The sequence below is a fragment of the Acartia tonsa genome, chromosome 9, assembly GCF_053477335.1.
Source record: "Acartia tonsa isolate MP-2025a chromosome 9, ASM5347733v1, whole genome shotgun sequence".
NCBI lineage: Eukaryota > Metazoa > Arthropoda > Copepoda > Calanoida > Acartiidae > Acartia > Acartia tonsa.
Window position 1 is genome coordinate 2,501 of NC_137268.1, and position 63,649 is coordinate 66,149.

The 63,649-nt window shown below is 34.1% G+C and overlaps 1 protein-coding gene and 1 long non-coding RNA gene across 2 annotated transcripts; both read right to left on the reverse strand.

The window, feature by feature from the left end:
* Positions 1-30,403: 30,403 nt before the first annotated feature.
* Positions 30,404-34,022, reverse strand: LOC145327641 (uncharacterized). The gene is made up of 3 exons (XR_013882200.1): positions 33,930-34,022; positions 33,479-33,521; positions 30,404-32,833 (listed from the first exon to the last, which is right to left on the reverse strand). It is a non-coding gene; the product is annotated as an uncharacterized LOC145327641 (long non-coding RNA).
* A 1,828-nt stretch (positions 34,023-35,850) lies between these two features.
* On the reverse strand, positions 35,851-56,496 carry LOC145328361 (uncharacterized). Its single transcript, XM_080171988.1, has 27 exons — positions 56,434-56,496; positions 56,188-56,238; positions 55,818-55,887; positions 55,176-55,268; positions 55,008-55,059; positions 54,034-54,172; positions 53,686-53,722; positions 53,172-53,243; positions 52,720-52,787; positions 52,490-52,588; positions 50,754-50,807; positions 50,574-50,631; positions 50,140-50,225; positions 48,956-48,992; positions 48,736-48,807; positions 42,272-42,339; positions 41,843-41,941; positions 41,618-41,680; positions 41,314-41,371; positions 40,082-40,178; positions 39,858-39,989; positions 39,624-39,661; positions 38,945-38,978; positions 38,785-38,818; positions 38,372-38,494; positions 36,132-36,230; positions 35,851-35,954 (listed from the first exon to the last, which is right to left on the reverse strand). The coding sequence occupies exons 1-27, from the start codon at positions 56,486-56,488 to the stop codon at positions 35,851-35,853; spliced, it is 1,992 nt and encodes a 663-aa protein (XP_080028114.1). The 5' UTR covers positions 56,489-56,496.
* Positions 56,497-63,649: the final 7,153 nt, after the last annotated feature.

Here is a 63,649-nt window from a genome sequence, read left to right on the forward strand (position 1 = left end):
CGCCTAACTTGGGGCCCAAACTTAAAATTATTCAAGGGTTTCAATATGGGACCCAAACTTAAATTAACTTGGCTTTGCATATAGGTTAGGTTTGTGATGACATCAACTTGGCGTATATAGGGGGTAATTCTTCTACGACTCCTTCTTTCCCCCAAAACCTAAATTCCCATAACTTCTTTGTTTATGGACCGATTTTAAAAATTCTTTCAACATCCCTTAGAGTTCGGGGTGGGGGAGTCTCACCGGGGGGGGACCCCCCCACCCCCCCAAAATTTTTTTTTAAATTTTTTTTTTTTTTTCAAGTTAGGTTTGTGATGTCATCAACTTGGCGTATATAGGGGGTAATTCTGCTACGACTCCTTCTTTCCCCCAAAACCTAAATTCCCATAACTTCTTTGTTTATGGACCGATTTTAAAAATTCTTTCAACATCCCTTAGAGTTCGGGGTGGGGGAGTCTCGGCGGGGGGGGGGACCCCCCCACCCCCCTCCAAAAAAATTTTTAAAAATTTTTTTTTTTTTTTTCAAGTTAGGTTAGCAAGTTAGGTTAACTTGCAAGTTAGGTTAGTAAGTTAGGTTAACTTGAAAATTTTTTTTTTGTCAGGGCCATGGGGGTGACCACACCCCCCCAAAAACCTAACTTCTTTGTTTATGGACCGATTTTAAAAATTCTTTCAACATCCCTTAGAGTTCGGGGTGAGGGAGTCTCGGCGGGGGGGGGGACCCCCCCCACCCCCCCCCCAAAAAAATTTTTTAAATTTTTTTTTTTTTTTTTTTTTTTCAAGTTAGGTTAGCAATTTAGGTTAACTTGCAAATTTTTTTTTGTCAGGGCCATGGGGGTGACCACACCCCCCAAAAAACCTAACTTCTTTGTTTATGGACCGATTTTAAAAATTCTTTCAACATCCCTTAGAGTTCGGGGTGGGGGAGTCTCGGCGGGGGGGGGGACCCCCCCCCACCCCCCCAAAAATTTTTTAAAAATTTTTTTTTTTTTTTTTTTTTCAATTTAGGGGTGGGGGAGTCTCGGCGGGGGGGGGGGGTACCCTCTCACCCCCCCCCCCCAAAATTTTTTTTTTTTTTTTTTTTTTTTCAAGTTAGGGGTGGGGGAGTCTCGGCGGGGGGGGGGGGGGGGGTACCCCCTCACCCCCCCCAAAAAAAATTTTTAAAAATTTTTTTTTTTTTTTTTTTTTCAAGTTAGGTTAGAAAGTTAGGTTAACTTGCAAGTTTTTTTTTGTCAGGGACATTGGGGTGACCACACCCCCCCAAAAACCTAACTTCTTTGTTTATGGACCGATTTTAAAAATTCTTTCAACATCCCTTAGAGTTCGGGGTGGGGGAGTCTCGGCGGGGGGGGGGGGACCCCCCCACCCCCCCAAAAAAATTTTTTTTAAATTTTTTTTTTTTTTTTTTTTTTCAAGTCTCGGGGGGGGGGAACCCCCCACCCCCCCCAAAAAATTTTTTTTAAATTTTTTTTTTTTTTTTTTTTTTCAAGTCTTGGGGGGGGGGGGACCCCCCCACCCCCCCCCCAAAAAAATTTTTTTTAATTTTTTTTTTTTTTTTTTTTTTTCCAGTCTCGGGGGGGGGGGACCCCCCCACCCCCCCCAAAAAAATTTTTTGGAATTTTTTTTTTTTTTTTTTTTTTCAAGTCTCGGGGGGGGGGGGACCCCCCCACCCCCCCAAAAAAAAATTTTTTTTAATTTTTTTTTTTTTTTTTTTTTTCAATTCTCGGGGGGGGGGACCCCCCACCCCCCCAAAAAAATTTTTTTTTAAATTTTTTTTTTTTTTTTTTTTTTTTCAAGTTTGCAAATTTTTTTTTGTCAGGGCCATGGGGGTGACCACACCCCCCCAAAAACCTAACTTAGGGTAACTTGTGTGTTTTTTGGTTATTTTGAGTTCCTGAAAATTTTTTATTGTAAAAAAAATCACTAAAATCAATACAGACATGTCTACTGACATATTACACAACCAATTTGAAAGATTCAAACTATAGGCTTATAGAAAAGGAGTAATAGCTTCTATAATTTACAGACGTTTTTCTTTTTATCTCGGGTTCTAATAATGTTACAGAAAATCTGAAATATGCCCTAAAGAGATCTCGTTTGGCCCTACAAAAGTGTCCCTTATAACTACCTTCAGCAGAAGCCTCCTTCTTGGAGCAAAATTTAGTCAAAGTTTTTTAGGTCAAAAATCACCCAAATAACGGCCGAATTCCGGCTTTTTCGGCCGAATTCCGGCCAAACGATGGCAGAAACGGCTTTGTCTCATTGAGTACATATCATTTGCCACCTTAAACATTCCCATAACTTACTTGTTTATGAACCGATTTTAAAAATTCTTTCAATATCCCTTAGAGTTAGGGGTGGGGGAGTCTCGGTGGGGGGGAATCCCCTCACCCCCCCCCCAAAAAAAATTTTTTTTTTAAATTTTTAAAATTTTTTTTTGTTCATTTTTTTTTTAAATTGATGTTTAAGGCTAAAAAATGTAAAAAAATTTTGTCAGGGACATGGGGGTAACCACACCCCCCTAAAAACCTAAATTCTTTGTTTATGGACCGATTTTAGGGAATGGGTTCGATCCTCACATCTTTTACCACAAGAAACAAAGTAATATTCCATGCATGTTCATAGGATGGTTTATGGAATGGGTTCGATCCGGGAATGGGTTCGATCCCCACTTGTTTTAACACAATAAACAAAGTAATATTCCATGTAGATTCATAGGATGGTTTAGGGAATGGGTTTGATCCCTACTTGTTTTAACAAAATAAACAAAGTAATCTTCCATGCAGATTCAAAGGATGGTTTAGGGAATGGGTTCGATCCGGGAATGGGTTCGATCCCTACTTGTTTTAACACAATAAACAAAGTAATATTCCATGCAGATTCAAAGGATGGGAATGGGTTCGATCCCTACTTGTTTTAACACAATAAACAAAGGAATATTCCATGCAGATGCATAGGATGGTTTAGGGAATGGGTTCGATCCCTACTTGTTTTAACACAATAAACAAAGGAATATTCCATGCAGATTCATAGGATGGTTTAGGGAATGGGTTTGATCCCCACTTGTTTTAACATAATAAACAAAGTAATATTCCATGCAGATTCATAGGATGGTTTAGGGAATGGGTTCGATCCAGGAATGGGTTCGATCCCTACTTGTTTTAACACAATAAACAAATTAATATTCCATGCAGATTCAAAGGATGGTTTAGGGAATGGGTTCGATCCGGGAATGGGTTCGATCCCTACTTGTTTTAACACAATAAACAAAGTAATATTCCATGTATATTCATAGGATGGTTTAGGGAATGAGTTCGATCCGGGAATGGGTTCGATCCCCACTTGTTTTAACACAATAAACAAAGTAATATTCCATGCATGTTCATAGGATGGTTTATGGAATGGGTTCGATCTGGGAATGGGTTCGATCCCCACTTGTTTTAACACAATAAACAAAGTAATATTCCATGCAGATTCATAGAATGGTTTAGGGAATGGGTTCGATCCGGGAATGGGTTCGATCCCTACTTGTTTTAACACAATAAACAAAGTAATATTCCATGCAGATTCAAAGGATGGTTTAGGGAATGGGTTCGATCCAGGAATGGGTTCGATCCCTACTTGTTTTAACACAATAAACAAAGTAATATTCCATGTATATTCATAGGATGGTTTAGGGAATGGGTTCGATCCGGGAATGGGTTCGATCCCCACTTGTTTTAACACAATAAACAAAGTAATATTCCATGCATGTTCATAGGATGGTTTATGGAATGGGTTCGATCTGGGAATGGGTTCGATCCCCACTTGTTTTAACACAATAAACAAAGTAATATTCCATGCAGATTCATAGGATGGTTTAGGGAATGGGTTCGATCCGGAAATGGGTTCGATCCCTACTTGTTTTAACACAATAAACAAAGTAATATTCCATGCAGATTCAAAGGATGGTTTAGGGAATGGGTTCGATTCCTACTTGTTTTAACACAATAAACAAAGTAATATTCCATGTAGATTCATAGGATGGTTTAGGGAATGGGTTCGATCCCCACTTGTTTTAACACAATAAACAAAGTAATATTCCATGCATGTTCATAGGATGGTTTAGGGAATGGGTTCGATCCGGGAATGGGTTCGATCCCTACTTGTTTTAACACAATAAACAAAGTAATATTCCATGCAGATTCAAAGGATGGTTTAGGGAATGGGTTCGATCCGGGAATGGGTTCGATCCCTACTTGTTTTAACACAATAAACAAAGTAATATTCCATGTAGATTCATAGGATGGTTTAGGGAATGGGTTCGATCCCCACTTGTTTTAACACAATAAACAAAGTAATATTCCATGCAGGTTCATAGGATGGTTTAGGGAATGGGTTCGATCCGGGAATGGGTTCGATCCCTACTTGTTTTAACACAATAAACAAAGTAATATTCCATGTAGATTCATAGGATGGTTTAGGGAATGGGTTCGATCCCCACTTGTTTTAACACAATAAACAAAGTAATATTCCATGCATGTTCATAGGATGGTTTAGGGAATGGGTTCGATCCGGGAATGGGTTCGATCCCTACTTGTTTTAACACAATAAACAAAGTAATATTCCATGCAGATTCAAAGGATGGTTTAGGGAATGGGTTCGATCCCTACTTGTTTTAACACAATAAACAAAGTAATATTCCATGTAGATTCATAGGATGGTTTAGGGAATGGGTTCGATCCCCACTTGTTTTAACACAATAAACAAAGTAATATTCCATGCATGTTCATAGGATGGTTTAGGGAATGGGTTCGATCCGGGAATGGGTTCGATCCCTACTTGTTTTAACACAATAAACAAAGTAATATTCCATGTAGATTCATAGGATGGTTTAGGGAATGGGTTCGATCCCCACTTGTTTTAACACAATAAACAAAGTAATATTCCATGCATGTTCATAGGATGGTTTAGGGAATGGGTTCGATCCGGGAATGGGTTCGATCCCTACTTGTTTTAACACAATAAACAAAGTAATATTCCATGCAGATTCAAAGGATGGTTTAGGGAATGGGTTCGATCCGGGAATGGGTTCGATCCCTACTTGTTTTAACACAATAAACAAAGTATTATTCCATGTAGATTCATAGGATGGTTTAGGGAATGGGTTCGATCCCCACTTGTTTTAACACAATAAACAAAGTAATATTCCATGCAGATTCATAGAATGGTTTAGGGAATGGGTTCGATCCGGGAATGGGTTCGATCCCTACTTGTTTTAACACAATAAACAAATTAATATTCCATGCAGATTCAAAGGATGGTTTAGGGAATGGGTTCGATCCGGGAATGGGTTCGATCCCTACTTGTTTTAACACAATAAACAAAGTAATATTCCATGTAGATTCATAGGATGGTTTAGGGAATGGGTTCGATCCCCACTTGTTTTAACACAATAAACAAAGTAATATTCCATGCATGTTCATAGGATGGTTTAGGGAATGGGTTCGATCCGGGAATGGGTTCGCTCCCTACTTGTTTTAACACAATAAACAAAGTAATATTCCATGTAGATTCATAGGATGGTTTAGGGAATGGGTTCGATCCCCACTTGTTTTAACACAATAAACAAAGTAATATTCCATGCATGTTCATAGGATGGTTTAGGGAATGGGTTCGATCCGGGAATGGGTTCGATCCCTACTTGTTTTAACACAATAAACAAAGTAATATTCCATGCAGATTCATAGGACGGTTTAGGGAATGGGTTCGATCCCTACTTGTTTTAACACAATAAACAAAGTAATATTCCATGCAGATTCATAGGATGGTTTAGGGAATGGGTTCGATCCCCACTTGTTTTAACACAATAAACAAAGTAATATTCCATGCATGTTCATAGGATGGTTTAGGGAATGGGTTCGATCCGGGAATGGGTTCGATCCCTACTTGTTTTAACACAATAAACAAAGTAATATTCCATGTAGATTCATAGGATGGTTTAGGGAATGGGTTCGATCCCCACTTGTTTTAACACAATAAACAAAGTAATATTCCATGCATGTTCATAGGATGGTTTAGGGAATGGGTTCGATCCGGGAATGGGTTCGATCCCTACTTGTTTTAACACAATAAACAAAGTAATATTCCATGCAGATTCAAAGGATGGTTTAGGGAATGGGTTCGATCCGGGAATGGGTTCGATCCCTACTTGTTTTAACACAATAAACAAAGTAATATTCCATGTAGATTCATAGGATGGTTTAGGGAATGGGTTCGATCCCCACTTGTTTTAACACAATAAACAAAGTAATATTCCATGCATGTTCATAGGATGGTTTAGGGAATGGGTTCGATCTGGGAATGGGTTCGATCCCTACTTGTTTTAACACAATAAACAAAGTAATATTCCATGCAGATTCATAGGACGGTTTAGGGAATGGGTTCGATCCCTACTTGTTTTAACACAATAAACAAAGTAATATTCCATGTAGATTCATAGGATGGTTTAGGGAATGGGTTCGATCCCCACTTGTTTTAACACAATAAACAAAGTAATATTCCATGCATGTTCATAGGATGGTTTAGGGAATGGGTTCGATCCGGGAATGGGTTCGATCCCTACTTGTTTTAACACAATAAACAAAGTAATATTCCATGCAGATTCATAGAATGGTTTAGGGAATGGGTTCGATCCGGGAATGGGTTCGATCCCTACTTGTTTTAACACAATAAACAAATTAATATTCCATGCAGATTCAAAGGATGGTTTAGGGAATGGGTTCGATCCGGGAATGGGTTCGATCCCTACTTGTTTTAACACAATAAACAAAGTAATATTCCATGCAGATTCAAAGGATGGTTTAGGGAATGGGTTCGATCCGGGAATGGGTTCGATCCCTACTTGTTTTAACACAATAAACAAAGGAATATTCCATGCAGATTCATAGGATGGTTTAGGGAATGGGTTCGATCTCTACCTGTTTAAACACAATAAACAAAGGAATATTCCATGCAGATTCATAGATGGATATGTAAATGGATAAATAGATGGATAGATATATGGTTAGATAGATGGATAGATAGATGGAAAGACAGATGGATAGATAGATGGATACATAGATGGATGGTTTTGGGAATGGGTTCGATCCTGACTTGTTTTAACTTGATAAACAAAGTAATGTTCAATGCAGATTCAAATGGGCAACAGATTTGGAAATATTGGAGTGTGTAGATATGATTAGTCACAAAAAACATGCATTTATGTTAATAAATCACTGAATAACAAGGAAGGATTCGAACCCGCGGCTATAATAGGTGATTTATGTCCACAGTTTATGGGCACTTAGAGTGCTCCTAGAGGCCAGTTATATCAAGATGATTTGTTCTAAATTGCCTTAAGACACTCTCCACAAAGTTTTGTTTAGCTAACTTAACTGTAGATTCCCTGGTAGAGGGACAAAGTAGATGGATTCGAACCCGCGGCAATAATAGGTGAGACATTTATTATTAAGTTACCAAATAATATTCAATGCAGATTCAAATGGGCAACAGATTTGGAAATATTGGAGTGCGTAGATATTATTAGCCACAAAAAAATGCATTTATGTTAATAAATCACTGAATAACAAGGAAGGATTCGAACCCGCGGCTATAATAGGTGATTTATGGCCGTGGTTTATGGGCACTTAGAGTGCTCCTAGAGGCCAGTTTACATCAAGATGATTTGTTCTAAATTGCCTTAAGACACTCTCCACAAAGTTTTGTTTAGCTAACTTAACTGTAGATTCCCTGGTAGAGGGACAAAGTAGACGGATTCGAACCCGCGGCCATAATAGGTGAGACATTTATTATTAAGTTACCAAGTAATATTCAATGCAGATTCAAATGGGCAACAGATTTGGAAATATTGGAGTGTGTAGATATGATTAGCCACAAAAAACATGCATTTATGTCAATAAATCACGAAATATGACTTTTAAAATTTAAAAAAAAACGTAATTTTCAATCGATTATTACTCGGTAACCACTGGACGGATTGGTTCAAAATCAACGTGGTTGAACTCATCTCAAAAAGTAGGTGCAAAAATTGACCTTAAACTAAAAAATCGTCCAAGGAATCATCATTTTACACCTTCTCAAAGTTAGACAAATTTGTAAAATTTAAAAACACTTTTTTCATTATAAATAAAAAACCACTGAACCGTTTGGGTTCAAATCTTCTGCATAGTCAAGGGGCAGTCCATATTTATCAGTGCATGTAAAAAAAACCGCAAAATTCAAAACTTTTTATAGTAAGCAAAATCCATTTAAAGCTGAAATAAATAATTTTTAAAAAAATGGTTCAAAATTGGGTCCAGTGGTTAGATCTTTTTATGAATCAAAATATAATAACAAAACAATGATTTTAGGAAAAAAAAATATTAAAATTGCTTAATTTTTGATCAATTAATAATAAAAATAAATTTTAAAAATTTTCAAAAACATTAACCGCTGACTTTTTTTTCAAATTACACGGAAACCACTGGACCGAATTGAGATTGGTCAACGGATTCGACTTTCCCACGTTCCGCTGATATTTTTAGGCACCTTGGAAGTCCAAATCGGACAAGGAATCACCATTTTATGATGAAGTTTTACCTAACCTAAAATAAAGATTTTGACCGACAACCTAAAAACGGCCGAATTCCGGCTTTTTTGGCCGAAATTCGGCCGGCCGATAACAGGAATGGCTTTGTCTCGACGAGTACATATGATTTGCCACCTTAAACTTGAAAATCCATCAATAAATAATGATTTTAGACAATAAACTAACATGGTTCAATTTAGGACATACATTTGTAATATGTAAGTAACCTCAACTTTTTCCAACATAAGTTACCAAAACGAAAAAATAGGTAAAAGTAGCCTAAAACCTGCTCTAATCAAAATCCTGAAGAGTAAGAGGTCCTATTATTTTGGCCGGTTTTGGGGGGGTCGTTACTCTTCAAGATTGCTCCTAGAGGCCTCTAAACATGTTTGGGCCCCACATTTTCGTTTTGGGCCCGGGACCCAAAGTTAGGTTGGGTTTCCCTAGGTGCAAAAATGGAGGACCTAACCTCGAGGTCAAGGAGGCCGAATTGACCTAACATGAGGCCATATAACCTAACCTAACCTTTTTTCTGATTCAACGCAACTATCGGTGGGTCTCTAGGGGCATCCTAACCCCCCGCCGTTAGGTACCTCCATTTTTGAAACCCTTGAATCTGGGACCCAAACTTGAAGATTCGGGGCTTATAGTAACCTAACCTAACCTAACCTAACCTAACCTAACCTAACCTAACCTAACCTAACCTAACCTAACCTAACCTAACCTAACCTAACCTAACCTAACCTAACCTAACCTAACCTAACCTAACCTAACCTAACCTAACCTAACCTAACCTAACCTAACCTAACCTAACCTAACCTAACCTAACCTAACCTAACCTAACCTAACCTAACCTAACCTAACCTAACCTAACCTAACCTAACCTAACCTAACCTAACCTAACCTAACCTAACCTAACCTAACCTAACCTAACCTAACCTAACCTAACCTAACCTAACCTAACCTAACCTAACCTAACCTAACCTAACCTAACCTAACCTAACCTAACCTAACCTAACCTAACCTAACCTAACCTAACCTAACCTAACCTAACCTAACCTAACCTAACCTAACCTAACCTAACCTAACCTAACCTAACCTAACCTAACCTAACCTAACCTAACCTAACCTAACCTAACCTAACCTAACCTAACCTAACCTAACCTAACCTAACCTAACCTAACCTAACCTAACCTAACCTAACCTAACCTAACATAGGCTAGCCCACCCAAATCCTGCACAGATGCACACTTGCACACTAAGGTAGGTAAGAATAACGTGCGGGCTAAGTGTGCAGAACAGGGTAGGTTTCAACTTAGTCTTTTTTTATTGGAGTATCAAGGGGGTTCAATGTTTTGGGGCATAACTTCCTTATTTATTGACCGATTTTAACCATCCAGACCTCTATGGAAACGGGGGAAGCTAACCAATACAGCCAGGGTGTTTTAAAAGGGGAGGGGGGTGGGGGGAGGGGAGAAAAAGGGAAGGAAGCTAACCAAAGTTAACTTTTTATCATATATTGTCTGTTTTTAGTGATGAAGTATCCATGGATAGGTGAACTTTGGGGGATTTTTCAAGGGCGAGGGGGGGGGGGGGAGGGAGAGGGGAAGGAATCTAACCTAACCATCATAACTTCCTTATTTATTGTCCGATTTTAACCATCCAGGCCTCTATGGAAATGGGGGAAACTGCCCGATACAGCCAGGGTGTTTTTAAAGGGGTGGGGGGTGGGGGGAGGAGAGAAAAAGGGAAGGAAGCTAACCAAATTTAACTTTTTATCATATATTGTATGTTTTTAGTGATGAAGTTATCCATGGATAGGTGAACTTTGGGGGATTTTTCAAGGGCGAGGGGGGGGGGGAAGGGATCTAACCTAACCATCATAACTTCCTTATTTATTGTCCGATTTTAACCATCCAGACCTCTATGGAAATGGGGGAAGCTAACCAATACAGCCAGGGCAGTGGGGGGGGGGGGTGACCTAACATTGTTGATTTTTCTAAAAATGTTCAGGGGAGTGGGGGACCTAAACAAACATTTTTCAGGGGGGGGGGAGACCTAACCTAACATTGTTGATTTTTCTAAAATTGTTCAGGGGAGTGGGGGGACTTAAACAAACATTTTTCAGGGGGGGGGGATGACCTAACCTAACATTGTAAATTTTTCTAAAAATGTTCAGGGGGGTAGGGGGACCTAAAGATACATTTTTTAGGGGGGGGGATGACCTAACCTAACATTGTAAATTTTTCTAAAAATGTTCAGGGGGGTAGGGGGACCTAAAGAAACATTTTTTAGGGGGGGGGGGTGACCTAACCTAACATTGAAAATTTTTTTTAAAATGTTCAGAGAGGTGGGAGGACCTAAAAAAACATTTTTCAGAGGGTGGGGTGACCTAACCTAACATTGTTAATTTTTCTAAAAATGTTCAGGGGCGTTGGGGAAAGACCCCCCCACCCCCAAAAAAAAAATTTTTTTTTTTAATTTTTTTATTTTTTTTGTCAGGGACATTGGGGTGACCCCCTCGAAATTTTTTTTTTTTAATTTTTTTTGTCAGGGACATAGGGGTGACCAAACCCCCCCAAAAACCTAACTTCTTTGTTAATGGACCGATTTTAAAAATTCTTTCAACATCCCTTAGGGTTGAAGGTGGGGGAGTCTCGGCGGAGGGATAGGACCCCCCCACCCCCCCCACAAAATTTTTTTTTTTTTTTTATTTTTTTTTAATTTTTTTTGTCAGGGACATTTGGGTGACCCCCTCAAAAAATTTAAAAAAAAAATTTTTTTGTCAGGGACATGGGGGTGACCACACCCCCCCAAAAACGATAACACGATAATCAGAGTAATATTCAAAGCAGATTCATAGGATGGTTAAGGGAATGGGTTCGATCCCTACTTGTTTTAACACAATAAACAAAGTAATATTCCATGCAGATTCATAGGGTGGTTTAAGGAATGGGTTCAATCCGGGAATGGGTTCGATCCGGGAATGGGTTCGATCCCCACTTGTTTTAACACAATAATGGTTAAGGGAATGGGTTCGATCCCCACTTGTTTTAACACAACAATGGTCTAAAAATGTTCAGGGGGGGGATGTTTGATTAGGTCATCCCCCCCCAAAACATTTTTAAGAAAAATCAACAATATTTGGTTAGGTCACCCCCAACCCCCTGAACATTTTTTTAAAAATCAAATTTTTTGAAACTTTAAACGAGTGTAGCGCGCAAACCCCTTTAGCTAGAGTCAAGCAATTTATTTCAATCAAAAGCTCTCAAAACGTACATGCAATTTGCCGTCTTTAAAAGCCAAATCGTTCCAGGAATCGCCCTGTACGATTAAAAATCTGATTTTGCTTAAAATTGCCCTAGTCTAACCTAAAGTTTCAAATTTTGCACTTTTTTTTACATGCGCTGATAAATATTAACTGCCCCGTGCCTATGATGAAAACTAGAACCCTCTAGGTTGAGTGAATCACGCAACCTTTCCAAAAATAGAAAAAACCTAACCTAATTTTCAAATCGTTATTTCTCGGTAACCACTGAACCGATTTGGACAAGACCAACGTGGTTGAACGCGTCTTGACAAGACAATTATTTTGAGTACTTACACGTCATTGTAGCTCAAAAATTGACTGTTTGACAGATGTATTTTTAACATTTTTTAAAAAAAGTTCGATCCCCACTTGTTTTAACACAACAATGGTCTAAAAATGTTCAGGGGGGGGGATGTTTGGTTAGGTCATCCCCCCCCAAAACATTTTTAAGAAAAATCAACAATATTTGGTTAGGTCACCCCCAACCCCTTGAACATTTTTTTAAAAATCAAATTTTTTGAAACTTTAAACGAGTGTAGCGCGCGAACCCCTTTAGCTAGAGTCCAGCAATTAATTTCATTCAAAAGCTCTCAAAACGTACATGCAATTTGCCGTCTTTGAAAGCCAAATCGTTCCAGGAATCGCCCTGTACGATTAAAAATCTGATTTTCCTTAAAATTGCACTAGTCTAACCTAAAGTTTCAAATTTTGCACTTTTTTTTACATGTGCTGATAAATATTAATTGCCCCGTGCCTATGATGAAAACTAGAACCCTCTAGGTTGAGTGAATCACGCAACCTTCACAAAAATAGAAAAAACCTAACCTAATTTTCAAATCGTTATTACTCGGTAACCACTGAATCGAATTGGACAAGACCAACGTGGTTGAACGCGTCTTGACAAGACAATTATTTTGAGTACTTACACGTCATTGTAGCTCAAAAATTGACTGTTTGACAGATGTATTTTTAACATTTTTTAAAAAAAAATGTCAAATGATTTTTTGAAACTTTAAATGAATGTAGCGGACGAACCACTGGACCAATCGGTCTAAAATTAAAACCATTCAAAATTTCTCAAAATGTACATGCGATTTGCCGTCTTTAAAAGCCAAATCGTTCCAGGAATCGCCCTGTACGATTAAAAATCTGATTTTGCTTAAAATCGCCCTAGTCTAACCTAAATTTTCGAATTTTGCACTTTTTTTTACATGCGCTGATAAATATTAACTGCCCCGTGCCTATGATGAAAACTAGAACCCTCTAGGTTGAGTGAATCACGCAACCTTCACAAAAATAGGAAAAACCTAACCTAATTTTTAAACCGTTATTACTCGGTAACCACTGAACCGAATTGGACAAGACCAACGTGGTTAAACGTGTCTAGATCAGACAATTATTTTGAGTACTTACACGTTTCTGTACCTCAAACCTAACTGATTTGAGATTCAAAAAACTAAAAAGACGTTTTTTGATCTCATTTCGGTTAGGTTAGACCTAGGAAGCTCGTTAAGTACTCTAAAGACGCGTCTCAATGAGACAAACAACTTCTCTTTCCATGGTCTGGAGCTGAGACTAATTTTAAGACACGTTTTACAAGGTAAAGCGATGAGGCCAAAAATTACGTTTCATAGGTTAAGTTAGGTTACGGTGAACCACTGGACCGATTTGGACATGACCAACGTGGTTGAATTCGTCTTGAAAAGACGAATTTTTAGAGTACTTACACGTCAATATAGCTCAAAAATTGACTGATTGACGTCAATTTTAGAAAATTTTAGGATTTTGAAGAAAAAAATTACAAGTGTCTTTTTTAGTTTTTCGAGGCTGGAGGCCGCCAGAGGCCTCTGGCGAGGTCGATTACATCGGACACTTTTGAAGAGCTCGTCGCGCTGATATCCGTAGACACTTAAAATGTTAGATTCGGTCAACTAGAACCGAAGTTACGACTTTTCTTAATCTAGACAAAATTAAGGATTAATATGTAAGTTTCAAAATATGGTCTATTTTCTGGGGTATAGGTTAAAAATCGAACCTAACCAAAGAGGAGTCGATTTTTTATAAATTTTTTTTTACAGACTTCAAGGACATGCCCATGAAAGCTTAAGTTAGAAAAAGCTAGGATTTTTGTTGAAAAATAAGCGCGCTACAGGCCTCGCACACTTTTTTGGCTTTTGGCACAGTTTGCAAGTGTGCGGCACAGAGCTAGGTTTGAGGCCTAACCTAAGCTACTTTTAAGCTACTTTTTAGGTTAGCATTTTTTAGGGAAGCCCTTACTAGTCCCAAACTACCTATTAACAAATTTGCTAACCTAAAAATGTTAATATTTAATAGCTAGGTTTACTGCCTTAACCTAGTTTCTGCACAAAAGGGTGGCCTAGCCTAACCTAACCTAACCTAACCTAACCTAACCTAACCTAACCTAACCTAACCCCCATCCTGTGGGGAAATGTCAAGATAAGCAAAATGGCCTGAACCATCAAATTTACAAAGAATACTGGTTAGTTACGCCCCATCTTGAAGACGATGACAAGATAATGAAAAAGTAATAATAATTGAATTTTTGTGTGTTATGCCCCCATCCTGTAGGGTTATGACAAGATAATTAAAATTTAAAATAGTATTGTTTTTTTTTGAGAGAAAAAAACATATCCCCCCCCCCCCCCACCCCTTAAAAATATTTATGTAATAAAGTCTAAACCAAGATATATCTATCCATCCTTTTATTTATCTATCTAACAATTGTTGATTATCATTGGGAATCTACATAAATTTATCGGCCATTGTCTTATTCCTATATATCAGTCTATCTATCTATCTATCGATTCTTTTATTTATCTATCTATCAATTATATTTATCATTGGGAAATAAAGAAATTTTTACATTTGAAGAGAATAATAAATGATAAACAATATCTAATATATCTAATGGTTGAAAAGTTAAAACCGGGTATTTTTACTCACGCCAAACCGGAGTTATATAGAACATAATTAAACGATAAAAAAATCATATAAAAAATAATAATTTGAATAAAACGATTTCACAAATGAATGTAGTTGCCAATAAACTTTAAATTTCACGAAAAAAATCACTAACTTTACTTCATAAACAAAAAAGTTAGAAGGGGTATTTTAAATCACCTTGTTTTTTTTGGTTCACCCATTTTCGATGAAAGATTGTGGCCAACCTAATAGATAGAAAAGCTTCTCTCTGGGGGGAATTGAAAAACAGCGCAGTAAAGGGTAGGCTCATGCGTGCATGATGCAATCCAGAAACTGAAAACTGTTTTTTTTTGGCATTTTCTGGAACTGGGCGTTAAAAGCCGGTTCGTCACTAATGGGTTAAGCAAGTATGGTGAAATAGGGTTAAATAATTAATTCACTTGTTGGTTATAGCTAGCTGTCAATTACCTCTTGGGGCAAAGCCACTAGAGGCTAGGGGCAAAGCCACTAGTTCTAATGTAAAGTAATATGTATTATACAAAAATGCATAATAATTATGATTTAAACAAGGATGACAACATCCATAAAAGCGAAACTCTGAACCCATAGGAGAAACAAACATCTACACTTGTAGAGTTTTAGAACTAAATAACAGAATATAAATGTACAGGGCGTTTCAAAAAAAACTGCGTTTTCCGGTTTTGGGAAACAACCAGTAGGAGTATGAAAAAAATGATTATAGGTCCATATTCTATGTATAAATGTACACCAGATTTGCTTAAGGTGTTTTTTAATATCTCTAAAAATACTGCTTTTCTGATGGGTACATGTAGGAGAAAAATGCTTGATGTTAAATTTGATATATCAATTTGATTGAAATAACTTGTAAATTTTTGGGAAAAAAAGTTTTAAAATTAATAATATGGTAAATGGTTAAATGAAAGTGCATGTTTAATTTTTTGTCATTATTTCCCTTTTTTCTCTGAAAAACGCTTTTTAGATCCTTACAAATTGCAATATTTCTCGTTTCTCTTGGTTGAACAAACTTTAGGTGACTAACTCTTTATAGTATTTTAGATTATAACATAAAAATTAAAATTAAAATTAAAAAAGTTACAGCAGTTTGTTTTATTTACTTAAAAGTGCAACCTACAAATTAATAGCTTAAATGTTGATGTATGCACTTGAGATTTATGGTTTGACCGTAAATATAAAACATTTGATCTGTATTTGAAGTGGGGAGGGGTGGATTATAAATGTCCGTTAATTAGATGCTAAAAGTGGGCGGAGATTTTAAAGTTTGACTGGAATTGTCTATGATAAAAAAATGTGTTTTATGTTTCAGTAAACCTGTAAATAAGTTGAATAAAAATTGAAATGAAAATAAAATATGTTTGTTTATCATTTTAGACAGATAGGAATAGTATTTTTTTATAAAACATTATAAAAAGCCTTAAAAACTGACCGAAAAAATTATCATTCATGCTTTTTAGAATTAATCAACTCTAAAATGCGCCGTTGTTTTTAGAGTAATCAATAAACACCTTTTAAAAAATTAATCCATATTTTTATAGAGAATAAGAATATATAATTATTTTTTTCATACTCCTACTGGTTGTTTCCCAAAACCGGAAAACGCAGTTTTTTTTGAAATGCTCTGTATAAAAAAAGACAAAATAAAAATTTTAATAAAATTGTTGAAAAACTGCTGAAATATAGGATAATCTTTAATGACGTACTTACATTTTTGGGCTTGATTATAGAGATGCTTCTCTTTTAACATTGTACTTTGTTATCCAGTATTCCAAAAACCAGATCAATTGGATAATAATAACACATAAAAATTTTATTTTAAAGAAGTTGAAAATAAACATATTTAAAATGGATGTACGGACATTCTGGTAATGAATATAATATCTGTAAATAATTTGTAATATATTTATCATAACTAAACCGATTTGAAAATAAATCTTATCTAATATAGTTGCTATGCTTTCTAAGTTGTACCTACTTCAGGAATCACCTTGCAAAGTTAAAAATCAATGGGACAATTCTAACCTGCCTAAATTGACAAAAAATCTATCTGTTCCGTATGTACGGACAGACCCTAATTAAAGAATAGTTTCGCTTTAAAAAATCTGTAAATTTTGAATAACAATATGACAATTCTAACTACTTAATTCTATAATACAAAGTAGAACGATGTTTGTCTGTCTGTCTGAAGCTTAAGATCTCAGTAACCACTGAACCGATTGGGCTCTACTCTTCAGAGAATATACCTGAGATGGTTTTAAGCTATTTTCTTGGGGGTTGGGACAACTCCCCTACCCCAAAATGAAAAATCAGGTTGATCAAACATCTCGGTGCAAGGAATTTTTTAAAAGGTGTAAAAAACAGGGATTTAAAGGGATAAGACAATGGCAAATAAATTCATGTACATCCTCAATGACGACACACAAAATTACCCCTTTGATATATGTATGGTTGTTTAAAAATGAAATAAGTATATCATATTTATAATGGTTTCCTATTTCATTTTTTCCAGTATTTTGAAATTTTTTGTAAAAAAAAATTACAAAACCTAAACAATAGGCATTACTTTTCTAATTGTATTCAATATTAGTATAGGATGGAAAGGATAATAGTCTAGCCACCTAAGAATAAAGATATGAGATTTTCATCGCTGAACTTCTAAATCAGAAGTCAAAGTTAAGCATATCTCGATTAAATAAATGTGAATCCGCTAATTTTTTCAAGGTAGATTAGGAGAATATTAGCAAATTTGCAATACTCTTGAGATATGTTTACTTGAAATATAATGTAAAATTTTGCCAAAAATCTGCAAATAATGATTGCTAATTTGCCATGATTAGTAAGCTAGAGCTTGAGAAAACGCAAATATTATTAGAAATATGTGAATAAATAATAGCCGCGAAAATTAATAGACAAAAGTCGCGAATTAGCAAGAATTTGGAGGGGAAAAAATAGAGAAAAGCCGCGAATTAGCAATGATTTTGAGGAAAAAAGAGAATAGCCGCAAAAATAAATAGATAAAATTGCCAATTAGCAAGAATTTGGAGGGAAAATAATAGAGAAAAGCTGCGAATTAGCAAGAATTTTTAGGAAAAAAATAGAGAAAAGCCGTGAATTTGCAGGAATTTTGAGGAAAAAAAAAAGAGAATATCTGCGAATTTGCAAGGATTTCTTGAAAAAAAAAGCCGCGAATTTGCTAGTTTTATCTGCCAATTTTTACGATTTATAAAAGGCAAATTTATTAAAGGTGATGACAAAGAATTGCAAATATTTTGCAAAAAATGCTAATTCGCAAATTTTTTTTTTTTTTTTTAACTAAAAATTAGCAAATTTGCATATTTTCGTTCTTTTAAAAATCTAATTAACAAAGTTGCAATTATTAGCAACTTTTAGCTTGCTAATTTGCAATTATTAGCAACTTTTAGCTTGCGAATTCGAAATTTTTTGCAAAAAAATACAAAAATTTTGCTAAAAACTGCTAATTTGCATTTAATCCCTTGCTAAAGTTCACGATTTCACCTTGCGAAACTGGCAAAACTGTCGGCTGGGTATGTTGATAGATAGAAAGGTAGATTATACAGCATGACCCTCAAAAAAGTTTTTTTAGCATCTGCAGTTCAAATTTCTTAATGAATTATCAAAAAATGTATATGTCCTTGTTCTCTGTAGATTTCCACATAAGTAAATATAAAAATATTTTTTTTACATCAATTAACAGCTGAGATTTTTAGAGCCAAAGTTTTGAAAAAGTGGCTGAGGAAAAAGTAACTTTTCAAGAAAAATGTTTTTTTTAAGTGAAATGACTTTTTTTCCTCATAATTTCAATACTTTTTATAAAACTTATATAAAGATGTTTCCAAGAAATTTATTTCATGCTGAAAGCTAAAAGGCATTTTTAGATTAGTGAAAATTGCAAAAACACCCTTACAGAAAGAAATCCTATAAAAAATAGTAGCAAATTGAAAGTTTACATAAACAGAAATCAAACACTTTTTATTTTATCAAAACAATTTAAATGATTTTTATGTGTGTTTAAGTAGTTTGTATGAGTGGGCGGGAATTTAAGCACTAATCTTTCCGGTCGTAAGCATTGATTGGGGAGGGGTTTATTTAAGGTCATATTAATAAAGAGGAGATATTATAAGATTTGAGGGTAAATGGTTATGAGAAAAATGCATTTGATGAAATTTTGAAAAGTAATTTTTTATATGTAAAACTAACTTTTTTTATGCAATAAAATATGTATCAATTGTAAACTTGCTCTTCTTTCTCATTTGTTTTTTAACTGGTTGATAAAAAGTAATATACTAATAAAAAACTAAGAAATATTTATTAATATCCAGTAGGGTTGGGCTGGATACTTTTTTGGCCGGATACCGGATACCGGATATCCGGCTGATTTCAAACGCCGGATATCCGGTAACCAGCCGGATATCCGGCTAATGCCCGATATCCGGCAAATATCCGGTTATCCGGCAAAATTACCGGATATCCGGCCGGATAACCGGCCAAATTACCAGATACTAAAGTAGCAAAAAAAAATTTCTTCAGAAATCTTATATAAATTTACATAAAGTTAAACATGTTCAGAAAAAATGTTCTTCTAGCTTCAATAATAAGAAAATTATAGCCATTTAAAATTTTTAAAAGCAGAGATTTTTGGTGTAAAGTATAAAAAATTATAGAGCCGGATATCCGGCCGGATAGTTTCAATATCCGGTATCCAGCCGGATATTGAATATGGCCGGATATCCGGCCACACCGGATATCTGGCCCAACCCTAATATCCAGTTTCTCAAGCACTTTTTCCAAACTTTGGCTTTAAAAATCTAGGCTGTTAATTGATGTAAAAAAAATATTTTGATATCCTTTGATGTAGAAAATTATAGAGAACAAGTACATATGAATCTTTTAATATTTTATTGAGAAATATAGGCTGCAGATGCTTAAAAAAACATTTTCAAGGGTCATGCTGTATATGATGGAAATATAGTATTGCAATAATATTAATGTAACTAACCATTGTTATCCTTGGCGTTGATATCAGCTCCATGTTCTAATAAGAGCTGCACAACTTCATAGTGTCCTTTCTTTGCTGCCCACATAAGACTGGTCCATCCTAGATATAAAATAATTAGATTTATTATATTGTGTAGTTTATAATAGAGTTAGAGATACACAGGTAAATATAAATAGAAAAGTATAATTTTGTAATATACAGGGTGCGGCACATAAATCAAGACATTTAGTAATTTTTAAAGAAATGAACATAAAATCGTCAATTTTAAAGATTTTATTGAATTTTAAAAACTGGGAAACACAATAGGTATATGACTCGTAGATTATTCAACAAAATCGCCGCCTGCCTCAATCACCGCCTCTACCGGCCTCCTCAACTGCCGGCAGGTCCAGGTCAAAATGTACCTGTCAAAGCTGGCGTAGTTCTTCTTTATAGTGGCAATGAGGGAGGTCTTTGTGGTATGGTCACTTCTATTGGTGCATGCTTCAAAGTAGCCCTAGGCCCAAAAGTCCATTGAATTAAGATCGGGCTGCTGGAAGGCCACATTTCCTTAGGAACATGAGTAACCGCCAAATTGACAAAATCCATGTTTTTGCTCTCATTTAGGTTAGGATTTAGCTACAGTGGACTTTAAGTACTCAAAATGCGTGTCTTAATGAGCTTAAGACACACACAAAATTTTGGGTCAAATTTCCAACTCCTTCCCTGTCTGGCCCTACTGTTTGTGATTTCTTAGGGCTCAAAATCTTGAAAAATCAACCTCATTAGAATAGAATAATCCAGGAATTGTCCCTTTCGTGGCAATGCCTCTTAAGGGGCGTTTCGTCGTATTTTCATAGTAGCTTTCTCCTATTTCTAGCCCTAACTTTCCCCTTCCCAACATTAGTGCCCCTAGAGGCCTCTAGAGGGCGTAGCCGCTAGTCCTTATATAAAGTAAAATGTTCAGGGGGTTAATTTTTTTCTAGTGGCGATTCCTGCCTTTACAGTATCGAAGTAATAAAGGAGAACCTTATTGGTTCAGTGGTTAGCGAGTTACATTTGCACACAAGACCATTGCTTTTATCTAAGGATTATCGAATATAGTCCCTTCCGTGGCAACGCCCCTTAAGGGTCTTTTGTCGTATTTTTACACTAGCTTTTGTAGGTTAGGTTAAGTTAGGATATGTGATCACCTCGCAGAGTTAGGGCTAGAAATAGGAGAAAGCTACTATGAAAATACGACGAAACGCCCCTTAAGAGGCATTGCCATGAAAGGGACAATTCCCGGATTATTCTATTCTATTGATTTAATAATAGGATAGTTTTATTTTAATGAAGACGCACTCTCCATAAACTATTCAGGGATCTAAAGGGATAAGATAATGGCCGATGAAATGATCCATTACATTCCCTTTGATGATACATTAAATTATCCCTTCTTTAGATTATAATTGATTTTTGAAACACCCAACTTCATGAACCAACCAATCAAAAATCAACAAAAGTCTCCAAAATTATTCTAGAACTTTGGGGACTAGTGTGAAAAACATCCCAATGTCCCCTCCCTCCCTGCTATAAACTATTCAGAGATAAGGGAATTGCCAATGAGAGATACTTTTATCTCCCTCCAAATATGTTCAAGCTATAATTATAATTATTGCATTACTAGCGGCTTTGCCCCTAGAGGCCTCTAGGGACACTTAAAAAAATGGGAGGGGGAATATATCTTCCATTTTTAAATTTATTTTTAAGAGCAAAATTGAAAAAATTGGGTGGTGTCTCTCACTGGACATATGAAAATCTTTACTGAAAAGGAAAACCACATCTGTACATCCATTAGAGAGATCTTTTTCTACACATACACATACAGACAGATAAACGTCGTGTTTTTTTATAAGGATGTATTTTTAATGAAGCAGTTTATTGAGCCTAATAAAAAATGATGTCATACAATACAATTCAAATGACCAATGATAGGCCAGTATAACATTTAGTCAATTTTATGGCTTCGTTTTCTATTAGACATTAAAAGCTGCTTCTTATTTAAAGCCCCTAGGAGTTTATCGGTCCCTGGATATTTGAATTATATTGTGTTTAACATATTGTATTCATTGTTTACAACAATTAGTTTATTATTAATAAATTTCTAATGCAATTTAATCAGATATAAATGTTGATATTTAATGTTGTTTTGTATCAAAATATTTGAATTTTTGATTTCCCTATATCTATATATGTCCCTGGAATTATAATGTTTACTTTTAGAGATAAGCAGAAAAATATTCAACAAAAAACTTAAATATCAAATCAAAATTAAATATTTTAAATTCAAAAGATGACGATTGTGTCCAAAAGTAGGGAAGTAAGCTACATCTGGCAGTGGCTTAGGATTGTTGCAGCTGTAGGCAGCTGTTGATGTCAGTTTATTGCGGCTGTGATTGCATCTTTATATAGATAAAACGGGCGCGGGTTTAGCCCCTAAAATTTCACATTACTGCAGGTTGTTTATGTGACTGAGGTCATATTGACTTGATTTCAGGGATATAAAAGCATAGGACAATGGCCGATAAATTTACATACATCCCCAATAATAATACACAAAGTTACTCCTTTTGCCGATTACAATAGTGGTTGTAGCGTTTGGACACTTAGCTTATGAACCAATAAATAAAAAATCAGTAGAAATCCCCAAATGTTTTAAGCCAACAAATAAGTAAATTTCAAACTTTTGGGACTAGTGTAATAAACAGCCCAATGTGCCCCCCCTCTCTCTCTCTCAGCTGAGTGGATTTAGTGAGCCGTGCGGCTGTTCATAGGAATAGGTATTTAACGCATCGTGTTATAGAAACCTTTTTGCGATTGTCAAAATCTTGATAAAAAATCTTGGGGTTGACAAAACTGGTATCAATTCTATTATTAATATTTGATATTTGTGGAAAAGTGTCTGTATGGCTAAGGAACGCAATGTAATCCAGCGGATATTAATTGGTTTAAATGGGGCTACCAAACTGGTTTAGATCTAATATTAAATTTTTTATTTTAAAATCTGCAGAAAGCTGTCTATGATGGCATAAATTACTACTAAAAGTTGAATGTAAATTATAGAAAAAAATACGAATGTTCGGACATCTTTAGGACTTGGTTATATAGAAAATTTTCATAACATTGTAACTAATTATCCTAGGAATTAACATAACAAATTTTAAGATTATCAGACAATAATATCATGTAATCATTCAAACATTTGTTAAGAAACATAAACTATTTAAATTTCATTCCAGTATGGCTTTGAAAATCGATTAATATCTGCTGGATTAGAACCGGTTCTAAGCCATGCTGAAAATTCATGTATCGCATTGTAATATATCCATATTTCTATGAATATAAAAACGTATACAATCATAATATTAAAACTTATATTTTTGTTAGCCTGAGACTTCCATCAAAGTTAATCTCTCATATTAAACAGAAAGACAAACGAACATTTACACTTGTAGAATCCTGCAGAGCCCTGGATTATAGAGCTGCAATGCTTTTTAAATTGTACCTAATTCTTACAGAAATTGTCATACTAATTTAAAAATGTGTAGGATGCCTAACTTAACCCATTAGTGCCGAACCGGGTTTTAAAACCCGGTGCCAGAAAATGTAAAAAAAACCGGTTTTCGGCTTCATAATTGCATCATTCTCAGTATGAATCCCCCCTCTACTACCCTGGCTTTCATTTCCCCCTGGAGCAGGTAGTTTTGCTTACTTCCATTTGCCGGTATAGATCAACAAAGTTTGAAAATCATGAAAATTCAAAATACCCCATCTAACTTTTTTGTTTTTATAGTAAAGTTGCTGATTTTTTTCATTAAATCTAAAGTTTATTGACAAGTACATCTATTTGTGAATTCGTTTTATTTAAATTATTATTTTTTCTATGATTTTTTTATCGTTTTTTTACGCCCTATATAGGCCCGGTTCGGCATTTCCATTTTGAGTCTGAAATTTTTATTACCCGGTTTCACTAATAGATCTTTTTTGACAACAACAACAAAACAGGGTTTTTTTACCCAAAATCGCCAGCTAAACACGAAATTTGAAATAAATCGCTTCGTATTATACTTGTAGCTCTTTAGATTACATGAGGTTGTGTAGTTTTCAATTACGGATCGTATCAAAGTTCTAAAAAGTGTTCATCTCACTTTTGGCATTCAAAAATTACATTTTTCAATTTTTGGTCGAAATAACCGGGTTTATACAGGTCAACCGGGTTTTAAAACTGGGGGAAAGCACCAAATTCGTTTTATTTAAATTATTATTTTTTATATGATTTTTTTATCGTTTTTTTACGCCCTATATAGGCCCGGTTCGGCATTTCCATTTTGAGTCTGAAATTTTTATTACCCGGTTTCACTAATAGATCTTTTTTGACAACAACAACAAAACAGGGTTTTTTTACCCGAAATCGCCGGCTAAACACGAAATTTGAAATAAATCGCTTCGTATTATACTTGTAGCTCTTTAGATTACATGAGGTTGTGTAGTTTTCAATTACGGATCGTATCAAAGTTCTAAAAAGTGTTCATCTCACTTTTGGCGTTCAAAAATTACATTTTTCGATTTTTGGTCAAAATAACCGGGTTTATACAGGTCAACCGGGTTTTAAAACTGGGGGAAAGCACCAAAAACGGGTGTTAATGCCTGGTTGGTATTTATGGCCAAGCCGAACCGGGTTTTTTTTGCAACTTTCCTGTGCACGCCACTAGAGCAAAACAAAAAAATACGAATTCCGTTTTGACCATTATAAAGCTTCCCTGAAACTTACAGCTCGATCGGCCCATAAAAGTGGCGCTCGGCACTAATGGGTTAATAATAAGAGCTAAAAAATACAGACATGTATAGTGTTTACATTCTTTTTGTTATGTTAATCCTTATATAAAAGTAACAGGATGTCATTGAGTTGATCTTTTTGTACTTGATGATCTCTCTAACCGCTGAATATATAAAAATAATTGTCTTTTACATCGTAGCTTCTCATAGGTCCTGGGAAGGTATTTACTGTTTTAGTTTCCCTATCATTCTCCAATTTTGATTAGGTATCTAAAGGGACAAGACAACAAATTGATGTACATCCTCTATGTTAATATATAGAATTACCTCTTCTGTAGATTACAATTAGTGGTTGAAACGTATGGACACTAAACCAATCAAGTCCTCAAAGTTGCTAAAAAACGTTATTTTAAATCGGTGGTTACTTATCTAATAAACAGTCCATTGTTCCCTTTCTTTCTGATTTTTCTAGAGGAGAATTCTATTAGGAGAGTGGTGGTTCTCTCCCCCAAAATAGTATAAACCTTCTCTGAATCTATGAGAAGCTACATTGTTAAAGTGAACCATATCGGCTCAGCAATTAGGGAGATACTTCAGACAAATACACAGACAGAATAATAGACACCCTGTTACTTTTATATAAGGAAATTAATTCAAATTAGAAATATTTTTTTTTTGAAAAAATTCTCCAAAATTTGTTTGAAAAATCTTTGAATTTTATTTTGAAATGATTTTGATATCTTTAAATATAAAAGATTATTTAATTTATAATAAAATGTGATGCTTTGTAGAAAACTTCTTTTTGTATTTCTTGGTTCTTCTTTTTTTTATAATGGGTAAAATATTATTAAACAAGGATTACAACATCTATAAAAATCAACATGTTTTAGCCTAAACTAACGAAATAAAGCTATCCGTTATAGTAGGACAGACATATGGACAAACCTACCCTAATTATAGGTAATACTTGTTTTTAAAAACTTGTGTTGAGCACAGAAACCCCCTCCACAAATTTAAAATAGGGGAGTAGGGGTGCTTTTTCGTTTGTTTGTTAATTACTTTAGGTAAAGTTATATTAGCTATTTAGTAGGCCAGCAGGGTTAGGGCCCTGCAATATTTAGTAGGCCAGCAGGGTTAGGGCCCCGCAATATTTAGTATGCCAGCAGGGTTAGGGCCCTGCAATATTTAGTAGGCCAGCAGGGTTAGGGCCCCGCAATATTTAGTAGGCCAGCAGGGTTAGGGCCCCGCAATATTTAGTAGGCCAGCAGGGTTAGGGCCCCGCAATATTTAGTAGGCCAGCAGGGTTAGGGCCCCGTAATATTTAGTAGGCCAGCAGGGTTAGGGCCCCGCAATAACATAATAGGAAAATCATATTGCACTATTTCCAAAAGTTTTTAAAATAACGTGTTTTTTTTGCTTAACAACTTTAGGGACTTTAAATGTATCTTAATTTGTTGGTTTATTAAGTTGAGTGTCCAAACATTTTAACCAACAAATGTAATCATCACCATATTTGATAATTTTGTGTGTAAGCATTGGGGATGTACATTAATTTACCAGCAATTGTCTTTTCCCTTTAGTTCCCTGTGTTTATACTGCCTATAAAAATATGACGTTATACAATACAAATGACCAATAATCGGCTGATAAACAGACAAAATGACCAATGGCAGACCAGTACAAATTTTAATTGACCAGTGGTAGGCCAATATTTTCTAGGGAGGGTTATGACATTGGGCTGTTTATTTCACTAATCTTTAAAATTTTGAATTAACATATTTTTATTCGTTTGCACAAAACTTTGGGGACTTTTTAAAATTAAGGTTGGTTCGTTCCAGGGATCTAAAGGGATAAGACAATGATTGATAAATTGACTTACATATCCAATAATGATATATAAAATTACCCCTTCTGTAGATGAATACTAGTGGTTAAAACATAGGGACACTCAACTAAATCAACTAACCAATGAAAATTCAATAAAAGTTCCTAAAGTTGTTAAGCCAACAAATCAGAAAAACCTTATTATAAAACTTTGTGGACCAGTATATTAAACAGCCCAATGTCTCCTCCCTCCATGGGATCGAGTATTAAGTTGGGTGTCCAAACATTTCAACCATCATCATTAGTGATGTACATCAATGTATTGTCCATTCTTTTATCTCTTTAGATTCCAGAGTTTTTTTTTGCTAAGAAGGGCTACATTGTAACATAATATAAACTGACTTATAGTAAAATCCAATACCTCGTCTTTTTTTTTCATTTCAAGTAAAAAGAGGGGGAGGGTTAAAATGAACGTATGGACATTCTGCTAAAGAACATAAAGTTGCTATACTTTATAAATAGTACCTAACTACTACAGGAATCACCATGCAAAGATTTAAATCAATAGGAAAATTTCAACATGCCTAAACTAACAAAGAGAGCTAACCTACCGATTCTAATTATAGAAAAGCTTTGCTTTAAAACATATCATAGCAAGGAAAATAAAAACAACTCTTTAATGCAAACAACTTTATTCAAAACAATATAAAAAATAAAAGAACAATTAATAATTCCTAAATTACTAATTGTGGCCAAACCATTATTCTTAAATCTTATATCAATCAATTCTGGGTCGGTAAAGCATGCCTGTGAAAAGATCCAGGTTTTTTTTCCAAAATCAAATTAAAATCTTTACATAATAGTTATTGGATGTTTGTCTGTCTGTCTTTTGAATGAGGGAGGGTTAATGGTTCTCCCCCTTTCTTCAACCCTTTTATCTTGTATATTTATAAAGATCTTAAGGGATAAGACAATGGACGATAATAATAATAAGAACCACATACATAAGTTTTCAAAATTGTATTTGATAAATAATTTAACAAAAATCACGCAACCTTCATCAAACTAAAATCTTCATATAAGAATAATAGGATGTTTGTCTGTCTGTATTTTGAATGAGGGGAGGTTGATATCCTTCACCCTTCACCCTTTATCTTGTATATTTATAAAGATCTTAATGGATAAGACAATGGACAATAATAATAATATTAATTTGTTAGTGGCGGAATCATCTAATGAAAACTGTTTGAAATATCAATCTATATTTACTTAAAGTACCCAAAGTTCTGACAGACAGACACATGCACAGACATCCTGTTACTTTTATATAAAGTTGCTTCACTCCTCCCAGTCTTTAGGGGAGGGTGAGGGAGGTTAGAAGAATATCCTTAAACCAACCTCAAGACATTGTTAAAGCCTACCTGAAAAGTTAAATTATTCTGACCAACGTTTTTAAAGATTTTAAGCTTAAGATTCAAACAAATAGTGCCAACGCCCCTTAAGGTATAATGAAAACTTTGGAAACTGGCAGTTACTAGAAATATCAATCTAGATTTAATTAAAGTACCCAAAGTTCTGACAGACAGACACGTGCACAGACATCCTGTTACTTTTATATAAAGTTGCTTCACTCCTCCTAGTCTTTAGGGGAGTGTGAGGCACAGTTATAGAATCTTGACCACAAAGATTTTTTTATCCAATCTTAACAAGTGAGGTATTTTTGGAAAGAGGAATATATATAGAAAACGCCTTTGTAAATTAGAAAATCCACAGAAATCATATTTGCAAGTTATTTGCAAAAATCTGCAATGTTAATTTGCTAAATTAATTTCATGCCTTAAATGACAGATTTAGAAAAAATCTGTTTATGAAATGTGTTTATTTATAAATTTAGAACATAATTAAGGCAAAACAATTTTCTTTAGTGTTACTTTTTTCACCCTATATGTGAAAAAAACAGTTTTCACATTTTATGATAAAAAAGATGTAGGAACAAAAAATATGTTTTTTCTTGATGTAAACACAACAATTGGTATAAAATCTATCATCCTAAATATAAAAATCATATATAGAATCCTTTTTAGAGGAAATATAGTGCAAAAAGTAACTAAGACATTTTTGCAATGTATGAAAATCTAAAGAAAATAGTTCTTTTTGCTTTTGATATACATATCAGATAAATGTATATATAATTAGTGATCAAAAACTATAAAACATGTTATATGTTTTTTCAACACTTTCATTGATTAAATTGCACTTTTAGGTTTAAGAATTACCAAAGTAGTGCATAAAAACTCTTTTTATGAAGTAATTAAACAAAATAAATGCCAAAAAAACAACTACATAATGGTCTACTGCATTATGAAAAACGCCTAATTGTTGATTTGAATTTATTTTGTTTAATAACTTAATAAAAAGAGTTTTTATGTGCAGCTTTGGTAATGAGTAAACCTAAAAGTGCATTTTAATCAATGATAGGGTTGAAAAAAGTTTTAACTTGTTTTATAGTTTTTGATCACTAATTTTATATCCATTTATCTGGTATGTATATCAAAATCAAAAAGAACTATTTTCTTTAGATTTTTATACTTTGCAAAAATGTCTTGATAAACCTTCCCTTGACCATAATGGTTCAGCACTTAGCAAGCTCTTTTAATACACACAGACAGACATACACAATACACAGACATATACAAAGACTCAGAGACATCCTGTTACTTTTATATTAGTATACCTAGTATTGTTTTTTTAACACATTTTTAAAAGCGAAGCTTTTCTATAATTAAGGTTGGTCCGTCTGTAATGCATAGCTTTTTCATTAATTTAGGCATGTTAGAATTGTCCCATTGATTTCAAACTTTGCTTGGTGATTTCTGTAGTTAGGTATGATTTAGAAAGTGAAGCAACTCTATAATTGTGTCAAGAATGTCTGTACGTCCATTTTGAACATGATTTTTAACTTTTTTAATGTTAGTGCGATATAATGATCCGATTAATCTGAGATTTGGAATTCCTTAGACAACAAAATACAATGTTATTAGCAAAGCATCTCTATAATGAAGTTCTCAAAAAGTAATTATGTCCTTAAATACAGTGTGTTTTTTTTTAAAGCAATTTTACCCCACTTATAGTTATCAGAATTTAATGATTAATGGCTCAAATAATCAACCTTTTGCAAGAATGGCTGCTAAACACTTCAAAGTTGAGATATAGAGCTAAAAATGTATACAGATACTATTAGGGACATGTACTAGAACATATCAAAGTTTGAAGGTCATATCTCAACCAGGGAGGGAGTACTGCCCCCCCAAAGTTGACTACAGAAAATCCATTTTTTTAAGAAAAATGCGCTAAAACCATTTTTATATGTTGACACCTAAATTTTGAAATTTAGATTTTACTGTACTTTTTAAATAAAAACTGAAATATTTTTTTGTTGTTCTATTAATTGCCTTAAAAACAAAGAAAATAAGCCATTAATCATTAAATTCTGATAACTATAAGTGGGGTAAAATTGCTTTCAAAAAAATTCTCATAAAAAAAAACACACTGTATTATACTGCATTTAAGTATTTTTTCAACAAATTTACTCACAATTTTGTTTCAAATTTTATATATATATTCAGTTCTGACACTCTACAAGTGTTAATGTTTGTTTGTCATACCGTTTCAGAGCTTTGCTTTTGTGGATGTTGTCATCCTTGTTAATTATAGAAAAACAACTCTATAATGCAAAGAAATGTATTTTAAAAACATATTTAAACAGAGAACAATTAATAATTCCTAAATTACTAATTGTGGCCAAATCATTATTCTACAATCTTTTTATCAATTAATTCCGGGTCGGTAAAGCATGCCTATGGTAATATCCAGGTTTATTTCTAACTCAAACCCAAATTTTATAATTTGGGGGCTAAATTAACAAAAATCTTAGAGGGAATTAAACTTTTTTATAACAAAAAAAACTAATTTTATAATAACACTTTAAAGAAATTTTATCCAAATTTAGCTACAGGCTTGCTTTGTACACAAATCAAATCAAAATATTTACAATAAGTATTCAAATCTATCTTTCAATCTATGATTATCATGAAATTTGAAAAAAAAAATATTTCATTTTTTTAAGGAATTAAAAGTAGATTTGAATACTTATCAAAAATATATATAAACTTATATGCTAAATACAAGAGGGGGGGAAGTTTTGACACATTTGCAGAAACAGTGGGCCCATTTCCCCCTTTTTTTTAGATTTTACTGTTATCATAAGTTGTGGCAGTAATATATGTGTATGTTAAGCCCCATTCAAGTTTCAAAAGTGACTTGGCTCTTATGGCTGCCTGCAAGCGGGTGTATAAAAAGTGCCCACCCCCTTATAAAACAAAAAATTTAAATTCCTTCAAATACAGGCATGTTGCATATCAAAATGACCGCATTGAAATGCTGATTACGAATCTGAAAACTGTTTTGAAAAATATTCCTCCTAGTTCGAATAAGATCTTATCAATTACCTAAAAACAGCTGATTTGTTAAAAATTGTTCATTTTAGTAGGTTATTTGAAAATCATTTTAGACTGAATCAATATTTTTCAAAACGGTTTTCAGATTTGTAATCAGCATTTCAATGCAGTCATTTTGATATGCAACATGCCAGTATTTGAAGAAATTTCAATTTTAGGTTTTATAGGGGGGCGGGCACATTTTATACCCCCCGCGCGCCTGTTGTTTTTGGATTAAAAAACATCTTTTAAGTTTCACAGGTTTTTATACTGGCATATTAACCCTTGCCTATGTCTACTTATGTGAAATTCCAAAATCGACCCACCCTAGTGTGTATAGGCTTTGTCTTTGGACAAAGAGGATAGGTTATTAGGGATAAAATCATTCTTATTTGATAGATTTCCCCCAACTTTAGGATTTTTTTGATGGGCCTCCAGGTTCAGAAGCTGCAGGCCTCCAGGTGGTGTCTGGACAGGTAAATATAAAAATTAAATTTTTTTTTGAAGAGTTAAAGGTCAACTTATAAAACAAGATATGCATCTTTTTTCTTAAAGTATGTAAATAACATTGAAAAATATGCAGATTTTAAGTTTTATAAGTTGACCTCTAACTCTTACATTTTTATTTTTGCCTGTCCAGAGACCACCTGGAGGCCTGCAGCCCCTGAATCTGGAGGACTGCAGCTCCTGAACCTGGAGGCCTATAAAAAAAAATCTCAAAATTGGGGGAAATTTATCTTATAAGAATGATTTTATCTTTAATAACCTATCCTCTCTGTCCTAAGATAAAGCCTATACACACTGTTTACGCAAATGTGTCAAAACTTACCCCCCTCCTATATTTAAAAGTTATAAATAGCGCAGCATTAAATAGACTATCTTTTCATAAATAATCTTTTAAAATTTCAATATCTTCAATACTTAAGTAGATTAAATAATGTTTCCTTTTTTGAAATCCTTCAATAAGAAAGTAAGATACAATCAACCTTATTGTTGGCTGTATGTTAGTTGGACAAACCTGACAACATTATTGACACCCTAGCTATAGAGTTGCAGCACTTCATATCATATTAAATATCTATAGTATTGTTTTATAGATCAAATAGTTGAAATTAATAAAAGTTTAATTACTTTAGCCAAAAAAGTAATAAATTCTTTAAATTTGGTTTTATAGATAAGATAGTAAGAATTTATAAAAAAAAATGTGTTGAATTCCAATGGCCAACAAATAATAATAATTTTTTTTTTAAATTTGGACAATTTGTATAAAACAATACTAGATATGTATTTCCATCATGGTTTAGAACTTGTTTGAATACAGCTCAGATGAATTAGATTCTAAGCCATGATGGTAAAAGTTTACAAACATACATATAGGACAGTATAGAACATAACTAAAGAAAATAAAAGTAATTAAATATCATGAATACCCACACCTTACCAAAATCCAATCAAGAAATTTAAACAAGAAAAAATCGAATTAGTTAGTAAACTATTTCTTCCTCTAAAGTAAGTACATTAGATATTCAAAAAGCTACTTATTATATAATCATAAAAGAAATTTTATTCTGAAGTTTTTCAATTTACAGTGTGCTAGAAATATTTGATTATTGAATAAATAGGAAAATATTCAATGTTTAATCTTACTTAATCACTCTCATTGATTAGATTAAGGGAGAGTATGTAGAATATTCATGATAAGTTATTCAAATTTGTGTGTATTAATCTTGGAAACTTTTATAGACACAGAGCAAAGGACTGTGATCAGCAAAGATTCTGCAAAAGAAAGATTCTACTCAGTCCTGAAATATTATTTATTTTATAACCTCTCTTGCATTTTCTAGAAGCTAGGGTTGAAGCAACTAATCAAATAAATAAGTAAATTAATCAATTAAATTATCTTTTTTAAATTTTATGAACTAATAACAAATAGATAAGTAGAATGATTAGGATGCAAATAATTAGAAAGCTAAGAGAGAAATATTTGATTAATGAATAAAAAAGTATTTTTCACTATTAACCTTATCCTATTATATTACATACTAGCAGCTACGCCCCTAGAGGCCTCTAGTGGCACTTTAAATGTTTTTTTTATATTTGAATATATCTATGCTGTGTTTGACATTTATGTTTTGTTGAACTCTCTTTGTTAAATCGAGAAATGAAAATTTGTTTTTGATTTTTTGTCATTTCTCTTTGGAGGGTGGTGGTACCCTCTTCCAAAATAGTTATAAACCTTCCTGGGACCTGTGAGAATCTACCCTGTTATGGAGAACCCAATCAGTTCAACAGTTAGCAAGATCCTTCGGTATAAACAAACACACAGACACACAAACAGACATCCTGTTATTTTAGTATAAGTTAAAATAGATATATCTGATATATCTGACATATAGATAGATATAAACTTTTTGATACATATATGCATAGATAAATATCCTACCTACCTTTTTGTTGTAGATAATTATAACTCACTTCCTCTCTTGGCTCCTAAAAATATTATGTTTTTGAAAATTCATTTGAACTAGAACATATATTGTTTATATGATACTAGAGTTTAAGAATAATGATCCTAATTTTTAACCTTCATCTCTCTTACTAGACGGACGGACAGACGGCCGTTTGGACAGACAGACATCAAACTACTTTGTATTATTGATATAAATGTTTATGCTTTTAATAGACTGTTAATTCATATAATACATATTTTGACTGTATATACTGCTACATAATAAAATAATATTATTGTATTTTGTTTCTTTTCTTTGTTTGTTTTGACCATTTAATTACAGATCAAAATGTTTTTTTTTATTTAATGAAATTTTACGGTTTAGATAGACAGACATATAATACTATATAAGAATAATCAAATTATATTTATAGCTTAATTAAGCTTACCATGTCCCCCAAGTATTTCTGCTGCTTTAGCTTTTCTGGTTTTCTCTTCTTCAGACTCCCATGGAAATTCTTCAAGGGCATAATCTAGAGCTGTGTCACCTAGAAATTTGATAATTTATTAGATATGTAAATGATATGACTGTAGATCAAATCTTGCAATACAAATGGGGCATTAAAGAACAAAAGTCAAGAAGATGAAAATTGAATATAAATACACTAAAGTCTCCTTTACAAGGAGCTTCTTTTCATAAAGTATAAAGGAAATACATCTCTCAGAGGTGTGTACTAGGGTTTGAAGGGGGATAATCATTTAGAATATATTTTAGAAAATAAAAATTTTTAAGTTGAAGGGCGAAGGAAACAAAATAAGACAGAACAACTTATATCAAACAGGGAACATGCACATTTTTTTGGGAGCTGAGGTGTTAGGAGGACCCTTTCCCCCAAACAAATTAAAAATGCAGAAAGGGGTCTGACTTTTAAGAGTTAAGTTTTAAAGGAAAAGCGCATCACAATTGGCAAGGAAATACATAATGTAAGTTAAAGAGATTTAGTAAATAATTTTTTACCCTGTAAAAGAGGGTTTGTGATTGTTTTATATTCATTATCATGGATATTATTTCCACCCTCCCAAAGATATAGATAGATAGATAGATAGATAGATAGATAGATAGATAGATAGATAGATAGATAGATAGATAGATAGATAGATAGATAGATAGATAGATAGATAGATAGATAGATAGATAGATAGATAGATAGATAGATAGATAGATAGATAGATAGATAGATAGATAGATAGATAGATAGATAGATAGATAGATAGATAGATAGATAGATAAATAGATAGATAGATAGATAGATAGATAGATAGATAGATAGATAGATAGATAGATAGATAGACAGATAGATATATAGATAGATAGATAGATAGATAAATAGATAGATAAATAGATAGATAGGTAGATTGATAAATTGTGTAATTTAGAGTAGAATTATAGATACACAGGGAAATAAATATAGAAAAGTATAATTTTGTAATATATGTATAGTAAGTTAGATAGATAGATGTATGTGATGGAAATATAGTGTTATAATAATATTATGTAACTAACCAAATATATTCTTGGCATTGATATCAGCTCCATGTTGTATTAAGAGCTTCACAACATCAGTACGTCCATCCATTGCTGCATACATAAGACTGGTCTTACCTAGATAGATATTAATATATTAGATTTATTATATATTGTTTAATTTAGAGAAGAATTATAGATACATAGGGAGTTATATATAGGAAAGTATAATTTTGTAATATATGTATAGTAAGATAGATGGATAGATATATATAATGGAAATATAGTATTACAATAATATTATGTAACTAACCCCATTTATTCTTGGCGTTGATGTCAGCTTGATGATCTAATAAGAGCTCCACAACATCAGTATTTCCATACCATGCTGCCCACATAAGACTTGTATATCCTAGATATAAATATATTAGATTTATTATATATTGTGTAGTTTAGAGTAGAGTTAAAGATACACAGAGAAATATATTAGAATAGTATAATATTGTAATATATGTATAGTAAGATAATTATGTGAAATGGAAATATATATTGAGTAATAATATTATGTAACTAACCATCATTATTCTTGGCGTTGATGTCAGCTCCATGTTCTAATAAGAGCTTCACAACATCAGAGTGTCCATACTCTGCTGCCAACATAAGACTTGTATATCCTAGATATAAATATATTAGATTTAGTATATATTGTAGTTTAGAGTACAATTATAGATACACAGGGAAATAAATATAGAAAAGTATAATTTTGTAATATATGTATATTAAAATAGATAGATAGATAGATATTTATAGAAATAAAGTATTAATATAATAATATTATTATGTAACTAACCATATTTATTCTTGGCATTGATATCAGCTCCATGTTCTAATAAGAGATTCACAACTTCATAGTGTCCTTTCTGTGCTGCACCCATAAGACTGGTATATCCTAGATAGATATAAATATATTAGATTTATTATATATTGTTTAATTTAGAGAAGAATTATAGATACACAGGGAGCTATATATATAGAAGAGTATAATTTTGTAATACATGTATAGTAAGATAGATAGATAAATATATATGATGGAAATATATTATTATTATAATATTATGTAACTAACCATTATTATCCTTGGCGTTGATGTCAGCTCCATGTTGTAGTAAGAGCTTCACAACATCAGTACGTCCATACCCTGCTGCCCACATAAGACTGGATTGTCCTAGATATAAATATATTAGATTTATTATATTGTGTAGTTTAGAATAGATTTATAGATACACAGAGAAATAGAAAAGTAATAAGTATATGTTCGTGGATAAGTTGGGTAAATTAACTAACCATGATTATTTGTAGCTTTTATTTCAAAGTTTTCAGTTAATTTTGTTGTTACCTCAATGTACTTAAAATATTTACCCAACACCCCCCCCCCCCTCTACCTACTAATATTTCAAAATTAAATTGAAAAAAAGAAGGTTAGCCATAACTCTTGTATTAAATGTCTGCAGAGGATTCCTAAAACTGAAGGTCCTACAACTGTGGTGCCCTAACCATCAGGGAGTAAGGGAGGGGACAATAGGCAATTAATTCAATTTAAGAGCGATCACTGAAAAGCAATGAAAACCAGATTTATCAAGAAAATATTACCAAAATTGTAAAGGGATCATGGTAACCTAATTTAGAACAAAATTAGTTCTAAGAAAAAAATCATTTACTTGAAAATTAAATTATCAATACATCACAATGTAGTAAACATTCTGAATAAATCACTAGAAAAATCTTGTTTAGAACTACCTCAACCCTTCTCATATATTTTTAACTGACACCTAAATTCAATCGGTTCTTAGATTGTATAATACATAAATATCACAGTAGAGTTTCTATACATGAAATGACATTTTCTTTTGGAAAAAATATTTATAAAAACCGGCCATTAATAACAAATTTTTCAGTCTGCATATTCAAAACTAGCTCAACTAGTTAGCGGGGCATTGATGCGCAAGTACCCAAAGTCAGCCAAAATCTGCTGTATTTGTGCACATTCCCATTAAGCAAGTACCCAAAGTCTGAGACTCATAAAAATTGAATATTTGATCCATTGTCCCCTCCCTTACTCCCTGCCTAACCATACAGGGCTAACCTATACAAACTAACCAAACAGGAGACCAAAAATTAAAAAAAACTAACTCAAAACCAACCCCCTCTCTTATATTCAATTACATAAAAATGGTTGGATTAAGTGGTCCCAGAGGCAATTTTGGGAAACTACTGAAATTCAATTCTTTGATATTTTATTTCAACTAGTTCTAGAGTAATAAGTTTTGGTATTTTACTTAACCCTTTACAGTCTGGCCCCTTGCCGCACCTTAATCGGTCGGGGGGGGGGGGGGGGGGGCGTTCAACGCCCCCCCTAATTATCTCAGTTCCTATTAGAGCTAGAGGGCTAATTTTTTTTGTGCAAGTCCCCTGTTTTATAATGAATTTCCGACCTTTTATAAGTCTAAGTCAATTTTCGCTTCCTTCACCCTTTTATTTAACAACCTTTGTTTTTAGGTCTTTTTTTATTTAAAAATTTCAAACAGCTGTAATTTTCTTATTTTTGAAGCTAGAAGAAAATTTTTTTCCCAGAAAATGTTTATTTTATGTAGATTTTACATTAGAAATATCAAAATATAAATTTCAGCGGCCGCAGCTGTACTTGGCAGCTGCCAGCCGCCGCAGTCGGCGGCCGGCGGGAAAACGGCGGCGGATCTTCATGAAATTTCAATACGTTATGTAGACATGTAAGAAAAGCTTAAGTTTAAAATTTGAAGTCTCTAAGTCAAAAATTGCGGCCACAGGAGCCTTTTAAAGATTTCTGGAGACCTGGAGGATCAGGACCTGCAGGATCATACCTGGAACCTGAAAGTGACTTGAACACCTGTATTTTATATAAGGATGTACTACTAGAGGATTTTTTAATATTTTGGTATGATAAAATGCTTTGTTTTAGTCAAAAAAATATTTTTGCTCTTTACCTGGATGACCCTGCCAGGTTTGCTAACATCCTGTACCCGCCAGGATGGAGATATTCAAAAAATTCCAACTTTCAGTTATGTGTCATACCCATACTTAAAAAGTCAAGCAGTTTGGGCTCTTTATCTTTCACACACAGAAAATGAGATAGAAAAAACCGGATGGGGGGGCGTTCAACGCCCCCCCCCCATACCGTTAAGGGTTAAATGTAAAGACTGAGTTAAAGGAAGATATTGATGTAGGATGGTCAGTTAATTTACTTACACTAATATGTGTCTCAATAACTTATGGACAAAAGAATGGACATGCAGATACAGATATTAGAGGTTAAAAATGTTAGTAACTTACCTTTTTTATCCTTTAAATTGACATCAGCACCATTGGATATATAATATTTTACTTTCTCCAATAGTCCTGCCTCGGATACATCAAGAAGAAGATTGCCAAGATTTATTTTTTCATTCAACAATTCTAAATATTTATAAATAAGAACATAAATTAAAAAATATTTTTCATTACTTTAGGATAAGTTAAGTTATAGAAAGATCTCATTATTATCCCCTATGGATTTTTTTTTCAATTACGAATATTGTGGTAACAACCCCCTTAACCCCTAAACCCCCTCCCTCCACCTCCCCCCCAAAAAATATTAATCAGGCTCTCAGCACAAAAAAAATTTAAAATCTTGTAAAATTGTATAAAAAATAATGTAAATGATATTTTTGGTACCAAAAAAGACAGATATAATTTGCACTGTTAACCTGTTATAATGTTTTTGTATTCCTCATACTTCTCCTGAAATAATAAAGATGGTTTATAATATTTCTTTTCTTCGGTATTTAGTAGGAATATGATAAATCAAAACTTATCTACACCTTAATTTAGTAAAAATCATTTCATTAAAAATAAAGTTAACCTTACATTCATTTCATCAGTCACATTACAGTTATAGGCTCTGAAAGAAAAATAAAAGATAAAATTACAAATAATCTGATTTTTAAAAGAGTTATGAAGGAGAAAATATTTCATGGAATATTTATGATATTGTTTTACTTTTCAAAAGTAATATGTAATAAGTTAATTTAACCCCTTTTGTAAATAAAATGTGTAAAGCTGTAGAATTGACAATTTGTCAAGGTTTGTTAAAAAATTTGTGAAAATATCTAACTTCTCATATGTCTAAAAAATTTTTGTCCTATTTAGCATAAATGGATTTTTTACATTCCGAGGCATTAAATGATGGAGTGATAGCCCCAGGGAACTTAGAATGACTTTGTCTTTGTTTGTTGAACCATTCCTTTAAATTTTAAGTTGTAAACAATTACTTGTTTCTTTTCAATTTTTCAATTTTGGTTCCTGTGACATGTGTACAGAGAATGTGTCAAACATTTGGGAATAATCATTAAAAGTTATTTAGTCAAATTAATTGTTAAAAGTTGGACCTCTTTGCTCACCTTAATTGGTTGGGGGTAGCAGATATTTCAGATTGTTATACAATTTTATGTATGTCCCCTGTTTGATAAAGAATTTCCAACTTCAAGTCAGTCAAAGTCATATTTTGCTTTCTTCACTCTCTAATATATTTCTAAAAAAAACCTACCTTGAAATCTCAACCACATCCACTGGAGATAATTGGCTCTAAAAATAGGCTTATTTAATATTTAGAGATATTATATAAGGTCAGTAAGAATTAATGGCTGGTCTCAAGAAGGATTAGACTATAATGCAATCATTGATCTTAACTTACATACTGGAAAGGTCTCTTTTGGAGCAAAATGATTATTTTGATACTTAATATTAGATATTCATAATTTGACTAAAAATAAAAACTCACAGGATATTGTTTGAGCAAATCAGTGTCATTGAAGTAGGTTCTAAAAGGCTCCTTGACAATAATACAAGCAGTCCCCATTTTGCATCCTCGGCTTTCTGTATAATGGGTGATGGAGAAGTAGTCGTAAGGAGTCTAAAAAAATTTTAATGAAAAATACAATATTTTGAATAATAGATTTTAGAAGACTAATGAAAAGAAGACATTAAATTGATGAAAATATTTACCCCATTTGTTTCATTATATTCTTTTCTTTGAGTCATTGTTTTTCCAATATTTTCTACAAATTCCTTCTTTATTTCAACAAATTGGTCACGATCAGGTCTAAGTATAAATCATTAAAATTTAACTGTAATTCAGGAAGACATATTATTTCAAAATTTGGATTACTTTATTACTATATGAAAAGGTATACAATTTTAGGTGCTTGCTTACATGTGAAGACCGGAGCACCAAACCCCCCCCCCCACTTAGTTTTGACAAAAATTAAAAATAAGAGGGGGATAGTTTTCCCCCCCCTTAATTTTAAACAAATGTGTTCCCCTAAAGATTACCTTTCCAAAAATACATCAATCACTAAATTTAGACAATAAATAACAAGTCTATGGTGAAAAATAAAGAAATAGTCCCCTTCCCTCCATTTTTCTACTTTCTTCTATCCCCCCTTTCCTATATAAAGGCTTCTAATGTGTTCCCCTAAAGATTACCTTTCCAAAACTACATCAATCACTAAATTTGGACAATAAATAACAAGTCTATGGTGAAAAGTAAAGAAATAGTCCTCTTCCCTCCCTTTTTCCCCTTTCCTCTATCCCCCCTTCCCTATAAAAAGACTTCTAATGTATTCCCCTAAAGATTACCTTTCCAAAAACACATTAATCACTAATAATTGGACAATAAATAACAAATCTCTGGTGAAAAGTAAAGAAATTGTCCCCTTCCTTCCCTTTTCCCCCCTTTCCCCCTCATTCCCCATGAAAACACTTCTGATATATTCCCCTTAAGACTACCTGTTCAGGGATACATCAATTACTAAAATCAGTCAATAAATAAGGAAATTATGCCCAAAAACATGAATATCCCTGTAATAAGGTTTCCCCTCTGGTATACTGGATTTACTTGATTTACCTCACTCAACTTTCTGGCGTGTTGTACAGTGAAAAAACTACCCCCCACTTATTTTTGATTTTCTTCAAAATTAAGGGGGGGGGGTTAAAAACTACCCCCCTTATTTTCGCTTTTTGTTTAAAATTAAGGGGGGGGGGGTAAAAAACTACCCCCCTCTTATTTTTAATTTTTGTCAAAACTAAGCAGGGGGGGGGGGGTTTCAGTGCTCCAGTCTACCACATGTAAGTAAGTTCCCAATTTTATTACTAATCATATTAATATTATTTGCTTACAAAAGTAGACAACAAAACTCTAGTGTTAATAAAATTTACAATATAAACAAACTTTTTACCTATTTTGCTCATGTACAAACCCAAGAACATGCACCAATTCATGCAATATGATTCTACCTAAGAATATATGTTTATCTTTTGAGTTAAGAAAAAAAACATTTTTTAAAGCTAAAGATAAAGTAGAAATCTCTTCTAAAGTAATCGTACTTTATGTCTAGATAGATATTATTGAATAACATTAAAAAAGAATACCAACAGTGGTTCTTTTGACCTATAAAAAGAAAATCTAAGAATTTCATAGCCTTTATAGAAAGATCCAGATTTTATCCTAACAAGTTACTTTAGCTAACAGTTTATAATAACCTTCTTCACCAAAGCATCCAGGGTTTCCAAGATTTAGTCCCCTATATTGTTTATCATTGTAGCCTAAAATTTTTAAATATAAAGTTTATTTTTCAATATAAAAATGACATTTAAATCTTAGACCTTTTAATTAATTTCAAAAAAAATTTAATCTTTTCAAGAATATAAGAAAGTATGTTCAGTTTTTCATAGTAAATATTCTAGTTTATTCTAATTAAAAATAACCTATTGAAGCAGAACAATCATATGTATTCTTTTTGTGAATTTTCAACTCTTGTGTAAATGTTTGGTTTGCCAATTCTTTATCAAGGAATTGTATGCAACCTAAATTAAGCAACCTTTCATGACATTCATTATAATTATGATTTGGTTTCTATAAAAATATCATATATGAACATTTTGTATATATATTGAACAACAACAAAAGGAGAACTTTTAAATAAATAAAACAATTTATTGCTTTCGTGTTTTCCAAACCGTTTATATTTTAAAAATGTAAAATGCACTATGGCCCTCTTTATATCTTAATGTCAGTCAATCAAAGTTTTATACAATAGCAAACAGTTGATATTGCAACATAGTACAATGGAACCAAAATAAATATTTATGTATTAATGACTATATTGTCTTTTTAGTAGCAATTTAAAATTTTACCTTTAGGTAATTGATCCTCTATTATTTTCATTTGTGACTTTATTAGATTCTTCTCATTATCTGTATACCTAAATAATTAATTATGCAAACAAATGTTTCTACGGTGTGTCCAAGGTAAACTGATTTATTAAATGCTTATATAAATGATTGGCAGCTAACTAATGAATTTAGCTTGGTGAGATTTTACAGCAGCTTATTTTAATATTATCTTATAAAACAGCCAGTAGTTCTCAGCCAAATTCTTTTTAATTTTTAAAGGCTAAAGTAGTAAAAGAATAAGCATTTTAAAAAGCAACAATTTGCATTGGACACCATGCCAACAAATACCAAGGGACTTTAGATTAGATTTATTATTCTTGGGTGTACATACATAGAATAAAAAAAAAACTACAATAATAAATGAATTAAATGAATATTATATACATTTATATATACAGTCAAATTTTATTGATATGGTTAATTTATAAAAAAAAATTTCTTCCCAAAAATGGCAGTTTCCTTAAAACTAGGAAGTATGCAGATATGTGTATTCACACATTGTTTTCATACAGGCCATATAAATAAGACAAAAAAATAGAAAAAAAGATAATAAGCAATAAATAAATCATATTGGAGAGGAAAGAATGATAATAGGCAGGATTGATTAGGGCATACAAGTCTCACACCAATAATAAAAAATAGAAATTAAAAAAAAAAAATTCAACAAATAGATTTTGATTAATTTATCAGATTTCAAACAATATTGAAAAGAAATATAAATTTATCTACATTCTTGACATAATGGGTTGTTATGTGGTAGTCGGCATACGGACTGTCATTTCCTAGAGTATGCTTTGCTCCATGTCTACCGCTAACACCAAGACGTTAATCCCCACCTTATCACAATTCTAGCCAACCCATTCTGCCATTGTTTGATCATCAAAGAAAGCGGTCAACTTATCCACCAATGATATAGGGAGGGAGTTGCCCCTCCCCTCTACATGTTCCAGTAACCTACCCTTTTCCGGGGGACATCTACCTTACCCCCTACCGGAGCCTACCCACCTACTATTCACCTGGCTGGGGCTCCCCCATCTTCTCTACACCCCTTCTCTACCTAACCCATTTGTAATCTGTTTTGTATATAAAGCTATTAACTTGTTGTATATGTATTCAGTTTCAAACAGTAACTACTTGTAGTACTTTATTGATAGAATCCTTAAGGCTAGGGGCTCTGTTAAATCGAACTTGCTCAGTAGGGTTGAACTGCTTCACCCCTACCACAATTTGGTGTCAGCGTGTTTCAATCTAACCCCGCTAAAATAGCCGATTCTATCTCTGGCCAAGAGATTGGACCCTTTTGCAAGTAAGGGGACAGTCAACTGACAACCTTAGAAGCATTCCTGGCCGAAAGATTGGACCCTTTGGCAAGTAAGGGGACAGTCAACTGACATCCAACAAGACTTCAAGAAGCCAACTGACAAGAGAGAGGGCCTTGTTAGGCAACTTTTCCATCATTTTTGAACGCACCACGCAGGTATTTTTACCTGCTGCGGGTAAATTTTGCCTGCTGAACGCACCACACGGCACCCTTAGTGACCGTCCAAGCCGCTTTGCGGATTCGTCCTACACTTGCTGAACGCCTTAGCGTCTAGGCCAGCAAAGGTGGGATCCCACAGTGGGGCATTTCCACAAATTTTGCGGGTTTTGATAAGTGTCTGACAACCTGATTCTAGGGCTCAAAGGACCAAAGGTCTAGACACAACTGTAGCTGAAAGCCTCGTCCCCGAGCAGTTACACTAGCTGACACTCCTAAAAGCTTGGAGAATGCTAGCATAGTTGTAGTCGCCTCCTGCGAGTATCAACGGACTAAAGGTCCAGACGCAGCTGTAGCTAAAAGCCTCGTTCCCGAGCAGTTACACTAGCCGACACTCCTAAAAGCAGGGAGAATGCTAGCATAGTTGCAGTTGCCTCCTGCGAGAAACAACCTAGAAGGGAGTCTTATAGAAACGACCACATTTGCCGCAATGTTTTGCGATTACGCCTAGGAAGGAGCATATGAACGCATTGTCGGAAGTGTGGGGCACCCTCTGCGGGGTGTAACAACTGTACTTAGGAAGGAGCATAAGTATTGCATCACAGAGGTGTCCATTACTTGCCGCACTGTTGGGTAGTCACGATTGGGGTTGGAGTGTTGGAAGTGTTGTCCACGTACTTTCCGCAATTACTGGGGAATTGTACACCACTTAGTACAGCATTTGCCACACCGCTGGGTAGCTGCGATAGGGGCTTTACCACGGTGATTGGAAGTGTTAGCCCATACGGTTAGAGCGGGTTCTAACTTGGCACGTGCAGCTGGGAACAAGCCCCAGGGCACCAAGGCCAGACCCATGAGACAGAGTGCTGAGTAGCTGGTCTCCCCCCAAGAATCCACGAGACGGACAGCTGAGTAGCTGGTCCCCCCCCTGAGAATTGGCAACATGTTGGCTGGGCAGCGCCCGGACACGAGTAAGACCAGACCCCCGAGATGGACAGGGCACCATAGCTGCGCCAAAATTCCGCCCGACCCCGGCAGAACGCAAGAACCCCCTGTCTAGTGGCCAGAATTTGCATTTTCCTTGCCACATCAGGGTGCGGTTCCCCACTCACGACCCTGCCAAGCACGTACAGGTCGACGCCACGGTAGATTCCGGCAACCATGTGCCTGGGTCTGCCGTCATCTCTGAGTCCCTCATGCACGCCATGGGCGTGCAGAGAATGTTAATCCCAGACATACGCATATCCTGACCGCCAATGAGGAAGGGCAGCCCCTCAAGGTAATAGGGAAACTTCATGAGCTGTATATGGCAGTCAGCCATACGCTAATACTCCACTTGTACCACGTGACCGTGGTTAGGAATCTCTTGCACCCACTGAACTTAGGGGGGAGGTTTCTGCGTGAGTTCGGAACTAGGCTTTGTTTCGACATGCAGACCCCTGTCTGTGGGTGCGTGGGGAGTTTATCCCCCTCTGCAGTGTCCCAGTGGACCGCGAGACCGCCAAGAGAGAGTTACAAGGGGCCCCCAGAGGCCAAACCCGTCGAGTCGCGGTCAGCTAAGTCTGGGCCCGTCAAGTCGCGGCCTGATGCCGCGCTCAGCCAGCGAGTCCAGCCACCGAGCCCGTCAAGTTGCGGCCGGCTAACTCCATGACCAAGCCATGGCCGGTCCCGCCGAGTCCAAGCCCGTCAAGTCACGGCCGGCCACTACCGAGCCCGAGCCTGTCGAGTCGCGGCCAGACGTTCCTGGTACCAAGCTCGTGAAATCACAGTCGGCCACCCGTGACAACATTGAATATGAACCAAGCCACAAGGAGCCGCTGCCAGGCCTGAACCCAGAATCATCCCATGTTGATGAGAGCAGAACCCACTGGGTGGACACGGCCCTGAATATGAACCAAGCCACAAGGAGCCGCTGCCAGGCCTGAACCCAGAATCATCCCATGTTGATGAGAGCAGAACCCACTGGGTGGACACGGCCCTCACCGCCAGCAAGGGAACCAACCTGCCGGCTGTGACCCTTCCACCTGTAACAGACACGTCCACGGTAGACTCGCCAACAGCCTTCCCGGAGACCGATTGTCTCCCAGAAGCCTTCCTAACTGAGGATACTTTCATCAATGGCCAACCGTGTCCTCCCGGATCCATCCCCGAGTGCTCCTAAAAAAGCCGAGCCCGTCAAGTCGTGGCCGGCTACGCACACCCTGAATGCTGTTTTCCCCTTAAACGGGCACGCGGCCCAGCTAATCACGGCCAAGCAAGTCACCCTACCGGCCCGCAGCCTCACGATGGTCTTCGGCCAGCTACTTGGCCGACCCATTCAGGCCAAAATCCGCTTGGCCACCCAAGCACAGCAGTTTGGGGAGTACCTCATTGTACCTAAAGGATCATACGACCATCGGCCAAGGTCAGCAAGCGTCTTCCAAGTCCTGGTGGTAAACCAAGGGGAGCACTACCTCCTACTGGATGCTGGCCTCCCTGTGGCGGGGAAGCTAGTTAAGCCTGATGTTCTGGAGGTTTCCACAAATCCACCCCAACATCTACATGCCAGGAGAGAACCTGTAGGACCACAGGCGGACCTGGAGCTGGACAAGACTGAATGTTACAAATGTTCACCTGGATTGGAAAGTCAGCAACTGAGTACAGCAGGGGTGGTATATGGCAACATGGTAGAGTCCATGCATCCAGCCCATTGCCATATCCGGCGACACCACAGAAACCCAGAGGATCCCCTGACCAAGGCTCAGGGTTTCGAACCCATGCCAGAGAATTGGTTGCCTACAAGAGAGGTACCAGACCCCCAGGACCTGCCAGAGGCCGCCAGAGGTTGATCACCAGACCAGCCCCGAGCAGCTGCCAGCCACTGCATCATCTCAACCTGCCCTGACCCAGTGCCACCAAGGGACAAGCCCCCCAATGGGAGAGGTGATGAGAGGAGAGGTGACCCCTGTCACCACTAAGGAGAGGAGAGGGGCAACAACTGTTGCCGCCACGGAGAGGCCAGACCTACCGTACGAGCCAAGAGGAGGAGTGACCACCATTGCCCCCAGGAAACCAGCCAACGGGGATCTGCCAGAAGTTGTAGACCCTGCTTGGATGCTGGGGCCCCAGCCAGATGAACAAAAGGAGACTTTAGCTGAGGCCACCACCCCCAGCTGTGGACTGGGTCAGAAGTGCAAGGGGATAGCAGAACACCACTCCCCAAGAGGCCTAGAGGCCCCTGTGAGACGATCGGCCGCCTGCCTCTGCACAAACCCAGTAGCAACCAACCTGCTTGTTCCTGGGAAGGGTTCACCCACTCTACCCTCAACTGCCAATGAGTGGTCACCTTTAGCCAGACACCCCCGTCCAAGGCCAGCCAAGAAGAACTTGCCAGCCAGGGGAGACCTTCCAAGACCTACGCCTCCCGCTGATGATGTGTGGGACCCAGCCACCTCCAGCAAACTTGAAGAAGCCGCCGCCGTCGCCTGGAGAGAGAGAGGAGATGCACCCAGTAACGAGCTCAATGGTCAAAGACCTTGTCCTAGCCCAGATGGAAACAGAGTGCCATTCACCCTCGCCATTCCTCCTCTAGGGGCCTCCAGAGTGTACCTGGACCTCCACATCCAGCTGCCAGCAAAGACGGAGAGTAACCTGCAGACCACACAGAATTTCCAGCGCCAAGGCCTGACCATCACCAACCCTCAGCTGCGAGCGGACAGGGAGCTGACCATGTTGATCACCAACAAAAGCCACACTGAGCAGTGGGTGTCCCAAGGGGCCTGTGTGGACCAAGCTGTTCTACACCATGCTGTGAAAGAGTCTGCTGCCCACCATGGTTCGAGGCCTGATGTCCTGAGGTCCCTCACGCCTCGAAGGGGAGGTTGTGGTAGTCAACATACAGACTGTCATTTCCTAGTGTATGCTATGCTCCGTGTCTACCGCTAACACCAAGATGTTAATCCCCACCTTATCACAATTCTAGCCAACCCATTCTGCCATTGTTTGATCATCAAAGAAAGCGGTCAACTTATCCACCCTTTTCCGGGGGACGTCTACCTTACCCCCTACCGGAGCCTACCCACCTACTATTCACCTGGCTGGGGCTCCCCCATCTTCTCTACACTCCTTCTCTACCTAACCCATTTGTAATCTGTTTTGTATATAAAGCTATTAACTTGTTGTATATGTATTCTTGTAGTACTTTATTGATAGAATCCTTAAGGCTAGGGGCTCTTTTGAATCAAACTCGCTCAGTAGGGTTGAACTGCTTCACCCCTACCACAGTTACACACTAGAGTTAAGCTTGATAACAAAGATTCTTTTAGATTTTTAATAAATTTTTTTCTTGATTGATTGTGGGTTAATAAATCATTATTACAATAGTTATTCCATAATTCTTGGAAATGATACTTAGGAAATCTTTCAATAGAATTAAACTTCGTTTTTTTAACATCAAACATATTAGAGTTTCTAAGATTTCTGGTATGTAATTGATTAAGGCGAAGCCATGTACCTTGAAAGGAACTTGGTAGCTTACTGTTTATAAAATCATACATAAATAATAATTTCACATAATTAGCTGATTCATGTAAAGGAAGGACATTCATTTTTTGAAATAAAGGCATTGTGTGTGAGATGTGTTTCTTACTAAAAACAATTCTTATTGCCTTTTTTTGCAATTTAATTAATGGTTCCATAGTAGATTGAAGACCACAACTCCAGGCAGGTAAACAGTAAAGTAAATGACTATTTATAAGTGAATGAAAAATGCATTTTTTTGCTATCTAAATTCAGTATATGTTTAGCTCTATTTATTAGAAATAAGGAACTAGAAATCTTTTTACGTAAATGTTCTACATGCTCTGCATAGCCAAAGATGCTGAGAAAATGTGTTTATATCCAAGTATTTGTTATACTAAGTAAAATCTCACTATATTTTTAATTATCTTTTATTGGTTTATATTTTTACCTTCTTCCATAGTCCCATTCATCCATAAATAGGAATGGTATAGTGCCATTATACCATCTGTAACTTGTATTACTATAAAAAAGATCTTAAGATTTTGATAAAAATAATAGTGGTATTAAAAAGTCAAATAATTTTCTAACTGTATTGTAAACACAACCAAAGTGAAGGCCCATAACAAACCTAAACTCCATAATATCAAATTCTCTGATATTTATTTTACCTGACAGCACTATAACCAGAATCATAATCAATATCACCTGTTTCATTAAAACTATAAATTATTGGATAGTGGCTTATTCATTAGTTTTTTTATAACATAAATTTTTACAATACATTTACTCTCAATAAAATTTCAATATAATTATACAGTAGGGTGGGCCCATTTCCCCCTTTTTTTAGATTTTACTGTTATCATAAGTTGTGGAAGTCATATATATGTATGATAAGCCCCATTCAAGTTTCAAAAGTGACTTGGCTCTTATGGCTGCCGGCGCGCGGGGGGTATAAAAAGTGCCCACCCCCTTATAAAACCAAAAATTTAAATTCCTTTAAACACAGGCATGTTGCATATCAAAATGACCGTATGGAAATGCTGATTACGAATCTGAAAACCGTTTGGAAAAATATTGCTCCTAGTTCGAATAAGATCTCATTAAGTACCTAAAAACAGCTGATTTAGTCAAAATTGTTCATTTTGGTAGGTTATTTGAAAATCATTTCAGACTGAAGCAATATTTTTCAAAACGGTTTTCAGATCTGAAATCAGCATTTCAATGCGGTCATTTTGATATGCAACATGCCTGTGTTTGAAGGAATTTCAATTTTTGGTTTCATAAGGGGGCGGGCACATTTTATACCCCCCGCGCGCCCATTGTTTTTGGATTAAAAATCCTCTTTCAAGTTTCACAGGGTTTTTTTATTGGCCAAGTAACCCTTGCCAATGTCTACAAATGTGAAATTCCAAAATCGACACACCCTATTATACAGGGTTTTTTTTTATTAAATTAAAAGTAAACAATTATTAAACCTACAAGGATGTTTAAATTCGCTTCTAGGAGTCCTAGAATAAAAATGATGTATTTTTGTTTTGGTAATTCGATGAGCTAAATGGAAGCAAAACTTTATTTCACCAACATTTGAAAAATAAATTATTGCATTAATCAAATAATTGTAATAATTCATGTTTTTTTAAATAAAAAAAAATCCTACTGTCTATATCTTACATTGTTAATTATATATTCTAGGTGAAAAATGTAATTACTTTTTATTTGAATAAAAAAAAAACTCTATCTAATTATAATTATCATTTATGATTTATGCAGCTAGTTTAAACAAAAGTATAAGATAATTAATAACAAATATATGATTTTTAATATTCATTAAAAATAATTTTTTAGTAATAACCTAACAATAGATCTTCATAGTCCTGAAACTCATCTTGTCCAAAGTTATTTTCATCACTTCCAGCACTTTCAATTGTACTTTCATTTCTCAATATTTTAAGAATTGATTATTATAAATTTATTGATTATTTAGTAATGAAATAAATTAATATGGACTATGTACATATTATACATTATTATGAAATTCAAAATACAAATACAAAATACAACTACCAATAAATAAAAAAATGCAATAAACTGAGCTATTCCAATAAATGTTTATTTTTAAAATGATAGTTAAAATAGATTATGTTTTTCTTATGACATATAATCTTGGTGGTGAGTTGGGTTGCTTTCTTTATTCAATAAATTTTACTTCTAATAACAAAACTTTGAACATGAATGTCAAATAGCCAATAGTAATAATATTGTTATGGACTCCTTAATAAAAAATACCTTATTTGCTTTGGTCCAAGTTCTATAACCTTCAGAAGTTCTTGAAACATTGAAGGTCCTGACATTTAAATTAATTTAGAATTAAAAGATTTTATCAGTACAATTTAAATATCATTTAAAATAATAATCTTAAAACAACTTTATTAAAAAACTGGATTTTTTTTAAGTTTAAAAAATCACCATTGGACTGAAAACAGGCTGGGTGTCCAAGTGACATAGATGCATTACATTGACCTAAAATAATATATTTATAAAAGATATGTTAGTACAATGACAAATTTACGAGAGGACAAACATACTAGAGGGACATCTCTAAAATTGAATGCCCTTTCTTTTTTTAATTAGGAGATTTATTCAAATATTTAAAGACTATTTTATTAGGAAAATTAATGTTGGACAAAAATCTATCTAGGTGAAACAAATGTTTATATAATTAAATATTATAAAAGGCCATCTCAGTCAAATAAAGAATATTTATTAGGGTGGTTCACTGTTGGACATTTTTATAAAAGAACATAGTTGGGATATGCACATGATTAACCCATTAGTGCCGAACCAGGTTTTAAAACCCGGTGCCAGAAAATGTAAAAAAACCGGTTTTCGGCTTTATAATTGCATCATTCTCAGTATGAATCCCCCCTCTACTACTCTGGCTTTCATTTCCCCCTGGAGCAGGTAGTTTTTCTTACTTCCGTTTGCCGGTATAGATCAACAAAGTTTGAAAATCATGAAAATTTAAAATACCCCATCTAACTTTGTTGTTTTTATAGTAAAGTTGCTGATTTTTTTCGTTAAATCTAAAGTTTATTGACAAGTACATCTATTTGTGAATTTGTTTTATTTAAATTATTATTTTTTATATGATTTTTTTATCGTTTTTTTACGCCCTATATAGGCCCGGTTCGGCATTTCCATTTTGAGTCTGAAATTTTTATTACCCGGTTTCACTAATAGATCTTTTTTGACAACAACAACAAACAGGGTTTTTTTACCCGAAATCGCCAGCTAAACACGAAATTTGAAATAAATTGCTTCGTATTATACTTGTAGCTCTTTAGATTACATGAGGTTGTGTAGTTTTCAATTACGGATCGTATCAAAGTTCTAAAAAGTGTTCATCTCACTTTTGGCGTTCAAAAATTACATTTTTCGATTTTTGGTCAAAATAACCGGGTTTTAAAACTGGGGGAAAGCACCAAAAATGGGTGTTAATGCCTGGTTGGTATTTATGGCCAAGCCGAACCGGGTTTTTTTGCAACTTTCCTGTGCACGCCACTAGAGCAAAACAAAAAAATACGAATTCCGTTTTGACCATTATAAAGCTTCCCTGAAACTTACAGCTCGATCGGCCCATAAAAGTGGCGCTCGGCACTAATGGGTTAAATTAGAAAGGCAAAAGAAAAAAACTAATTTTACATTCACATTCCAGTTCTACATAAATTATATTACACACTTTAGAATTTACAAGTATGCAGCCACAATTGTTTTTTATTGAAGAATATAAATATTTTTGTTCCAATCATGGCAGTTAACCAATTGAAGAGGTTAAACTTTGTTTGTTTGCAACAAATTCTATATTGTAACCTAGCTAGACTATATGTAACCTAGAAAGAAATTTGAAAATCCTAGAGTAACCTAAACCCTACTTGTATTTTGTTCCTTTTAAAGTTTTTATGAAATAGTGCTTGTCACAATATGTTAGATTATATATCTCTCTCAATTTATGCAAATTTTGAAATTTTAATTTTTGAAAACTTACTCCATCCAGAACACTTTGCATATTTGTCCCTTAAAAGTTTTAAGTTTGACCCAAAAAGTATTTGTTGCACATTTGTGAGTGTCTGTGTATGACTTGATTTCTTAAATAATTTGGAAAGTTTAATTTTTAAATTAACTGATTCCATCCATCTACTTACTTTTTCTTCCAGGACACTTTGTTGATGTATCTTTTTTGTCAAAAAACAAGCAGTTGCCGCAGTTTTTCATATCCTCCACTTCTACAAACTTAATTGTGTCTAAAATTTAAATTTAAATTTGGCAAATTGTAAGAATAAAGGCAATTATGAAGTAAATAAATACAATCTAAACTATGTTTATGATTACAATCTAAAATTATAATTCTTCATCAGTGAAGAAAAAACAAGACCTTGAAGTGGGAGAGCTTCTATAACTTCCATTTGCTTTTTAACAAATGTTTTTTCCTCATCTGAATAACTAAATCAAAATTTTTTAGATTAAACAAATGACAAATTATAATAAAAAAGAATTTACAAACTTTTAAAATTTGTTATTATCTTGCTGTGAATAACAATATGGTCAAACTCCCTTTAGGCAACCAACCCTTTAATTGCATGACCTTTGTCTGGGAGTCCTGTCTGTGCATGGTATTAAGTTATTGGACAAGGCATTCTTCCTACTCCAACTAATGTGTCTGCATTAGGAACTAAATCTAGTGTCTTTGGTTATGACAAAATAATGTGCTAAGATTTGAACACTTCCAATACTTTGTATGTCACATAACAATAATTAGCTCTAATCATAAAATTTTTGTATGAAAATCATTAAAGTTACACTCTTTATTTGGAACATTCACTTTACCTCCGACCATATCCATGTTCATCCATAAACATATACATCACTTTTCCATCAGACAGCAAAGTTGTGTTGGACCTAAAATTTAAAATGTGTAACTTAAAGGAAGCCTGCAAAAATTACACCATTTTAACTGCTGAAAATAAAATAGACCCTACAAATCTTTTTTGCCTCTCATTTTAGTTGTGTTGAATGTAGAGTTTTTTTTCTTTTCAAATAGCACAAATATGTTATATTGGAATATCAACCATTATCTTTTTCTAGAACCATTTTACAGATACAGCAGTTTTTGCCAACAATTGGCTGTGACAATCTGTTGTTATTGATATTGAAATAAAAAGTATTTTAATAACTACTTTAATTATCTTTAATCTGGTTCATAGAGAAAATTCTAGGAAGCACAATGAAGCTTTTACTGATTATTACCTTTTTTACAAAGGTTGGTTCATATATCTACACAAAGCTAATATCTATTTGTCCTATCATTTTTTAGCATATCTTTAAATATAAAACTTATCACCTTGTACAGTTTTCAGATACATCATTAATCAGAGAACCTAAGATTTAAAAGAAATTAAATTATTATATTTATACTGGAAAATGATTCTTAACTGTTGTTTTAATAAATAATTTCCTAGATTATCTCCAAATGATGAAATGGCTCCATCAAAAATCTTTTAGTAAACCAATATTTATTAGAATATGGTCCACCAAAACTTATATTTATTAAATTCCACTTGACATGTACTAACTACCTGAACCCCCCAGTTCCTGCAAGATATCTAAACCTTATCATAGCAATAAATACAACTCTGGGGAGCTAACCTGAGCTAAGAAATGTAAAACTTAAAAATAATAGGAAATATACCTGTTACAACTCCATTTTTAAAAACAGCAGAGTACTTTTCTCCTGAACTCTTGATTATTTGTCCATAGCCATGAGGTTTACCATTCAGAATTTGTCCAGCATATACTAAGCCATCATCAAGTCTCAACCCAGGTGAAGTCTAAATTTTTATTTCCATTATGGCTTCGAAACCAATTAATATCCAATAGATAAGAAGCAAATCTCAAACACACTGAAAAACCATGCATTGTATTATATCCAGTTTTCTATGAATATAAAAATGTACAATCACAATATTAAAACCATTTTTTTAGCCTGTGCCATTGGCATTTGGAACAAAATCTTATAATTGGTACATTTTTATAGCTGTTATTGAAAGCTGTTTAAAATATGATGCAATAGATAAAAGCAACTATTCAATCCTTATTCTAAAGTAACCAGATGTCTGTTTGTCTATGTGTGTTTGTACTGAAGGATCTTGCTAACCGTTAAGCTGATCTGTTCTCCTTAACAGGATAGCTTTTCATAGGTCCAGGGAAGGTTACAACTATTTTGGGTAAGGGTACCCTCCCCAGAGAAATCGCCTCTAGAAGAAAAATACCCTCCAAAATATTCCCCCCCCCCAATTTTTTTTTCTTTTTCTTTAAAAATCTAAAATAATAAATTATGTTATCAAACTTGACTCTCCCCTTCTCAAGTGCCCCTAGAGGCATAATCTAGTTATCTTTATTAAGCACAAACTTTTTAATGATAAATAAAAATCGTCAAATTTTGCAATGATCCCATAAAAAGTAAAAAAGCAAAAAAGTTAGATAAAAAGTATCCATTTTAAAAATATACTCATACACTTCACACATTATACACATCTTTTACATGCATATACATAAAAGACTATTAAGAAGATAAATTATTGGTTACTAACACAATTGACAATATCTATAGTTAGGTAATATTTGGTAACATTTGTAACAAGAAAAAATGAATATTTAATAAACCTGCTCAAGGACAGATATCTGTATAAAATCAAAATTTTCATCTTTCCAGCATCTAAAAAAAGATATTTTTAGATATTGGCTCTTCATCTTACCTTAAATGAAAAGTTTGTAAAAAATATGTTTATAAAATGTACTATAATTTTATTTTTTCTAACAAACAAAAATGACCTCAATTCCTGGCCATCATCTTGAAGAGTAAATATGAAGTGTATAATCATCAACTTTTCTGTCCCATCATCCTTCAATTCTGCTGAATAATTCCTAGGAAAATTAATTATATCAACAAGTTGTTCGAGTTTGATTTTATCTGTGAGTCTGTCTGTTGTAGCATGAACCATGTATCAACTATGTAAAGCAAAAGAGGCATTTTGTCGTATTTTCGCAATGGCTTTCATTATTTTATGTTTGTTTAGGTTAGGTTATATTAGGTAAGGTAATTGCCTAGAAGGGCTCTGCAGGGTTAGTGGCCCCCGCAGGTTTTAGAAATAGGAGAAAAGCTACTGTGAAATTACAAAGAAACTCCTCTTAAGAAGCATTACCACAAGAGGAACTATACGCTATTTTTCTCTCTCACTTTTTAAAATTGGAAAAGGGGCGGGGGGAGGTATCTGCACTTATCCAACCATATAAATAAATGTGTATAATATGTCTTTTTGTTGCTTGACGGACTTACATACCAAGAATTCATTAGTACAAATAATCATTACAAAAAAAACTTTTTATGAATAGACATTTTCTATAGACAGACAAATTGACATTTTGAATTATAGAGTAGCTTTGCAAATGATTAAACTAGTTGTATGTGGTTACCTTTCTCCGAGTGTCCAGTAATGATTTCCATCATTATTATCAACTATACATTCAAATGTGTTCATTTCACCTAAACATGTCAATTCTCTGAATGAATGAACCACTGTGTTTACAAAGTAGGATTAGAATATGATAATCATGGGTTAGTAATAAGAAAAATAAAATAAAAATATCTTTTAGTTGGTGGTTTATGAGTTAGAAAGTCGTTTTTGATGATATAGTGAAAATAAAATGCCTGTTTAAGTTGCATACATTGACAAGAGAACGATTTTTAAGCCTTGATGTCTTTTAGACTTATACATAGCAGAAAATTGAAAAGTTCAAATGCATTTCATGCAACTACCTGTTTTGATACATGAATTTATAATACCTGCTTTTACTGTAACTGTTCCATAATAATGCAGATACTCTTGGCAGGACACTAAATATTATCATAAAGTCAAAATTTTCATATTATATATTTTAACTAGTGGATATGCCCTGTATAAAACTCTAGGGCCACTTAGATTGGGTGGGGAGAGTGGTGATATATTAAGTCTCTATTCATTCACAGGGGAATCGACCTCCCCTCATTTAAATTTAAGTTAGAAAAGATGAAAATTTTTATGATACAAACCTTGGTACAAGAGTAAGCATATTATGTTAACCCAAAGTGGGTGAAACTGTTTCATTGTGCAATTCTTCTGAAATATATTACAGGTATGGGAAATTGTAAAAATATCCAGGGATCTAAAGGGATAAGACAATAAACGGTATATTAATATACATCCTCAATAATAACACACAAAATTACCCCTTCTGTAGATTACAATTTATGGTTGGAATTTAATAAAAGTCCCCAAAGTTGTTAAGCCAATGAATAAGAAAACGTTATAATATGACTTTAGGGACTAGTGTAATTAATAGAACAATGTCCCTTCCCTTCAATGCGAGAAAGAGGTTTATAACTATTTTTATTAAAAAATAGCACAATCAGAAAAATTTGTAACTCCATCTTTCATAAAATTAAATTTCTAGGCAAAAACATTAAGGGTGGGATGTTTATTGAGCAACACCCCACCCCTCCCCCTGAAATAGACTTAACAAAATCCTAGTTTACACATTCTAAGAAAGCTAGTTTTTAATAACTGAGAAATAAACACTAAAACATATGATCAGAGCATCTTTGAATAGACATATTATTTTAGAGATATTTTATTAGGGAACTTAACTCATATACTTTTCCTATCAAACTAAAAATTTATATAGGAAGAGTTATTTATAGCATCATATTATAGACAGCTTTTCGTGGAAATGTTCATAATATACCTCTGAAATATTTTGGTTGACCTATTTCATAAAGGTATTTGTTGGTTGTAATTGTTGACCTACAGAAAAAATTGGTAGACCTCTTAGAGTTATTTGTGAACTACATGTTAAATCCAAAACATGTTTTTGTCCTAAATTTTGTACGTTTTTTTTTATTGAAATATAAGTTAAAATAAATTTTTTTAAATAAACTACTCCAACAAATCTCTATTTAAACATATGCTTGAAAAAAAAACAAGCTTAAAGTAGACACACACACACACGTGCATTTTCCCTTAACATGGCATGGTGAACATCAAACACCCCCCATTTAAAAAAAGATTTTTTTTGTTTATTTCTTTAGGTCATGTTTAGGTAAGGTAATTTTTAAGGTACTTAGCCCCGCAGGGTTAGGGCATTAAAGGCACTGCAGCTGTATGGGCTAGGCATAGATAAAAAATATTCCCCCCCGGGCCACCCCCCCCTCTAATATTGGATTTATTTGAAAATAAGTAGGGGGTTGGGGGGTTCTCTTTAGACATCTTTTCCTTATCTTATGTGTTTAAAAGCAAGTCTATAATTCCTAATGTCTGTTTGTCAACATGTTAGAACAAGATATAATTAGTGAAATTTTATGAAATAAATGTAATTTGGATCAGTAGAAATTCAAATTTAAACACAAATTTAAATTATAAAGAAAAACATAATTTTAGTAATTATTAGTATTTACCCCTGAAAGTAGTTAAATAAAAAAGAGTGTAAATTTGCTGAAACAATATGGGGCCATATATGTTATGACCCCAATAGTTGACACTGTATACACATGATTGTTTTATTCCTTGCTTCAAAACAAGATCACATCCCATCCTAAATAAGACATGTTTAATTTGGGAAACAAAAAAAAATTATGCTTGATGTTTCTGCATAATTCCAATTTTCTCTCATTCATATAAATTCTAATCATGAACTTTAGGTAATCTTCATGAATATAGGAAATATTTTTGGTTGGGTTTTATAAGATTTTTCAGTATTTGCATCTATCCCCAATATTAATAAATTGATAATAAACAAAGACTTTTTTTGATAGTAGTCTCACTCTCATTGTTCAATTGACCACATATATTTCTTACCAACAAAATTATTACAATGTCTTGTGACTTCAGATACTTGCTCTGTGGGGTTCTCTTATTTAAAATTTACTCAACTAAAGCATCACAAGAAAGACTATTTAAAAGTTATAAATAAGAGGGTGGCATTGTTTGTCCCACTATCAATTGTATTGCCACTGTATGTAAAAGTATAAATCTAGCTTGAAAACATATGTGGAGCTTTATTAAAGACACATCACATAAAACAAGTTTTTTTAAACATGTGTATATTATTGTTATTAGAGTCACAATACAAATATACAGGGTGTTTCAAGAGAAATGTTTTTAAAACTTAACCTTTAACAGTTGGGGGGGAGGCCGCCCAACCCTCTGTTTTTTTTATCTCATTTTCTGTTTGTAAAAAATAAAGAGCCCAAACAACAAACCTGCCAGGGTAATCCAAGTAAAGATCCAAAATATAATTTTTGGCTTAAAAAAAATATTTTATCTTACCAAAATACTAAAATATACTATAGTAGTACTTCTTCATATTAAATACAGGTGTTTAACTCAATTTCAGGTTCCAGGTATGATCCTGCAGGTCCTGATCCTCCAGGTCTCCAGAAATCTTAAAAAGTCTCCTGTGGCCACAATTTTTGACTTAGAGACTTCAAATTTTTAACTTAAGCCTTTCTTACATGTCTACATAACGTATTGAAATTTCATAAAGCTCGGTCACCGTTTTCCTACTGACCGCTGACTGCGGCAGCTGGCAGCTGTCAAGTACAGCAGGGCCGCTGAAATATTTATTTAGAAATTTCTAATATAAAATTTACATAAAGATATACATTTTCTGCAAAAACATTGTTCTTCTAGCTTCAAAAATAAGAAAATTACAGCCGGTTGAAATTTTAAGTAAAACAGTACCTAAAAACAAAGGTTGTTAAATAAAAGGGTGAAGAAGGTGAAAATTGACTTAGACTTACTTAAGGTTGGAAATTCATTATCATACAGGGGACATGTACAAAAAATCCAACTTCTTTTAAAGCCTGCTGAATGTAGGAAAATGATCTTTGATTTAATTGACCAACTCAAACACCATCATACATCTATAATACAAAGTAGCTTGATGTCTGTCCATCTGTCTGTCCTTCTGTCTGTCCGTCTGAAGCTCAAGATCTTAGTAACCACTGAACCGATTGGGCTCAATTCTTCAGGGAATATACTTAGTGATATTGTGATGGTTTTAAGCTATTTTCCTGGGGGTTGGGACACCCCCACCTCCCCAAAAAATTAAAAAACCCAACCCCCCAAAAAAAATAATTTACATTTTTTTGTAAAATATCAGTAACTGTTGAACAAATTGGACTCTAACCTTCTGAGAATATACCTACTGGTCCTCTGGTGGTTTTAAGCTATTTTCTTGGGGTTGGAACACCCCCCCCCCCAAAAAAAATCCCCACTTACAAAATTTTTTATTTTTATTTTTGTAAACAAAAACCAGTAATTTGGATGGGGGAACCCAACTGCACCATGGGGCGAAGCCCCCATGAATCCCCCCCTAAAAATTTTAAATCTTTTTTTTCAAATTTTAATTTTTTGTATATGAACAACCTGGGTGTAATTTTTAATAATTAAAATGTTTTGTGTATACAGCAAACAACCTGGTTGAATTTTACGAATTGAAATTTTTGTGCATACAGTGCACAACCTGGGTTTAACTTTACCACAGAGTAATTAAACAAAGAATAATTAATTTTTTTTATTTATATTTAGGAGGATTGACTTACCATTATTTCATAGGGCGAAGCCCCTAGAGGCTAGAGGCGAAGCCCCTAGTATATATATATAGAGATGGAGAGAATGATAGAGAGAGAGAAAGAGGAAAGATGGAGAGAGCGAGAATGAGGGAGAAAGAGAGGGAGAGCAAGAGATAGAGAGAGAGAAAATTGTATCGTATTATAGAAGGTTTATATATATAGAGAGAGAGAGAGAGAATGATATAGAGAGAGAAAGAGGAAAGATAGAGAGAGCGAGAATGAGGGAGAAAGAGAGAAAGAGAGGGAGATAGAGAGAAAAAGAGGGAGAGCGAGAGACAGAGAGAGAGAGAGAGAGAAAGAGAGAATGAGGGAAAAAGAGAGAAAGAGAGGGAGAGAGAGAGATAGATAGATAGAGAGAGAGAGAGAGAGAGAGAGAGAGAGAAAGAGAAAGAGAGAGAGAAAGAGAGAGAAAGAGAGAGAAAGAAAGAGAGAGAGAGAAAGAAAAAATGAGGGAGAAAGAGAGAGGGAGAGAGAGAGAAAAGAGAGAGAAAGAAAAAAGATAGTATAGCTGATTGAACCGGTTCTAAACCAGTGGATATTAATCAGATTCCATATTTTCACACATCGTATTATAGACAGCTTTCCACTGGATATTATTCGGATAGTATGTATGAGAACTGGTTCTAATCCAGCGGATATCAATTGGATTCCACTGTTTCACACACATGTTACTCACCCAGAATATATCATTGTATTATAGACAGCTTTCCGCGGATATCATAGTATAGATAAAAAGAGAGAGAGAGAGAGCAGAGGAGTACCAACCCTTGGTACTTTTAGTCATTTTCATTGATGTACATTACTAAGAATGGTACAAAAAATAAACCCTTTTTTAAGATTACAATTCTTGGTAGAAACGTTTGGACACTCAACTTAATGAATCAAAAATCCCAAAAGTTGTTGAGCAAACCAATAAGAAAACGTGAAAACAAAACTTCGGGGACTAGTGTAATAAACAGCCCATTGTCTCTCGAAGAATCTAGTGCATTACAGACATGCTGACAGTCTATTATAGATGCAGTGGTTATTTTCATTAATACAAACATTTCAGAAAGGTTTAGTGATTTTAAATATATAAATTACCACTACCTATCTATCTACCTACTTATCTATCTATCTATCTACTTATCTATCTATCTATCTATCTTTCCAACTATCTAGCTATCTAATATTAATCCTAAAACTTGAGAAAGGTTTAGTGATTAAAATATTCTTTATTAATATATATATATATATATGATATATTTATCTAATAAACTAAAGTTTAAGAATTCATTTGTATCTATCTATATACATTGATAACAGTCTAATGTCCCCCCCCCCCCTCCCCTCTCTCCCTACAGGGATATGACAATGGATGAATGGTAGAATTATTATCTATCTATCTATCTGTCTATATATCTATCTCGTATCAATCTATCAATCTATCTATCTATCTATCTATCTATCTATCTATTTATCTATCTATCTATCCAACTAAATATCTATCTATCTATCTATCTAATATTAATCCTAAAACTTAGTGATTAAAATATTTTTTGCATCATCTATATACATTAATTATATTCTAATGCCCCTCTCTCCCCCTTCTCCCAATAGGGATATTACAATCTATCCATCTATCTATCTATCCATCTATCAATTAATCTATCTATTTATCCATCTAGCTATCTAATATTAATCCTAAAACTTGAGAAAGGTTTAGTGATTAAAATATTTTTTGTTAATATATATATGATATATTTATCTAACTAAAGTTTAAGAATTAATTTGTATCTATCTATATACATTAATTACAGACTAATTCTCCCCCCTCCCCTCCACTCTTGTCCGTATAGGGATATGACAATGGATGAATGGTAGAATTATTATCTATCTATCTATCTGTCTATCTATCTATCTGTCTATCTATCTATCTGTCTATTTATCTATCTGTCTATCTGTCTATCTATCTATCTGTCTATCTATCTATCTATCTATCTATCTATCTATCTATCTATCTATCTATCTATCTATCTATATATTTATCTATCTATCTATCTATCTATCTATCTATCCAACTTTATATCTATCTATCTATCTATCTAATATTAATCCTAAAATTTGAGAAAGGTTTAGTGATTGAAATATTTTTTGTTAATATATATTTATACTAGCGGCTTCGCCCCTAGCCTCTAGGGGCTTCGCCCTATATAGTTTTGGGAACCCTCCTTAATAGAAATATTCAAAAAAATATTCTTTGTTTAATTACTCTGTGGTAAAATTAAACCCAGGTTGTGCGCTTTAAGCACAAAAATTTTAATTTGTACAAATTAAACCCATGTTGTTTGCCGCATACACAAAAATTTCAATTCGTAAAAATTAGACCTAGGTTGTTCGCATACACAAAAATTAAAATTAAAAAAAAAATATTTTGACTTTTTTTTTTTGGGGGGGGGGGTGGATTCATGGGGGCTTCGCCCCATGTTGTAGTGGGGTTCCCCCACCCCAATTACTGGTTTTTGTTTTAAAAAAATTTAAAAAAATTTTTTTGGAAGTTGGGATTTTTTTATTTTTTTGGGGGTTGGGGTGTCCCACCCCCCAAGAAAATAGCTTAAAACCACCAGAGGACCAGTAGGTATATTCCCAGAAGGGTAGAGCCCAATTTGATCAGCAGTTACTGAGATTTCACAAAAAATGTAAAAAAAAAATTTGGGGGGTTGGATTTTTTTTATTTTTGGGGGGGTTGGGGGTGTCCCACCCCCCAAGAAAATAGCCTAAAACCACCACAGGACCAGTAGGTATATTCCCTGAAGAGTAGAATCCGATCGGTTCAGTGGTTACCGAGATCTTAAGGGACAGACAGACAGACGGACAGACGGACAGACGGACAGACATCAAGCTACTTTGTATTATAGATATTATATATTTATCTAACTAAAGTTTAAGAATTCATTTGTATCTATCTATATACATTAATTACAGACTAATGCCCCCCCCCCCCTTATTCTCCATATAGAGATATGACAATGGATGAATGGTAAAATTATTATATATCTATCTATCTGTCTATCTATCTATCTTTCTATCTATTTATTTTTCTATCTATCTTTTTAAAAAATTGTAATATTGTAATGAGCAAAAAAAATGTAAATCTGACTTGAGGAAAACTTGGGATATTATTAGAGATGCAATCCGAAAAACAAAAGATAAAGCAACATGTATCAATGAATTGAAGTTTAATGATGCTATATATTTAGATAATGCAGAAATTTCTGAGAAATTGAATGAACACTTCACTTCTGTAGCAAGCAAGATATCATCTAAAATAAATCCTTCTAACATTGATCCGTGTAGCTATATAACTAATTATAATTCCAGTTTTAAAATGCATACAATAAACCCAAATATAGTCACAGATATTGTTAAAAAAATGGGAAATAAACAAAGTATGGACATTTTTGCCTGTCAAATTCTTTTTTAAAGAAAATAATTTCTGTCATTGCCCTTCCTCTCTCTCATGTCATTAACCAAACTATTTTAACTGGAAAAATACCTTCTGAATTAAAAATTGCAAAAGTTATACCTATTTTTAAGTTAAAAGGGAATAATTCTAATAAAAAAGCTGACCCATCAAATTATAGGCCAATAAGTTTAT

Excerpts from the sequence above, each read along its gene's own strand:
- LOC145328361 (XM_080171988.1), bottom strand. The coding sequence starts at position 56,488 with ATGAAACAGTTTCACCCACTTTGGGTTAACATAATATGCTTACTCTTG. Across the intron at positions 36,231-38,371 it reads CAATTTAAAGGATAAAAAAG|GACAATCCAGTCTTATGTGG; the intron begins GTAAGTTACTAA and ends ATTTATATCTAG. Across the intron at positions 35,955-36,131 it reads CAACGCCAAGGATAATAATG|GATATACCAGTCTTATGGGT; the intron begins GTTAGTTACATA and ends ATATCTATCTAG.